We start from the raw sequence: 64,534 nt of genomic DNA on the forward strand, positions 1-64,534 counted from the left end.
TGAATATTTGTTTAGTTCTTTGGGAAAATGTACGTAATACGACACGCTTATTTTACACATTCGCAAAAAGCAAGACAGATTTAGGTCAGCCTATTGGTAATAACTTCTAAAATTTCCAAAACAAATCATTGAGAGCAGATATGGCTCTTTGGGTGGAGGACCCCCATCAAAAATGGCCGCAAAACGTGCCTTATTTGGCCTCTAAAACGGTTGACACCTACCGCCTTTGACAAAAGGCTACATAAAGACTAAAGAAGTCAGGTGCATACAACAAAATGTTCTGAACTGGAAATTGAATGGCCTTACCAATGGATGTTAGAAGTGTTTGGTTTGTGCATATTCTAATTTTTTGCAGATTTTAAAATACGGGGCTACGGTTTTTGTCAGGTCGATTATAGGGGTAACCTTGTTTGACAGGCTGTCACGGGATGCCTATATAAAGTACATGTACCATCTATCGGACAAATGATATGTACAGCTGACATAATTACCTTTTCGAACATATAAAGGTCAACTAAAATGAATTGCGTTTTAATGCTTTTCTTAGCGTGTGAAAACTGTTGCAATAATTTTTTGGCCAAGTTTAGTTCACACATACATTTAACAAATAATGGTAGAAAATAGTAAAGGACCAAGAATAGAACCGTGTAGAACTTCAAACCTTACTGTTTGTTTACAAGAGTATGATTGATTCAGATAATTACTTTGCCGTCTGTTTGACAGGAAAGATTTTAAAATTTTAGAATCAATTGCCAATCCATAAATCTCAAGCTTTTTGATAAGAAGTTTATGGTCAATTAGGTCAAAAGCTTTAGCAAAGTCAACAAATAGAGCAGCACAGAACTGGTTATTATTAATGTTGTTTAGCCATTGGTCAACTAAGCTGATCAGCGCTGTTTGACATGAGTGTTTTTGCCTAAAACCTGATTGCTTATCATGTATCAATTTGTTGTTCTCAAAGTGCAAAAGAATATGGTTATTGATATGTTTTTCAAGAGGCTTTGAAAGGATTGATAGAATTGATATTGGTCTGTAATTTGAAGGATTTGTAGTATTTCCCGATTTAAAAATAGGAATCACTTTAGCCTGTTTGAATTTACTAGGAAAACAGCATTGGTCGATACATATGTTATAAATGAAAGTCAATGTATCTGTGATTATTGGAGCTGCCATTTTTATAATTTTTGCATCAAGCCCATCTGTGTCACGTGTTCCGGTTTGTTTAAGATGATGTAGCTGAGAGTAAACATCTTGTAGAGAGAGAGAGAGAGAGAGAGAGAGAGAGAGAGAGAGAGAGAGAGAGAGAGAGAGAGAGAGAGAGAGAGAGAGAGAGAGAGAGAGAGAGAGAGAGAGAGAGAGAGAGAGAGAGAGAGAGAGAGAGAGAGAGAGAGAGAGAGAGAGAGAGAGAGAGAGAGAGAGAGAGAGAGAGAGCAAGAGAGAGAGAGAGAGTAAGCATACTTTGAGAGAGAGAGAGAGATAAAGGAGAGAGAGAGAGAGAGAGAGAGAGAGAGGTGCAATGGGTGGAGGGAGGGAGGGAGGGAGGGAGAGAGAGAGAGAGAGAGAGGATTTGTTCTTCGCTGGGGGCATGCAGTGCCTTGGCATTGCACTTTACTTTCGTTTTCTTTAAAAAAAAAACGTTATTAGAAGCTGCGCATCGCTGACATGGAAGGTGCAACTGACATATTTAAAATCATGTTATAATTATATGATTTGATCATCCATTGCATGGGATTGAGTATTTACGGGAAAAGTATTGAGTGGTCACTTTTTTTTGCTATGAAATATGTATGGGAATCAATGAAGATAGGGCGTTCACTCATATAAAAGAAGGTAAAGCGCTTATGTGGTTGTTCGATAAACACAGTACACTGAACATGCCAGTATGGGCTTGAGCAAACTGCATGCAACTGAGCTTTATCACACACACAAAAAGAAATGTATTTTGTTTTTGTTTTTGAGAGAGAAAGAGCAAAAGACCCACACACACAGACATACTAAGGCCAAAAAAAAAATTGTCTGTTTAGGGTAACCCGACCGACCCTATCGATTTGGCGCCGACCCAAAAACTTTTTTTTGATTTCAAAAAAAAAAAAAAAAAAAAAAGAGGTAAAAATGCTAAAAAGAGACATTTGGCGTTTCATTTAATATACGTTAGTTTTGAAACATGTATTCATCAAATATAAGAAGTGAATGTTCAGCCAACATAGCATTTACAAAAAAAAAAAAAAAAAAAAAAAAAACCCTACCTACCTACCGACCCTACTTTTTTTGGTCATGTTACCCTAAACAGACAATTTTTTTTTTTTGGCCTAAGAGAACAAAAGAGAGAGATAAGCAGTAAACAAAATGTTAAGAGCAACAAAGAGAAACAGATAACAAACAAGTCGCGTAAGGCGAAATTACTACATTTAGTCAAGCTGTGGAACTCACAGAATGAAACTGAACGCAATGCCATTTTTCAGCAAGACCGTATACTCGTAGCATTGTCAGTCCACCGCTCATGGCAAAGGCAGTGAAATTGACAAGAAGTGCGGGGTAGTAGTTGCGCTGAGAAGGATAGCACGCTTTTCTGTACCTCTCTTCGTTTTAACTTTATGAGCGTGTTTTTAATCCAAACATATATCTATATGTTTTTGGAATCAGGAACCGACAAGGAATAAGATGAAAGTGTTTTTAAATTGATTTGGACAATTTAATTTTGATAATAATTTTTATATATTTAATTTTCAGAGCTTGTTTTTAATCCGAATATAACATATTTATATGTTTTTGGAATCAGCAAATGATGGAGAATAAGATGAAATTGTTTTTGGATCGTTTAATAAAAAAATAATTTTTTTACAATTTTCAGATTTTTAATGACCAAAGTCATTAATTAATTTTTAAGCCACCAAGCTGAAATGCAATACCGAAGTCCGGGCTTTGTCGAAGACTACTTGACCAAAATTTCAATCAATTAAATGGAAAAATGAGGGTGTGACAGTGCCGCCTCAACTTTTACAAAAAGCCGGATATGACGTCATCAAAGGTATTTATCGAAAAAAAGAAAAAAACGTCCGGGGATATCATACCCAGGAACTCTCATGTCAAATTTCATAAAGATCGGCCCAGTAGTTTAGTCTGAATCGCTCTACACACACACACAGACAGACATATACCACGACTCTCGTCTCGATTCCCCCCTCTATGTTAAAACATTAAGTCAAAACTTGACTAAATGTAAAAAGAGAGGGAGAGGGCGAGCAAAAAGAGCTATAAAGAGCAAATGAGAAAGACAGATACAGAGCAAACAAGAGTTCACAGCACACTTTCATCCTTCACACAGGCACCACACCAAGCAACGATCAGTTCATGGTTTTATTCCAATAGCAATAAGCTAGACACAGTCAGAAACCAGCGTGTGTACATAAAATGTGAGGCCACAGACACACAATGACGCAAGACAATTAACGTGACAAGTTATGAATCCTTGGCAACCATTGTGTGTCCGAGAAAAAACAAAACAAAAACGGAAAGAAAAAACAAACTGACAATGAAGCATTGATACTAGCCGTTTTGAACACAGATTTTATCCTCCATTATAATTCACGCTCATGGAGTCTGTATGTGCTGTTCATGATAAGATTTGCAACAAAAGAAAAAAAAGAAAAAAAAAGTGTGTTTTAGAATTTTTTCTTAGCACAAAATTGTTCTTTTCAAAGATGATGAAGAAACTCAAGATGCAGTGCTTAATTACAATCAGTAGAAAACAGAATCATCAAGACATGACATGGACACAAAACACAGCATGTTTCAATGTTCAAAATATACATCAACACTGTCAGAGAAAAAAAACCAGGTGGTATGGAATTGTCAAGAATAGATGACATATATGGAAATTCAGTTAAAAAAAAAAAAGAGATAAAAAGAACAGATTTCTCATTAAAAAAATCTAAGTTTTACCACATCTTTTCTGGTTAAGTTATTTTTGCAGTTTTAACTTCGTGAAAAGACTTGTACATCGTCGGGGGATACTGAAACTAAGCTGGAAACACAATCTGAGCGACAATTACCTAAACCATGCATGGAGTACACAGTATTGGTGCTATCAGTCTTCTAAAACTGTTGTTGATCGCAAATAAAAACACCAGTAACCACAATGACCATAACATTTTGAAAGAAAAAATAAGTTCAAGTTTCAGAAGCTGGCAGCTAGTTTCCAAAAATCCGTCTGGAAAATCAATGCAAACCCTCCTGAACCAAGATCATTTGGATAAAATGTCCTCTTTATCATTACCATTGACACAAGGGGAAAACAGCAGCAATATTCAAGTGCCTTCTTCTTCTCGTTCGCTCCCTTCAGACATTTCAAATGCCTGAGTTTCATTATTAAATTACTAATTCTGATACATGAATGAAAGAAGAAAAACTACAGAAAATGTAAAGGCTAGAAAAGGCATGAAAAACAGATTTGTTCTGCTGAAAATAAACTGAAAAAAAAACATAAAAAAAAAAAAAAAAAAAAAAATCAGCAAAATTGCAAGCAACAAGACATTAATCTCCTTTTTTTTCTCTCCCAAAATACAGTCATTCCAGAAACTCAAAATTGGGAAGAATGTTCATTTTGTTATTTTGACTCAAGGCGTTTCATCACAGAAATGTCCAAACTTTTGTTCACAAAAATAAGAAATTATAAACTGAAGTCAAAATAGACTGCAACTGGAATGTACAGAAAAGAAAGATTTGTCAGAAAAATTACATCAATGTAAATCAGTAAAGAAAGCATCTTTGAAGAGAGAGAGAGAGAAAGAGAGGGAGAGAGAGAGAGAGAGAATATGGCTAAAAAATTATCAATTTACGTTCCCCACGTTTTGGCCTAAACTCACAACCTCAAAATCACACCAAGAAAAAATGATTTCAGAAAAAGGTTCTTTATGACAACTTTTTAATTTCACATGGAATTTGACCAATTACCTTTGCATACCTACAAGTACATTTCCTGTTGTTTTTTCATGCAGAAGGTGGTGCAACTTCAGATTAATTTCAAGTTTTAAATTATTTGTTCAACTTTTTATGTTTTTGTTACAAGAAAACAATAAGAACAATGCACTCAGACAAAATCAAATACATGCATTGCCAAAAATAAACAGGGAAGACCGTAAACAGCAAACAACAATACCAAGCACAGCTGACATTCACATTATCTTCAGCAAAAACATCTGCACACTTTTATTTGCAGTGCTGATCTGTTCAGTTGATTTCTGAGTACTGCCATTCAAAAAAAAAAAAGAGTTGGAGCAGTAATCAAATCATTCTCTAATTTTACACATTGCTCACAATTTTTTTCAATAAAACAGCAAGCTCTGTTTACAGTGCAAAGTCAAAAATGATTTTCCACTATTGCAGTTCCTTGAGTTGTAGAGCGTATTGCAGTGTTCTGTGATCAAAATCTTTGCTAGCACTTGCTATTCTATGATGTTTGACACATTAGAATACATAATGCACTCTACCTGTGCCTACATCCTTTGAATTGTATTTTGAATTACATTATAAAATAAAAGCACTCTCAAATCTCAAATGTGGAAAAAAAAGACAAGGAGATGCTCAAAAGATTTATAATAAAAAAAATAATAATAAAAAAATAAAAACCCTGCGCTTAGAACTGTACCCACGGAATACGCGCGATATAAGCCTCATATTGATTGATTGATTGATAAATTTAGTGGTTCCTTCAACGTCCCCCAAAAGTAGCATTTCCTCATTCATAAAAAAATATTGTAAAGGGGAAAGTGTTTTTCCTGAACATCCAAACCAGTCTGATAAAAGGAGAAAAGATTTTTTCATAAACAACTTAACTTGAACGAAAATAATCATCTTTACAAATTACTTCACCTATCAATGCCACACGCAAATCTTCAACCAACATTACTGTAAAAGGATGTCTACTACTGTTTCTCATCTTCACAAACTGTGAGCATTTTATTCACTTTCTTTCTTTCTTTATTTGGTGTTTAACGTCGTTTTCAACCACGAAGGTTATATCGCAAGGGGGGAGATGGGATAGAGCCACTTGTCAATTGTTTCTTGTTCACAAAAGCACTAATCAAAAATTTGCTCCAGGGGCTTGCAACGTAGTACAATGTATTACCTTACTGGGAGATTGCAAGTTTCCAGTACAAAGGACTTAACATTTATTACATACTGCTTGACTTTCTTTCTTTCTTTGGTGTTTAACGTCGTTTTCAACCACGAAGGTTATATCGCGATGGGGGAAGGGGGGAGATGGGATAGAGCCACTTGTCAATTGTTTCTTGTTCACAAAAGCACTAAAATCTTTACAAAAATTGACTATATTCTATACAAGAAACACTTAACAAGGGTAAAAAGAGAAACAGAATCCGTTAGTCGCCTCTTACAACATGCTGGGGAGCATCGGGTAAATTCTTCCCCCCAACCCGCGGGGGGTATTTTATTCACAACAGAACAGATTGATGGAGGTTGGTTAATTGTGCCTGTAACTAAACCTTACTGTGCTAAGAAGAATGAATGTATACATTTGAGACCTGAGCCAGAGATTGAGGAGAGCGTGCTGTAGGAGAATGCAAAATGCCCGCAGCCAATCACAATCAAATCATCAGAGTTACCATCAAAACAACGCTCAAACCAACAACATCACAAACGATTCCGTCAATACTGCACACAGCAACGTCAAGCTACAGTTTACACAGCACACAGTCCGACCCTGTACAAAATAGCTTCATTACACGGTGAAAAAAAAGGTGCAGCAGAAAATTTTAAAAAGAAAAAAAGAATGACACAAAACAGATAAAGCATATTATCGTTCTTCTCTTCTTTACAAACTCAGTTAAAACCCCTATCCGATATTGCACGTTATCCTATGGCAAAACCGTGATACAGTAATACGCAAAAGCAGTACATGCATTATGATGCCCATACGTTAATTAGCTTTATGAATAAAGGATATTGTAGTAAGTTGTATTTGTGATAATTCAGCTGATTGTTAGTTTCTTACAAAAACATTGTCAAAATGAAATTGTAAAAGATCTCTGTTCTGACAAAAGGCTATGGAATTATGGATTGCAAATTAAAGGGATCACCAGGCATGACTGATGACTTTCATCCAATCACAGATCACGCATGAGTCATGTGATCATTTTCATGCATTCAAAACTCGGATTTTGTCACATTGAAACCTGGTACACCTATGATTTGGCCAAAAAAATCAAGTAGATGAAATCTCCATTGGAAGAAAACAGTCAATTCAAGCTTCACACTTCTAATAAAATGTCGCACGAAAATTTTACCATTAAATGATGACATAATAAACACAAAATCTTATGGCAAAAAGTATTTAGGAATGACAAAGTGCAGCAATGGCAATGATGGAAAATGTTGACAATGATGATACATGAAAATCATTACTTTTCTTTCGTATTACAGCTGTAGCATGGATTTACAAACAATGCACAATGTTGGTATCGTTATAACAGTATAATGAAAATGGTCATGCTTGTTTGCAACCGACTGCGCTAGTCAGTCTATTTCTAATGGGTGTGTTGGAGTGCTTTGATAAAAAGAGAGAGAGAAAAAAGGAGGAAATAATTATGGGTAAAAGGTATGAGATAGGGGGGGAGGGGGGGGGGAGGGAAGAGAGAGAGAGAAATGAGGGGGGCATATAAAATGTTAAAGCGCAGCATACAACAAATAATAATCTGACAAAAGCTCAACCCCCACAAGCAGACACATCATCACAATTAACACACACCAAAGTTTCCAAGCGACTAATGCTTATGAACGCGGCAGAATTATATCCACTGACACAACAAAAAAAGCCAATACCTCTCCTTTTATATTCAACGCCACACAAGTTTAAATCTCGTCTCACCCTATTTCACAGGGGCATGCAGATGCTTAACATGAACAAACAACCCAGATGGATACAGCGCAAGCTTTAGAACGCAATGTACATTAAAACGCGATGCCGATAAATACAGCGCAAGTTCTAGAACGCAGTGTACATTAATGCCGATGGATAAAGCGCAATTTGCGTTCATTACATACAACGCCGATGGATACAGCAAAAGCTTCAGCGTGCAATGAATGTACATTAAAGCAGAGTGGAAGATATTGTTGTCATAACAATTGCTGTACAAGTCCCAGCGGAGACAGTCAATGCAGGGTTAAGATTCTGCAGGAGAAATATGATATGCTTTTCGTTCAACCAAGACACAGACGTTTATAATCTGTTTACACATATACACAGAAGGAAAGAAAAGAAGTAAAGCTTGTCATGTACTTACAAACTGAATCATCAAGATGGGGAGGGGTTGGTGGGGTAGGGCGATACTATTACTAACAATTGAGACAATGTTTGTCTTGTATCATTCAGGATTTTGGTTTTCCAAGTTATCAACAACTTGGAGGAAATGGAGTGATCGAGTAGGGTCAAGAGACACATGCAGGGAAACATTTTAACCTAACATCATTCTTTGTTAATTCTAACTATTTAATGGACACAACTAATGATCAATCATTTTTTGTTAATTCTAACTATTTAATGGACACAATGATCAATCATTCTTTGTTAATTCTAACTATTTAATGGACACAATGATCAATCATTTTTTGTTAATTCTAACTATTTAATGAGCACAATTATCAAAATCATACAGAGCAAATGCTCACATTTAAAAAAAAAATCTAAATATTCAACAACTACAGAAAAGTCATCACCATTTAGTAATGGTCCACTATCTAAATACAGGCATGGGAATTGAAAAAAGTCAAAAAAGTCCATGGCGCGATGCACTAGGAGGGTCCGGGGGCATGCCCGCGCCGGAATGTTTTCTCTCCAAAGAACCCAAATGGTGCAATTTGGTGTCATCTGAGCTTCAAGTTTGCCATTAAATTCTTATTTTTCTTCGGCGTTCCAGGATTTTTGGCCTCAGGTCAGACTTCAAGTTTTGTAGCTTGAATAAAGCTAGTGGTCAGGATCAGGGAGTCTTTGGTGCCCCAGAGATGCTCCTGCAGTGTGGCACCTTGGGGCCAGTGATCTGTTCTGGCTTCCTGGTGGAGCGGGCAGGTCTGCAGGATGTGCTCCGGGGTCTGTGGGCCTGTTTCACACGGGCAGTTCGGTGTGTGCATGTGGGCACGCAGTCGACAGTGTCCAGTCCATAGGCGGAAGAGGATGGTCTGCTGATGGCGCTGTAGGTTGGGCATCTGATCATCAGATGGCAGGCTGTGTTGGGCATTCCGCCATTAAATTCTATTTTTAGAACCATTTTTGCCTCCCTCATTCATTTTTTCGGTGGACACTTTTGCTTTTTCGGCGGAACATAAAAAAAAAAATAAAGGCGGAAATTTGCCTTTTGGCGAACAATTCCCATGCCTGAAAATATGTTTGCACAAACATTGGCGTCTTGACTAGTTTCCTCTCAGTTGCACGTGTCCGCTAGGAGCATAAACAAGAACAAATGCATACAATCATGAGAAAATTTGAGCTGTGATATTTTACCACTGACCATTCACTAGCTAGCCACTGACCTGTTCATTATGCTTTGGACACAAAACACACATGATATAATTATTATGTTTACTTCCAATAAATGGAGAATCAACATCGTGAAAATGCAATTTGAAAAGGCCGAGAGAGCTTGTATAACTTTTGATTGGCAATACATGGCACACAAACAAAAGGAATCCCATCCATATACAGGAAACTGAACATTATTTTTTAATTCAAATTGGCTTCTGTTCCTATGTCACTGATACTATGTGTAAGTAGAGCTATAATGACAGATGAATTCTAGATAACGCTTACTTATCCAGTCAACGTTAACTCTAGTGCTCTTGCTTGTTGGAAAGCTTTTCCTTGACTGTGCACACAGATCACAGATGAATTCTAGATACTGTTTACTTATTCAGTCAACATTATAACTTTACTGCTCTTGCTAGGAAGTTCTTCCTTGACTGTGTAAGTTGACATGCAACATTGCAACCCCAGCGTCAAGAAATGTCCATGGAAAGTCAATGCATTCGAAAGTTGAACGAAATAAATCTCCATGTTAAACACCAAGAGCATAAGTCTTTACTTTCCTCTTACTGCTAAAAGCCAACAGCATTTTTTTTCTACGATTTCTTTACTGCCAACGGCACAAATGAAAATGGACAACTGTATCCAGGACTGTTTAGGCAACTACTTCGTTCCACATCGTAGGCTGATGCTTGTTGAAATGCTTTCTCGCAATTTAAAGCTGCAGCTACATGTCTCACAATATGTAAATGTGCAGATGAGACCAAAGAAAATAAAGTATAAATGAAAAATATGAAAACCTGACATTTCCATCCTATAGTACTTACTCTCAACTTTTCATCATTGCTGACTTCTTTCATCGTGTAAATGTGAACTACATGTTGTTACTGTGAACTTTCCTAACTACCGCTCTGTGTACATACCCACATTCCTCACAAGGTGTGAAATGGTTGTAATGTTTCATCACAGTGTTTCACACATTTAGCATCATGTTACAGCTCAGGCAAAACCATGCTGCTCAATCTCAAAGCCCACTACAATACCACAGTACAATACAATGTTTGTCCTCTACATATACTGCACCTCTGTAACCAGCACTGAGCGTCTCAATGATGAGGCCATACATGCAGTCCTGGTGTTAAGAAAAACGACTGCTCAATCGCAAAGCCCACCATTATTTTAACATAAGCTTTGGGAAGTATCATACTGCAAATCTGTATCCAGCACTAAAAGTTCAACGAAGAGGCCCATCCTGATGTTCATTTGAGATTTTCTTTTGAAGAATAACCATGACTTGGGCTTGTCCCTTGCAATCACTTGCTACTGACCTCTGAACATTATTTTCAAGCAAATAAACCTGGTCTCTGAATATTCTGTGAACAGTCCACCTTAAAGCCAATGACGGCTTGTATGCTGGCGCAACAGATGTGGCTTGACTAAATTCTGTGTCGCTGGCAACGCTAAATCTAGCTCTGTGGCCTTCTACTGTAACAAGGCTTTAATGTGCCATGAAGACGGATGTTCGACTTTAACAGTTTAAGAAAAGAAAAAAGATTGATGATATAAAAGCACAGATGAACAATGAGCAGATACTGCGGTGTTTCAATCAGTGCTCGACACACAGAGATCAATGTAAGCATGAAAAGCTGACAAAACACGTCATATGTACACCTAATTTACATGCTATCACATCGAAATCACAAAACAGCATGCACAGAGCTAGAGAACAAATTGTTTCAACATGTCAATGCACTCAGCACCTACCGGTACTAACTGAAATAATTCAAGGATTTGGAAACAAGAATATGCTTACAATAAATGATTTCTTACAAGAAGAATTTTATAGCAAAGCTAGCATAGTTGTACACTTTGTGTATGTCGACAGTCAAGACTTGTCTTGCAAAAAAAGCAACTAAGAAATAGCTTTACATAGCTTTACTGACTATGCTAGCTGTAACCTTGTGAAAGTCAGAATGGTGCGACAAAGTAAAGCTGTATACTTGGCAGTATAAATACAGAATAAATGATTATCACTGAGAATTCGATGCACAACCTCTGGAATATCTACAGGTACAATCTACATATCAGTTTATCACTCGCTACACTCTTCAGAGAAAATATTTCATCTCTTTGAAGACCAGCTTTTTGACGATGGTTTTTGATTTTGTATCACGCTGCACATTGATAACTATATCTCCGATCTGTGCCTGAAGATAATGATTTTAAAGCTTAATGTCATAATCAGCCTATGTTTTCCCTTTACCTTTCATGCACAAAAGGGGTTTCTTATAATCCTAAAGCATTCTATAATACACATTCTGAACATAATTTTCAGGGCCTAGTTTCGATCCATACAAATTATAAAGAAAACAAAAGATACACAGAAAAGTTGGGGTGCAACTTAAAAATATGTAATCTGACATAATTATTCACAACTTGAAAAACGACTCCTGTTTACAACACGTATCAATTTCACAAAATCACAACGTTTTCCGGGCACACAGAAAGGGGGAAATTCACATACAGAGTCTGGATCCCATACAGAGTCCAGATCCAATCCAATGTGCATCAATGAAAATTAATTATTTAATGAGCCATGTAAGTAGAGAAAGGAAAAAAGAGAAGAAAAATGTGACATGAGCATGTTTACCACTTTATAGAGACTCAATTCAGCAAATTATGACATGTTCTTTTTGCTGTGAAAAGATCCAACTCAAGTCTCATACTTGTATCACTTGTATCATATTACGATACGGTCGCTGTTCCGCTGTCAAAACACAGCTCCAAGTTCCATTTCTGCAAGTCTGCATTAATTACCAACACACTCAAAGCTAGCTGTATATGTTCATCAGTCACAAGCACTGTCGACGAAATCACTGGCAATCATTAATGACGACACAACGCTGCATCACGCCACTCCTCAAACTCCTACTGTTGTGACCAAACACGAAGCGCAGTTTTCAGTAGTATAGTACATCACCTTTCAAAGCCCAGCTAAAACACACAACATGCTGTACAATCTTTTCAGTAAAAAAACACACCTTATGGTCTGTTACATCCTCTTGGCTTGATAGCTATACCCTCTCCTTTTTCACGAAAAACTGCAGTTCCGAGCTATAATACACGATACTGGAGAAACTCCCTCTCTTTTTTCACGAAAAACACAGTTCCAAACTATGCATGATTCTGGAGAAACTCCCTCATCTTCTTTGGGAAAAAGTGCAGTTATAAACTTTGCATGATACTGGAGAAACTCCCTCTCTTTTTTCACGAAAAACACAGTTCCAAACTATGCATGATTCTGGAGAAACTCTCTCATCTTCTTTGGGAAAAAGTGCTGTTATAAACTTTGCATGATACTGGAGAAACTCCCTCTCTTTTTTCACGAAAAACACAGTTCCAAACTATGCATGATTCTGGAGAAACTCCCTCATCTTCTTTGGGAAAAAGTGCAGTTATAAACTTTGCATGATACTGGAGAAACTCACTCTCTTTTTTCACGAAAAACCACAGTTCCAAACTATGCACAATACTTCAACCTCAACTTGCTACATATTCTTTTTTACCCTGGTCCACAAGACCAAACCTTATTTTTCTCTACCGACTGGCCAATGTCAGGTTCCTGCAACACTGCAGAATTCAAATGTCGGATACATACCAAGATCATAAGGTCACAATTCATTCCCCTTTTCAGCTATGCTAGACTTTCATGCCTTCAAGCAAAAATTGTCTACAACGCCAAGGCAGACATTATTTATCAGGTGTATGTTCTTTAGATTTAGACCAATGTGGTTATCTCACAATGACCTCACTGGCAGCTGTCTTTTTTTTCTCTACATGAAAACATCACCAAGAAATTTACAGACCGATTCAGGTATTTGTTTTGCGTCTCCACTAATTCACAAGAAAACTTCATAAAAAAAATAACTATCAGTTTAAAATCAAGCCGCAAGGAGTACTTCAGGGTACGCATAAACACGGTTACACAGGTTCACCTACGATCCACGCAAATTATTTTTTCTTGGCCACACTGGCAGACGTTGCCTTCATGAAGGAGGATGGATTGGACGGTGAGGTAACCGACGGCGACGAACTCGAGATCCCTTGCACGCTACGGCGATTGGCAGGGTTGCTCCCCTTGCGTGAGGTTTTCCGCTTCTTGTCCCAGATGAGCTTGTCCGGCCGCACGAAGATCCCGTGGCGATTACGACACTGGAAGTAGCGTATACCCTTCACGCTGCCATCGTTCTTGCCTGTCACAAGGAAGGGGAGGCAATCAGAAATGTGAATACAGAGCATTTGAATACACGCACGCACACACACACATATGCACGCATTCATGTACGCATGCACACACACACACACACAGACATACAGGACACACACACATGTCGCACTCATGTACACACACACTCACACACCTCGTAGTATTTGTTTTTCAGACATTAGGACCTGACACATGCACTCAAAAGACCTTCAGACACAATGGTCTAAGCGGATATCACACAGCTGTTAATATCACTGAGTGGCTCAATTTGGGTAGCGCTGTACCATAGCTGCCAACTTTCTGACAATGAAATTCCTGTGGGGGTCCGCAGTAGGCCCCCGGTGGGGTCCAGGGGCAACGCCCCTGTTAGGGGTCATGGGGCAACGCCCCCTGAAGCTGAAGATTTTTTGTAAATGAAGGTGCCAAAATTGCTTTTTTTCTGGTATATTATGATCAAAATTGACATTCATTTAACAAATGAAATAACACATTGCCGCAATGCTTGGCGGAGGCAGCATGGAGCTCGATGTCCTTTTTCCCACCATGTCCGATGTTGATGTCACATCAACAAGGTTTACAGAATGCGTAGTGTTCCCCCTTATCTGACTTGTCGATAAAGTCATAGTTCAATCAATCAATCAATATGAGGCTTATATCGCGCGTATTCCGTGGGTACAGTTCTAAGCGCAGGGATTTATTTTTTTATTTTTATTTTATGCAATTTATATTGCGCACATATTCAAGGCGCACATATTCGCCTTGTACTGTGGTAAAAACCTCACTTTAGTCTTTGTTTTTTTGTCTTTTGGTGTTTTTGGCGGCATGTTGGAAGGCAAAACCGGAAAGATCGAGGCACAACTTATTTTCCGCACATGCGCACACCAACGTGGCTGGTCTCGGTTAACCAGAGCGTCTTTTCACCGGTTTGTTCCCCCAAAAGGAGGCTACTTACACAAAGTATTTTAGAAATTTCGATTTTCGGGAAAATCGAACACATTTCGGGATTTCGTAACGGATTTAAAAAATCAGGAGATTCCCGAAAAATTCGGGAGGGTTGGCAGCTATGCTGTACTCTATGGTAGCTCGCTTTCCCCAGGGAGAAAGCAGCCCCAATTTTCATGAGGGTAACCTTACAGGACTATCGATGTCGTCGTGGAATTTTGGAGCAACTCGATTTTTGGAGATGTTGTTTTTGTGCTTTTGACAAAGTAAATAATTCTCCATGAAAAATATTCTCTAAAATACGATAGATAATATATGATTTAACATTCTTTCATCTTTCTGTCCATACCAGATACAAATACAAACACTATTTCATAATAAAATAATCAGTGTTGGCCTTCTCCTCAAAAGCAGTTTAAAATGAGTTACGACAAAATTCAGCGACGACCTGGATATAATACCTTTTCTTCATCCTCCCATGTGTGTGCGTGTTAGTGAGTGTGTGTGCGTGTTAGTGAGTGTGTTAGTGAGTGTGTGTGCATGTTAGTGTGTTAGTGAGTGTGTGTGCGTGTTAGTGAGTGTGTGTGCCTGTTAGTGAGTGTGTGTGCATGTTAGTGAGTGTGTGTGCGTGTTAGTGAGTGTGTGTGCTTGTTAGTGAGTGTGTGTGTGTGTTAGTGAGTGTGTGTGCTTGTTAGTGAGTGTGTGCTTGTTAGTGAGTGTGTGTGCGTGTTAGTGAGTGTGTGTGCTTGTTAGTGAGTGTGTGTGCTTGTTAGTGAGTGTGTGTGCGTGTTAGTGAGTGTGTGTGCATGTTAGTGAGTGTGTGTGCATGTTAGCGAGTGTGTGTGCTTGTTAGTGAGTGTGTGTCATGTTAGTGAGTGTGTGTGCGTGTTAGTGAGTGTGTGTGCCTGTTAGTGAGTGTGTGTGCGTGTTAGTGAGTGTGTGTGCGTGTTAGTGAGTGTGCGTGCATGTTAGTGAGTGTGTGTGCGTGTTAGTAAGTGTGTGTGCATGTTAGTGAGTGTGTGTGCGTGTTAGTGTGTGTGCGTGTTAGTGAGTGTGTGTGCATGTTAATGAGTGTGTGTGCGTGTGAGTGAGTGTGCGTGTTAGTGAGTGTGTGTGCTTGTTAGTGAGTGTGTGTGCGTGTTAGTGAGTGTGTGTGCATGTTAGTGAGTGTGTGTGCGTGTTAGTGAGTGTGTGTGCATGTTAGTGAGTGTGTGTGCGTGTTAGTGAGTGTGTGTGCGTGTTAGTGAGTGTGTGTGCGTGTTAGTGAGTGTGTGTGCATGTTAGTGAGTGTGTGTGCTTGTTAGTGAGTGTGTGTGCATGTTAGTGAGTGTGCGTGCATGTTAGTGAGTGTGTGTGAGTGTGAGTGTTAGCACTCTGGTTGTTGTGTTTGAATGTACTATGTATTGAATGAACTCAAACCAAGATATATTCCTGTGTAATGCACGTAGTTGAAATAAAATCGTATGTCTTATGTCCCTTAGGCTGGTTGTCGCGACATATGTTGCGCTACTTTAGGTATACTGTCACCTGGTTGTCACGACATATTTCGCACTACTGGCTCTGTCTGTTTGGTTGGTTCTGATTACCTCCCATGGATGCGAAAACCAATATGACCGTTTTTCTTTATTTTTCTTTCTATGTGTTACAGAATAAACTGAACTGCACCCACCTTCAGGCTGGTCAAGCTCCACGCCGATCCAGTTGCCGGGAGCGAAGATGACCGGGCCAATGAAGCGCACAAGGCCGGTCTTGCTGGGCCCACTGGATGAGGTGACCGTCACCGCCTCCCCCTCCTGCACCCACGCCGGGATCGGCATGTCCATCAGGCGGTCAAGGTCCGCGCGACTCCCGAAGGAACACTCGCTCATGTTGTCGTCCATAGCTGTCGTGTTAAAGGTGCACGGTTAAATAACTGTCATAACACTGATACTTTAGTCACAATAATAATGATACTGAAATCGTAAAATAGTTCTAAGCCCCTGAAAAAAACATACGCAAATAAATAATTCTGCACAGAATGCCAAAACAAATAGTAATACACATAGAAGTAAACTTACACAGTATACAAAATTTACAACACATATACATGGATTCCAAAGTACATAGCACACAAGTAAAAAGATTCATTACACATAAAAAGCTAAACCATTATCGCTTGAAACACACACACACCACCACCAGACAAAATGTATGAGCTAGCAAATACATAATACATTTAAGAAAAAAATGTGTGTGACTTAAATCACAATCTGTCTCTGCAACAAAGATCCTGTTAGGCCAAAAACAAAATAGTCTGTTTACGGTAACCCGACCGACCCTATTTTTTTCGCGCGACCCTAGACTTTTTTTTTTGGCATTTGGAAGGAAAAAAAAAAAATAACGTAAAAATATGGTCTTTTGGGGAAAAAAAAAAAAAAATTCCCGACCTACCGACCCTATTTTTTTGGCCTATGTTACCATAAACAGACTTTTTTTTTTTTTGCCTTATAGTATCAATCCCTCAGGCATGAAAACAGATAAATATTCAAAAAGGGGAAAATGAAAAGCAGGTTGGTTGGCGTGCCAGGCAGTATTTATGCGGAAACAAGAACATTTTAACTCATTGTCTCCCAGGTACGGATATATGCTTCTATCTGACCAGGTACAGATATATCCGCTCAGACTGTTAGCTTCAGTTGCTTCCTGTAACGTCCATCTAACGCCTGCATTACAGCTACCACACAGTTACTATAATTCTGAGTGACCTGCTGCAGCACAGCTTAAAAAACCTTGGTCACCATAGGTGGGGTAGAAAGTGTTAATGCAGGGTCCCTTCAATGTACAAAAAAAAAAAAAAATCGAAATAAATCCAGAAATCCTTACCTTGCAGAGAGTCCTCAGAAAGGTGCAGACTGCTGCGCCGCTGAACGTCATCCTGCCACGCTCGGGTCACGACCTCCGCCTGGGGCGACACCACCATCGACTTGGGTCGCGGTCGCATGCCGGACCCCCGCTTCTTGCCACTACCCTTCTTCTTGTCCGTAGGGGTGGAGGCTTCGATGGTGGGCTTGTTGTTCTTGTTGTGCGAGGTTGGGGGCGGAGATTTGAAGCTGGAGAGAGAGAGTAAAAAAACAAGGTTAAATGTTTGGAATGTTTAACACCCGAAAGCGGCGTATGACTGCCTAAATGGCAGGGTAAAAATGGTCATACACGTAAAAACCCACCCCAGTGTACGTGGGAGTTTCAGCCCATGAACGCAGAAGGAGAAAAAGAAGAAGATGGCATGTTCAATTCAAGACAAAGCACAAGAACCTCACACAAACGGCCTTTAAAGTTGACAAACAAGAGACATGATAGAAAATAAATGAAGAAAAGTTGCTGTGACTTATCTTAGAATATGCGCCAGATGGTCATACACAGGACCCCCCATTCTTAGACACCCCCACACTCCCTCCCAGTAAGACACTGTTTTCTCAGATGGTCTGTTCGACGATGATCATGATGATGATGATGATGAGGTTGTTGTTGTGTGTGTGTGTGTGTGTGTGTGTGTGTGTGTGTGTGTGTGTGTGTGTGCGCGCGTGTCTGCGTGCGTATATGTCTGTGTGTGTGTGTGCGCATATGTGTGTGTGTGTGTCTGTGTGTGTGTGAGTGTGTGTGTTGTATTGAGTGCGAACGTGATTGCAGGCATGCGGCACACGTGTGTGTGTGTGCAAGTCGACTTTTCTTTTCCTTTGTATTATATTGACATACATGTACATTTCAATGTTCTATCATGCATTATGTATTCGGATAAGTAATGTTGTAATTAGTAATACTGTATGATTGCGATTGACAAATGTCCTTTTATTGTCTTAGTTTAGCAGGGACAGATTGTAAGACTAGGCGTGAGCCTAAACTCTCCATCCTTGAGTAATAAAGTTTGTTCGTTCGTTCGTTCATAACCTCTATTATTTTACCATTTTAAGACTCTTTATTTTAAGACCTGACTTTCTCAGATTGTTCTGTGGTCTTAAAAGGGGGGTGCCACTGTAATAATGACAAGACAATCCTGGACAAACAAAAGACACAAGAGAAATTTTTGTTGTTGTGACTTCTCTTATAGAACGTGCCCAAGATGGCAGTGGTAAGTCATTACCGGCACACAAGAGACACAACAGAAGAAAATAAAGAAATGTTGTTGTGACTTATCTTTGAACATGCCCAATGTGGGAATGGCAAGAAGAAAAAAAAAAGAAAAAATGTTGTTGTGACTTATCTTAGAATGTGCCAAAGACATGGGTGCAACCTGGAAAATTCCAAAAACCGGCAAAAGTTGGGGTCCAGCATTTTTAGTATTTAAAATGCCAAAAACAAACTCTCCTGGAACAAAAACATCGGCAGCCGATGAAACCAAAAACCGGCTGCCGGCGTGTAGCCGGCAGAGTTGCACCCATGCAAAGATGGTCGCAACAATGATGAGACAATCCTAGCGAACAAGACACAACAGAACAAATAAATACAGAAATGTTGCTGTGACCTATCTTAGAATGTGTTTTAGATGGTTGTAGCAATGACAAGACAATCCTAGACAAACAAGAGACACAACCAAAACATAAGAAAAGAAATGTTGCTGTGACTTCTTTTGGAATATGCCCAAGATGGTCGTAGCAATGGCAAAACATTCCAGAACATCGATGACTCACCTGGAGATGGAGTCGTCCATGTTGGAGATATCTCCATCCTCCTCCTCCTCCCCGAGTCTCTCCAGCTCCTCCATGGCAGTCACGCTGTACGGGTCGCTGTCCACGTCTGCCGATGTCCTGCCGCTGTTCTCCTCCTCCGAGAAGAACTGGTCTGTTCCGGTGACCGACGGTGACGGGAGAGGCTTGAGCGGGGAATCCTTGATGTCCGGGACTTGGTCGTCAAGGAGTGAGTCAGAGCGATTTCGCCCCCCGGCGTCCCCCCCCTCCAGTTCGCTTCCCGTCTCGTCCGTGCTGGCGTTGCCTTGCTGGGTGTACACCCCAGAACTGGAAGCGGCACTTTTGTCTCCGGACGCTGAGCTATCCTCGGCGTTTTCCTTGACATTTTCCTCAGCGTTTTCCTTGACATTTTCCTCTGTGTTTTCCTCAGCGTTTTCAGCGCCCTCTCTCTCCTCCTCCTCTTCCTCTTCTCCAGCTGACTTGCTGGTTTTGTCGCTGCTTCCGTCCTCTGCGTCAGAATCGCTGGCGCCGGTGCTCGATCGTTTCAGGTTAGCGGCGGTGCCGGTGCCAGACTTTGTGCCGGCGTTCTCCGGCTGTTCCTCCATGCTCTTGACGCTGATGGAGTCGTCGGAGGAGAGGGTGAGGGTGGAGACGGCCTGCGAGCCGTAGCCGCTGGAGGTCATGCTGGGGGTGTAACCTTTGACCCCCGGCGCCTCCGCAAAGCTGTCAGTGGTGGAGGAGGGGGTGATCTGGGTGCCTGTGGGGTAGAGAGAGGACAGTCAGTGTCAAAGTATCACAGTTATCTATTTTGTCTCCACACACTTTGACTTGAGGATCCTAGATAATACACAAACTTCTCAATCACAGCCATGTTTCTTGACTTGGGTAACCACTCAATCAATCAATCAATATGAGGCTTATATCGCGCGTATTCCGAGGGTACAGTTCTAAGCGCAGGGATTTTTATTTTTATTTTTTTATTTTTTTTTATGCAATTTATATCGCGCACATATTCAAGGCGCAGGGATTTATTGATGCCGTGTGAGATGGAATATATTTTACACAAGACATCACGCATTCACATCGGCCAGCAGATCGCAGCCATTTCGGCGTATATCATACTTTTCACGGCCTATTATTCCAAGTCACACGGGTATTTTGGTGGACATTTTTATCTATGCCTAGACAATTTTGCCAGGAAAGACCCTTTTGTCAATCGTGGGATCTTTAACGTGCACACCCCAATGTAGTGTACACGAAGGGACCTCGGTTTTTCGTCTCATCCGAAAGACTAGCACTTGAACCCACCACCTAGGTTAGGAAAGGGGAGAGAAAATTGCTAACGCCCTGACCCAGGGTCGAACTCGCAACCTCTCGCTTCCGAGCGCAAGTGCGTTACCACTCGGCCACCCAGTCGAAGGCATAAAAGAACTCTATGTCTTCTTCATCAAATGTTATCTCCTTTGAATATATTTACTATTAGCATTAGCTTCTGTCTGAAACTCAGCACACATATTCATATCCAAACCAGAAGAAACAAAAAGAAGGACGAGACCGAGGAGGAAAGAAGAAGCAAAGAAATAAAACAAGTCGCGTAAGGCGAAATTACTACATTTAGTCAAGCTGTGGAACTCACAGAATGAAACTGAACGCACTGCATTTTTTCACAATGACCGTAGTCCGCCGCTTGTGCAAAACGGAGTGAAACTGATGAGCCTGTTCAGCGCGGTAGTGGTTTCGCTGTGCTGCATAGCACGCTTTTCTGTACCTCTCTTCGTTTTAACTTTCTGAGCGTGTTTTTAATCCAAACATATCATATCTATATGTTTTTGGAATCAGGAACCGACAAGGAATAAGATGAAAGTGTTTTCAAATCGATTTCGGAAATTTAATTTTGATCATAATTTTTATATTTTTTTAATTTTCAGAGGTTGTTTTTAATCCAAATATAACATATTTATATGTTTTTGGAATCAGGACATGATGTAGAATAAGATGAACATAAATTTGGATCGTTTTATATAAAAAAAATTATTACAATTTTCAGATTTTTAATGACCAAAGTCATTAATTAATTTTTAAGCCACCAAGCTGAAATGCAATACCGAAGTCCGGCCTTCGTCGAAGATTGCTTTACAAAAATGTCAATCAATTTGATTGAAAAATGAGGGTGTGACAGTGCCGCCTCAACTTTTACAAAAAGCCGGATATGACGTCATTAAAAGTATTTATCGAAAAAACGAAAAAAACTTCCGGGGATATCATTCCCAGGAACTCTCATGTCAAATTTCATAAAGATGGGTCAAGTAGTTTGGTCTGAATCACTCTACACACACACACGCACAGACAGACAGACAGACATACATACATAGACCACGACCCTCGTCTCGATTCCCCCTCTATGTTAAAACATTTAGTCAAAACTTGACTAAATGTAAAAAGAGAGAAAGAAAGAAAATTAGAAGAAAGAAAGAGAAAAATAAATAATAAGAACAAAATAATAAAGTCAACATCAAGAAAGAAATAGTAGAGAAGGAATAAAGAAAGAACAAAAATAAAAATTAAACAAAGCCGACGTTACTGACAGCAAAAGAAATAAATAAAGAGAGAAATTACACACAAAAAAAGAAGAAAAGAATGAAATGAGAAGCTATTTAAGTCGTCATCACTGACAAGTAACAACAGCCGCAGAAAAAAGAAAGAAAGACAAAACAAACAAAACTCAATCAACATCGACATCACTGACACGTGACAGCAGCGGCGGCAGGGTGCGGGACCGAGTGGTCCTTGCCGTTGCCCTTCAGCTGCTGGGACTGGTAGGACTCGAACTCCTGGTAGTCGTCAGAGTCGATGCTACGCGTGTCGGGGTCCATCAGGCGACGGACTACGTGTGGCTTGCGGTGAGAGGGTGAGTCTTCCTCCTCATCCAGATCCTGACAGAAAAAAAAAAGAAAAAAAAAAGCTGACATTAAAACTTTCTGTCAAAACTCCTTGACTTCAGAGCAAGCCAAAACCAGATAGACTGCTAATGTTCCAAAATTCAGAATAAAAAAAAACAAGAAGTGTAGGTTATTGGCGTGTTTAATCATTGACAAAACAAAACGTTATATGTGACCCTCCACCACGAAATGAGTCGCATGTCACCTCGCGCGGTTCTGCGCTAGGCTTAATAAAAGTCCGGGGAGTGTCTGGTAACAGTGTGAGGGTCACCTTAGTCACAGGCTTATAACTCAAACAGTTTTTGCTCTTTTCTAAAACGGTTTTCACCACTGGATAGAGCATAAAAAACTCTTTAGTAAAATGTAAAAATATGAAAATCATGCAAAGGTGACATGCGACTCATTTCGTGATGGAGGGTCACATATTGACAGTACCTTGCCGGCATCTTGTATGCGAGATTTATGGACGATTTTGAGATGTTCATTTTTTGTATCATCAGTGCTTGCCTGTCTGTCTACTTCAAAGACCACTGGGTCGAGGTTCTGTAAATGTTTGGTCAACAATTAAACACTCTAATTTGTGTTAAGCTGTGACATATATCTATGTCAAAACAAGTCCTTTCCACGACTTAGCATATACGGTATACCTCATCAAGTCTACTCCACCTAACATCCCCCCCCCCCCCCCCCCGGCTGTTATTGAGACTCACATCTTCAGTGTCTTGAAGCAGCAGGGGTTTGATCTCCCGGTTATGTTGTTCTTCCACCAAGGTCATCATGGGTTTGACCAGCTTCCCGCCCGCCGCGGACAACGGGCTCGTCAGCTTGGGGGTCGCTGAAATACACATGGCAACGTTCGGTTAAACGCAAGGTTTAAAACCTGTACAAATGTATCGTCAAACTCTAGAATTAGCTGTGTGTAATGTTCATCATCACACTGAGTGTCTCCCAAAATGTCACTCTTCTTTCTGAATGTGATTTACGTCACTTCCACAGGGCAAATAGACGATTTCCGGAAATAACTCTGTAGGGTTGTTATGGGTTGTGAAAGAAAGAATAAATAGCCTTGCTTTAAGTGGGACAAACAACCAATCCACAGTTGAGTCCATAGCGAGGTGCGGCACAACCACGTGGACAAGGACCACGTGAGGATTATTTGTCTCACTTCTTCTTCTTCTTCTGCGGTCGTGGGCTGAAACTCCCACGTGCACTCGTGGTATGCACGAGTGGAATTTTACGTGTATGACCGTTTTTACCCCGCCATTTAGGCAGCCATACGCCGCTTTCGGAGGAAGTATGCTGGGTATTTTTGTGTTTCTATAACCCACCGAACTCTGACATGGATTACAGGATCTTTTTCGTGCGCACTTGGTCTTGTGCTTGCGTGTGTGTACACACGGGGGTGTTTGGACACCGAGGAGTGTCTGCACACAAAGTTGACTCAGAAATAAATCTCTCGCCAAACGTGGGGACGAACTCACGCTGACAGCAGCCAACTGGATACAAATCCAGCGTGCTACCGACTGAGCTACATCCCCGCCCCATTTCAATATTTGTCTCACTAAAAGCAAGAGCATTCAGTTTTTCACAGCCCATTCAAACCCCACTGAGTTATTTGGAAATATTGTCTATTGTAGATATAGCCAACAATTTAAGCGGGCATTGTGTTAACATAAACTCTGGTTTTCATAGAATCACAATAAGAGGTTTTAATGTTTGTTCTGTATGACAGCTGGTTAAATATATCAGTTTGAAAACAGCTTTGGATGTTCCAACATTTTGCAAGTTTTGTTAGACAGTCACTTGAGTCAGAGAGCTGCGCTATTCAAAGGCCGTGTTTAAACAAGGGTTAATCTAAAACTGTTAAACAACAAATGTACATTCTGGTAGCCAGCTGCTGAATGCTATAGTCAGTAATTATTTGTGTCCTCAAAACAAAAGTCTCATTTGTTATTTTTGGTTGCTTACAAACTGGTTTTAAAGAGAAATGGGCATGAACTGTTAAATCACAATCTTAGTCTCTGCTTTTAAATCATTCTTGAAAAAGCAAACAATTTGGACACTTTTTAAAAAAGAAATTGTTTTATTGTTTAATTGACTCACAAAAATAGTATTCTCTTTTTGAAGACTGAATTTCAAATTTGCATTCAATGTAATATCCTCAAACACACCTGAGAGAACAACAGAACTACATGTACAACTTGGACGACACAGTACAACTACCTTTCCATGTCTTAATTCATACTGAATTTGCTACAGGCTGGAGAACACATGAGAGGGACAAAAAATCTCTGAAAACTAGGGTGGGGCTATATAAGGCCAAAAAAAAAAAAAAAGGTCTGTTTACGGTAACATAGGCCAAAAAAATAGGGTCGGTAGGTCGGGATTTTTTTTCCCCCCAAAAAAACCATATTTTTACATTATTTTGCCAAAAAAACAAGATTTTTTTCCCCCCCAAATGCCAAAAAAAAGTCTAGGGTTGCGCGAAAAAACTAGGGTCGGTCGGGTTACCGTAAACAGACCTATTTTTTTTTTGTGCCTAATCGACGAATTCCGAAAATAATTTTATCGGATTTGTATGGGTTGTCGGAGAGTGACCTTTTCTTGCAAAACCTCGTACGAACATTGGAGGGGCGAATCACTAGACAGGGGTGTGTCAGGAACAATCAATCAATCAATCAATGAGTCTTATATCGCGCATATTCCGTGGGTACAGTTCTAGGCGCTCTGCAGTGATGCCGTGTGAGATGAAATTTTACACCTCCAGTAGATTGCAGCCATTTCGGCGCATATTTACCTTTCACGGCCTTATTCCAAGTCACACGGGTATAGGTAGACAATTATTAACTGTGCCTAAGCAATTTTGCCAGGAAAGACCCTTTTGTCAATCGTGGGATCTTTAACGTGCACACCCAATGTAGTGTACACGGGGGGAGGTTCGGACACCGAAGAGAGTCTGCACACAAAGTTGACTCTGTGAAATAAATTTCCGCCGAACCTGGGATCGAACTCACGCTGACAGCGGCCAACTGAATACAAATCCAGCGCGCTACCAACTGAGCTATATCCCCGCCCCACATGGAAACACGCGCTTTTTTCCTTCACACCCCTCGCTGGCGATTGTCCCCTCCAATATTTGTACAAGGTTTTGCAAGAAAAGGTCACTCTTCCATAGCCCATACAAATCTGACGGAGTTATTTCAAAAATGGTCCATGAAGAGGCCACCTCAGCCCCGTTGGGTCCATGTTTGAGGTGCACAAAGTGAAACAAAACTCAGGGTGCCACCCAAACGGGTGGTATGCAGGGGCAGGTTCTGATTGGTTGAAATTGAGATTTATTTTTCTTTCTTATACAGTGGACGCCGCTTAATAAAACCGCGGTTAATAGAGCCAGCCGCTTATAAAAGCCGATTTCAGACGGTCCGGATTTATCACTATATCTTATGTATTAGAAAAAGCCGGTTAATAAAACCAACCCGCCGCTTATTAAAGCCAGTTTTCTCAGAGAAATCACGTAGTTTGTGACTAAAACTCACATTATCTTGTTCTGATGTGGAAGACGACCAACAAACAAACACTCATAAAATCGTTCTTCTCTGCCGAGTAATGATTCGTGACGGTGACAGTGAAATTATTGATGTACCGAAGTGATCAAAGTACACGTACATGTACATAATTAAAACAAAAGTTCAACATCCTTCGTGAAGTTTTGCTTAGATTCAAACAAGTGTAAATGACGAAAGAGAAGATTTTTTTTCTTTCGAAAATGACGTATTCCTGGACCCCCGGTTAATAAATCCGCCGCTTATTAAAGCCATTTTTCGTCGGTCCAGAAGTGGTTTTATTAAGCGGCGACCACTGTATATAGATCCGCCTTTATTTTCTGGGGAAATCTATTCCTGTCCTAAATGATCTGACAAGAGTTTTCCAGCCTGTCACAAAAGTGAAGAATACAACAACAAAGTCAGTACTTAACCGCACGTAGCACGTAACTATAAAGCTTATAACTCAAAAACAAAACATATAAACGTAAGGTTGACAAAAATTCAGGCCAACATTTCTGTAACTAGAACTAAATTTCATAGTAACTGAAATTCTACCATCATTTAAACATCAAATCATAATAACTGTCTCCAATAACCAAAAAAGTAGTTCTGTACTATTGATATCAGTTTGCTTAAAACTAGAACAATGTTAAGAATGTCATAGACCAGGGCAAAACATCAATCAAAAGTAAACAAAGTAAATAAGATAATGACAACAACGAGGATCCCATGCAGTGACAATAGCAGCTACATATTTCATGCAACCACTCAAAATAATCATCCAAATAAAGCATAGCTCAGTGGAATTTTCAACGTCCACACATGCACTGAAGCAGGAGTCAGCAGCCATGTAGTTGATACAGTTGTAAATCTGCTTTCTTTTCAGGCTGTCTAAATACTGCTTCCATACATGTGCATGCAAAAAACAGTGTGAGAGAGAGATCTTTGAAAACTTGTTTCAAGAAAGAGAGCTTGTGCCCAGACACAGAGAGAGAGAGAGAGAGAGAGAGAGAGAGAGAGAGAGAGAGAGAGAGAGAGAGAGAGAGAGAGAGAGAGAGAGAGAGAGAGAGAGAGAGAGAGATCGAGAGATCGAGAGATCGAGAGATCGAGAGAGAGCAAAAGCAGCTTTGAAAAATAAAGGAGACAGTACACACAAAATAGAACAAAGTGCTTGGCCAACATCGATTTTCATGCACATTTTCCTTGTTATTCATGCTCAAACAAAATAAAAATATTCGCAAAATAGTGCCATTCCACACACATTCATAGCAAAACTGAGCAACATCCATTTACAGCTACATGTACTTCTACCCAGCACACAACTGAAAACATGGGTACGCCGAGAGACACACAGGGACGGCAAATGAGGAGAGCGAGCAAAACTCATACATTTAGCGTTGGGGCTCGAGCGATTGCTACTGCGCAGACTGAGAAAATTGGGACGAGCTGCAAACAGCAGAAAACAGTCGATCAGCACGCTGTGATCCAGAGCTGTACAGTGATTTTTGGCTATATGCAAAACGTAGCCGCACGCAACATGGTTTTTAAGTGTATTTTGTACACGGCTTTCCATACAGTGGAATACCCCTTTTAAGACTCCTCCCAATTAATACCCACCCCCAATTTCAGACCCCCCCCCCAATGAAGACCCTCCTTTCTGTTCACAACCTCTGTAATCTTATCCCCATTTTAAGACTCCCTTTTAACCCCTTCACTGCCACAGTGGTAGTAACTTATCCGAACAATCTATGGGAAAGAACTGTGTTTAGAACCCCTACAAACACTTGGACAGTGGTTACCTCCCATTTAGTTTTCAGAAATGTCCTGAAATGTTGACACAAATCCCACGTATGAGATACGGTTATGGGCGTACGATAAACAGAAAATGACCACATATTACATACGGGGTGGGCAGTGAAGGGGTTAATAGCCGATGTTCTCGTACTTTTTGAGAAAGGTGGGTTCCACTGTATACGATATGCACAAAGTAACCGCATACAATAGAGTTTTAAGTGCATCTGTACAATTATTTCGGCTAACACACAATGTAGCCACAAGCAACATGTTTTTAAAGTCTTTTTGGCTATACTGTATCATTCAAATGCACAATGTAGCCGCACTCCACATGGTTTTTAGGTCTATCTGATCTGAAGTGTTAAAGAAGTGAGATATAAAGTATATATCTACCGAACCAGCCGGTAAGAGTCAAATAGCTCTGCTGGAGGAAATCGGCTGTAACAAAAGTACTCAAGTGAGGGAGAAGGAGAAGTATATATACAATTTTATGATTTATGAAAAATGCTGGATCTGAGTGACTACCTAGGTTCCAAATCCCACTGCCCAAAACCAAACAATCAACGGGTGATGGTTTATTATCAATGCATGGGTCTTGTGAAGAATTCTGTTTTTGCTCCGCAGTGTTAATTTGTCGTTGATTTTCTCTCCTATTCTAAGTTGTTCGGAAAAATCTTACCATTGCAAAACAGTTTTTATACAATAAATTTTCATGGCTGTGCATAATGACAGAAAATACATCTCTACTGGCTACCCTACTTTGTTTTTTAACTTACTTTTATTGCCAAAACTAATGAACTCAAGTGAAAAAATCTGTTCTGATGAACAAAAAGATTTATTTTCAAGATCTTGGTATTGATGTTGGGTTAAATAAAATAAAAAAATAAACAAAATAAACAAAATCAGACAAATTCAAGATGCAGGCATGTGAATTTTAAGAAAATAAAATAAAAACCTTGAAGTCCAAGAACGGCTTGATTAGAACAAAAAATGAAAATGTGCCCATCTCAAGAGAAATGAATTTGAAAGAAAACCAACAGTAGAAAGTTAGTGCCTGGGAATCAAAAACCTCGTCAACAAAACGGGGAAAATAATACAAACTAGCCAAGCTGTGAATAAAAATGGAAGCAAGATTACATCCCACCCCCCCTGACACCTGCAACTGAAAAACATGAATTATGCAGATACAGTGTACATGGGAGTGTAATATAATGTAAAAGCGGTACTATGACAACGATAGCAAAAAGCAATGCCTGTAAGGTGAAAGGCAGCCACAGAAAATTAACACTGAAACTGTCAAAAAATTATCTGTTTTTTTAAAGTTTGCAGTAATAAAACACAGACAACGCCAGATAAAATGTACAAGGACTTTTTTGGGTGTCAAAATGTCGAGCTATAAAAATCTTGCACTGGAAAAAAAAAGCGCCAGGAAACCTAAATGAGTGCCACTGCTAATCAACATTTTGGGCTTGAAAAAAAGTCCACCCACAAGGATTTCATGCTGGTTTTTTCTTTCTCTCTCCAATGAGCAAAAATGTAAAAGACGAAAAATCCAAACGGCCGTACATGAACAACACTGATGACCAAAAAAAAGGAGACCACGAAATTTCACCACGACGACAGCTTGCCATTCTCTTGCCACGTTGACCAAGGCTAGTAAAAAAAGGTGCGCCAATCAAACTTGAGGGAGGAAAAAGTGCAAGTTGACCACACCCACCTAGAGAAGAGACAGAGTGGCGCTTGCGATGTCGGGCAGCTTTTGCTATCGTTGCCATGGTTTCAGAGACTTGAGACAAAGAGCGTTGACGAAACAACTCACCGGGGAAGCTTCGTGAGTTGGGCGAGAGCTGGTCCGCCAGCGACAAGTCCTGTACGCTGTCTGCACGGAACTGCACGGAAAAAATGAACACATTGAATTGAAATCTTCGCCTCATCTTTTTTTCCCTTTAACTCAGTGTAAAAACACATGCCTTTCCCTCCTCTGTAATATTTTGCCAAAAGTAACATCCTGACTTTGACATTTTGACTTTTCAGCTTGTCTAGCTTTCTTTGACTTGAAATACACAACATGTATCCTTCCCTCCTCTGAAACTTCTTTGTATTAAAAGTTAGTTCAGCTCCCGTTGAATTTTTGTCTCAACTAGTTTGACTATGAAAATTGATGCATTTCTGTTTTGGTTAACGATTCAATCTTCAGCAATATTTTTGCACACACACACACACACACACACACACACACACACACACACACACACACACACACACACACACACACACACTCTCTCTCTCTCTCTCTCACCCTTTACCTCCAGTAGTTTTACTGTCACACTTGAGTTACCTGACGTTTTTCGTGAAGTCATCAGAAAACACACACACAAAAACAAAACAAAAAATACAAATAAAGAAACAAAAGCCAGCTGTGTCTACCTGTTGATGAAGCAACCCAGTGGGTGACGTGACAATCTGAGAGCAGCAACAAGAGAGAGAGAAAAGACGGTTAGTGTTCAAGAAATGCGTACGTCACACTCTATTCATGCTCAACATGCAAAACCAAAACCCATCCAAACTTTCAACTTCAAACCAACCCTTTTCTTGACACAATAAACACTGATTTTTTTTCCTCATCATGTCAAGTTTAGCAAACATGTATTACATTCCATAACCAGTCTAGCAATTCTGCTATTTCTTTCCTACTTTACGAAAGCTTTAACAATTTATCATCATTGCAATTTCAGTTCTCAACCCACCAACATTTTCTTACACCAGTAAGCAACAATGGACAAACAGTGTTAATGTTTCTATGTATTGCACGTTGTTAACATAATTCTTGTTCGGAAGTGTTCACCGACCGCTGTAAAATTACAATTCTTGCGATTATGCTACAAACACTTAGAACTAGATTACAAAAATGCTTCATGTACTCCTTATGCATTCCAATTTGCCGTCGCCTGGACACAAACTTTATTGTTATCGTAATATTTCAATGTTCAGTTGCAAACACACAAAACACTCATTAATACCCATTAATGCTTCCAGCCCCAACTGTTCAGTTAAAACCCTGAATAAATTAAAAAGCAGATAGACTAGTAACGTTCCAAATTCAGAATTAAAAAAACCAAGAATTGTAGGTTATTGGAATGTTTAATTAGAGACAAAATAATTTTTTACGCTTTGTTTTGTCAATAATCAAACGTTCCAGTAACCTTCAATTCTAATTTGTTTGATCCTAAATAAATTCAACACCACAGCATATGTGTGAAGACCATGTCAGTATTTCAACACTTGTTAGAGCCACCCATTTTAGACAAAGTATCCCCATTCACACCACCAAATCCAAGCAATCCATTCAAATCACATTATACCGCCACCTGCATACTGTTAGTTCACAGCTACGCTAGTTGTCTACAGTAGAACCTCCGACCTCAAAAAATCTGAGAAAATCAGGTCTCAAAAAGGAGGGAGTCTTAAAATGGGGGTGGGGCGGGGATGTAGCTCAGTCGGTAGCGCGCTGGATTTGTATCCAGTTGGCCGCTGTCAGCGTGAGTTCGTCCCCACGTTCGGCGAGAGATTTATTTCTCAGAGTCAACTTTGTGTGCAGACTCTCCTCGGTGTCCGAACACCCCCCGTGTGTACACGCAAGCACAAGACCAAGTGCGCACGAAAAAGATCCTGTAATCCATGTCAGAGTTCGGTGGGTTATAGAAACACGAAAATACCCAGCATGCTTCCTCTGAAAGCGGCGTATGGCTGCCTAAATGGCGGGGTAAAAACGGTCATACACGTAAAATTCCACTCGTGCAAACCACGAGTGCACGTGGGAGTTTCAGCCCACGAACGCAGAAGAAGAAGAAGAAAAAAAATGGGGGTAAATTTACAGAGGTTATGGACAAAATGACTGAAAAAAAGAGGGTCTTAAAAAGGAGGTTGTCCTAAATTGGGGGGTCTTAAATTGGGGGGTCTTAAAAGGGGGGTTCCACTGTACTTGCAATATGTATGTGGTCAACTGGTTCAAACATGACAACAATCAAAGCTGAAGAACCAGACAGGATTTCGTTCTGCTACAGCTGCAGACAATGTTAATACAAGAAGGGCAAAGCCCATACGACTCACATGCTTGACCTTGACCTTTACGTGACCTTGACCTTCAGTCAAATAACTAAACCTAGCAATGACATCATACACTAAGAACTGCTTTACACATTTTTCCTACCAAAATACATGTGACCTTGACCCAAGGTCAAGGTCATCCAAGGTCATGCAACACAAAGCTGTTAATTCAAGACATAGGAAGTACAATGGTGCTTATTGGCTCTTTCTACCATGAGATATGGTCACTTTTAGTGGTTCACTACCTTATTTTGGTCACATTTCATAAGGGTCAAAGTGACCTTGACCTTGATCATATGTGACCAAATGTGTCTCATGATGAAAGCATAACATGTGCCCCACATAATGTTTAAGTTTGAAACAGTTATCTTCCATAGTTCAGGGTCAAGGTCACTTCAAAATATGTATACAATCCAACTTTGAAGAGCTCCTGTGACCTTGACGCAAGGTAAACCAAACTGGTATCAAAAGATGGGGCTTACTTTGCCCTATATATCATATATAGGTGAGGTATTCAATCTCAAAAACTTCAGAGAAAATGTGAAAAATAGCTGTTTTTTAGACAACATTTATGGCCCCTGCGACCTTGACCTTGAAGCAAGGTCAAGATGCTATGCATGTTTTTTGGGGCCTTGTCATCATACACCATCTTGCCAAATTTGGTACTGATAGACTGAATAGTGTCCAAGAAATATCCAACGTTAAAGTTTTCCGGACGGACGTCCGGACGGACGGACGGACGGACGGACGGACGACTCGGGTGAGTACATAGACTCACTTTTGCTTCGCATGTGAGTCAATAAACAGGGCATTACGAGGGTTGCATTGTGTATTGTTAACAGTAAATGGCACAGGTACACAGAAGCTCTCTCTCTCCCAAACCATCATGATAGAAAACCGTTGTTATTTCAGGTTAACACGTAAGGCACAGCTTGGTACATGGAAGCTGAGCTCTCTCCCAAACCATCATGCTGGAAAACCTTTGTTATTTCAGGTTAACACATAAAATTAATACAGAGGCATCACAGCACTGCTATATGATTACAAAAGTCTGTCAAGCGTAGCTGCCACCTGCCAATAAGAAGGGTGTTAAAATAAAGTTTGAATACATAAAGTCGTTGGTACACAATTAGGATGCCTGCAAGCATGATCGTGTCCCTTTGCCGTGTGTTACCTGGTTGGGGCTCTCCTGAAAGAAAGGTAAGGTCTTTGTGTTAAGCGTGGGAGGTAGGGGCAAAGTGTACTACACTTCAGGAATAAGAAACTGTTTTCTCATTCATTTCTCCTTGTTACAATACAGTGGTACCTGTCTTGAAAGGACACCCTTGGAACAAGCTGGAAGCGTCCCTTCATTGCAGGGGGCCTGTCATGACAGGTATATTTTGGTCATAATAATAAATAGGTGTCCTTTCTCACAAGGTGTCCATCAAAAACTACCAAACATATTCATTGGCATAGCAGAAGCTTTCATTCTTCAGTGGTCAGCTAATGAACAGACTATCATGCGTTTGTTATCATTCTGTAAACAATACAAGTCAGACAAATCAGTGAGTTAGCGCAAGAGGCCCGGGTATTGCAACACACAGTCAAACTGCATGTAGCAGTAACAAACACACACACAGTCAAACTGCATGTAGCAGTAACAAACACACACCTGGTTGATGTTGGGAACGCTGGTCGTCTTCCTGAGACTTGTGGGTCGACCTGACACTGTCAGCAGTTCCTTCACTGCAACCTCCTGTATGCATAGTTACAGCAAAGTTGTCATTGTAACAAAAACTGAATGACTGTTTGTAGTATACACGTTCTCACAGGTATGCAGATTGAACACATCCCTGGTTGTGCGATAACAAATGAATATACTTGTTCCCCAAATAGAAAAAAACTTTTACTAACACGCGCACCCATACACACAGTGACATTAGCACACACACACACACACACAGTGACACACATACAGTGACATACACACAGAGTGACACCCACACACACACACAAATGAATGAAGAAAGTTATCTTGGAAATTAATTCTGTTACCCTCCTTTTTTTCTTGCTTCTGTTCTAATCCTAAAGACAGTCCCAGACTAGGTTGACACACATGTCTTGTTTGCACTGAGAACATGGATATTCTCAATGACATGTGAAAAAAATCTTATTTCAAAAGTTTGGGCCTTGAATTTTCTTCATCTAAACTGGTCGACTGATGCGTTTTACCACAACCACATTCTCTCCTTTGTCCCTCACAGGACGGTACACTGTTCCATCTAACAGACCTGTCTGAGTCTGTCGAGCGTGAGAATGCTCTCCACGGCCGAGATTCCCTTGATGTACTTCTCGATGTACGTCTCTCCGTCCACGGCGGACGTGTCGTTGTGAGACGCGGCCATCTGGGCCAGAGTCTCCAGGTCTTCTAGCTCCTCCGAGCCCTGGTGGCACACAGGTATCATGGTCACATTCATCGTCATGGATTTCTTGCATGATCATCATCATATCATAACAAATATATGAAGATTGTGTGATCAGCACATGTTGTGATTTTAGTCCGTATAATTAATGGTTTCATGTAGGTTTTTGTATATGTTCTTTTGTAAAGGGCCTAGAGAGCCATAGGTTAGGCACTTAAAAATGTCCAGTTATTATTATTATTATCATATGGCCCTGTAGGCTAGATAGCTTTTTGCCATCTTTCTGATGATGAAGATTTACTTCAAACAGCCAAGGAGACAGTAGCGATTGTGTCCTTTTTACCTATCAGTAATAGTTGATGAAAGCGGATTGAATCATTACTCTCAACAGAAGCTGTACCTGCTAAGCAGATAAAAATGTTACAGATGCCAGGCCAGTGCTAAACTGATTAAAAGAAATCAGTAAAATAATGCTATGAACAGTACAACAAAGAGATAACAGGGAACTCTCTCATTTCTACTATTCAATGAAAATAGTTGTAAACTCAGTCCATTACTCTATTACACCAAATGAAACTAATTCCCGATAAAAGCGGAGGTCAATCCCTGAGCAATTATTGTTTGTTTTGCCTTGCGTGCTCACCTTGGGTAGATTAGACACCACCTCATACATGACTCCACTGTCAGACAGATAGTCCTGAAACAGAAACAATTGAGTTGTTCATGACGCATGCTACTTGAATAACTCATTTTCATGTTACTCTTTTCTTTGGTTTTGACACGTGACTGACAAGCGCCTATTTCTCATCCCAGTTGCAGCAATAACCCGATTCCACTCACCCATCCAATGATCCTCTTGTTCAGCATGTAAGAGAAGTCAGACTCTGTTTTTTATAGACATAAACTCTCTTTCCCAACGCAAGACGGATCTACACTGCACCCCATTCTCCCCCAGTACAGATCAGAAAGAAAACACCCAAATTAAGCAAACAAAGTGTCCACACACCGATCCAATGATCCTCTTTTTCAGCATGTGTGTGAGAGAAGTCCAACTGTGTTTCTTGTAGACGTCAACTCTCTTTCCCAGCTCAAGACAGATCTAAACGGCACCCCTCCCTCCCTCCCTGCCCTCGCCCAACACCTATGAGAATGAAAACAGCCCAAATCAAAGCAAGTGTCTACCCACCGATCCAATAATCCTGTTTTTCAGCATGTGGGTGAGCGACGTGAGACTCTGCTTTTTGTAGATGTTGATGGCCACTCTCTTCCTGAGCACCAGTTCCATGGAGGCTGGGTGACTCAGCCTGACAACCGCCTTCACCACCATGTAGATCCGCTCGTTGGCCGGCGTCACGCGGTTCAGGTTGGCAGAGTCGTGCAGCGACGAGTCCCATGATGCAATGGCACACACCTGCATGTGCATGAGAGAGATAGAGAGGAATCATTGGAATTGGGTGTATGTGTGTGGAGAAAGTTGATGACAATGAAAAACAAACACACAGACCATTGCCACAAAACAACTTCACCCTACTGCTAAGCAACTCGACAGATGAAATCAGGTTGCTGAGACTGAACAAAACAATCATGTTTTTGATGACTTTCATCTGCTGTAATGACTTGAATGTGTTGCAAAACCCATTCTGAATGTCATTGTTTGTTGATATTTGCTAGGTTTTTTTTGTTTTTTGTGTGCACTTCTCTGTCTTAATTACTGAAAGGGGCAAACACGATTACCTTGTGGAAGTTGCTATTCAATATACACCAAATAATTCCTGCTCAAAGTAGTAAGTACATCTCTTCCATACAATTAATATCAGCAATTAAGTACATCTTTTCCATACAATTAATATCAGCAATTAAGCACATCTCTTCACAGCGGTCTATCAAGTGCAATTCATCTCTTCCTAACAATTTCTGAATACCGTAGCAGAGTTGGTCAACGCTGTCTTCAAGACTTTCTTGTTGCAAGATAGCTACTCACATTGTCGACCTCAGTGAAGTACTTGATGACCGGCAGAGTGACAAATTGTCCGTTGTGTTCCTTGGGCAAGATGGAGTTGACCCCCACCGCCTGCAGTCCCTCCTTAGCGTTCGGCGTGCTCATGTCGTCCGCTGCGTCACAGAAAAAACCATTCATGTTAAATTTGTACATGAACTGTTGGTATAATATTCTTAACGAAACCACACAGAGAGACTACTCTTGGCTTCAATGTTCAGATCTGAAGTACGTCAAAAGGCATACACATCTCAGTAGTGTAGCCTCTGATGTCTCACCTGTGCTAAGAACAGTTTGTTCTGGTACAAATCAGGTAAAACCCTTCATTAACTTCTTCAGCAGAAAAGCGTGCAATAAGTCAAATCTGCGCTACACTTCACAATTGTTTGTAGCCCGCTACTGCAGCTTGTGGCGTGAGGAAATTGGTTATAAGCAAAAGCCTATGGAGGGCGTAAGACCAGGCTGATTGGTGTGGCCTGGGAGGAAATTGGTTATAAGCAAAAGCCTATGGAGGGCGGAAGACCAGGCTGATTGGTGTGGCCTGGGAGGAAATCGGTTATAAGCAAAAGCCTATGGAGGGCGTAAGACCAGGCTGATTGGTGTGGCCTGGGAGGAAATTGGTTATAAGCAAAAGCCTATGGAGGGCGTAAGACCAGGCTGATTGGTGTGGCCTGGGAGGAAATTGGTTATAAGCAAAAGCCTATGGAGGGCGTAAGACCAGGTTGATTGGTGTGGCCTGGGAGGAAATTGGTTATAAGCAAAAGCCTATGGAGGGCGTAAGACCAGGCTGATTGGTGTGGCCTGGGAGGAAATTGGTTATAAGCAAAAGCCTATGGAGGGCGGAAGACCAGGCTGATTGGTGTGGCCTGGGAGGAAATCGGTTATAAGCAAAAGCCTATGGAGGGCGTAAGACCAGGCTGATTGGTGTGGCCTGGGAGAATGTTAAGTTTCACTAATTTCATGACAAAGAAAGAATAAAACCTACCATTCAGGTCCAGGAACAAGACTGGTGAGTGTTCCTCCACATTGGGTGGCGGGTTCCTGAAACGCAAACAAAAAAGTTGTAGGAGGGAAGTATTGACACAAGCAAAACGGCTGCAATTATCAGCTATGCATTGAAATAAATCAACAAAATGGAAGTGGAAAAAAATCACCTAGAACAGTTGAGTACGGCAATCAAAGCAAGCATTTGTAACTCAACATATTTAAAATGCCAAAACCTTTTAGTATTACTTTCCCTGTGTTGTTCCCAGCCACAGATGACAAAAGATGAGCTGTACCTGGATTGAAAATGTGTCTAGGTCCAACTGTTCTAGTTTTGTTTGCTTGGTAGAAAAATTGATGGTCAGAAGACTTCTTACATACGTAACGCGGAATGTATCAACTGATGCATCAAATTTATGCATCTAAAACCAAGAATTTGATGCATCATTTTCACAATTTGATGCATCATTTTCACAAAAGGATGCATCATTTTCAAAAAGGATGCATCATTTTCAAAAACTGATGCATCCGATACGAAAATGATGCATCATTTTGATGCATCACTTTCGGTTTTGTATGCATGCGAAAGATCATTCATTTCCGGTCTTTCCGTAAGAAATGCCTGAGCACGGAAAAACTTGAAATGACATTTTGACGAATATAAACAGATGCCGTCGGCACCTCCTTCTCCTTCGTTTCTCGCCTCCTGCCGTCTTAGCTCGACTGTTTGAACCACAGCTTCTTCCAAACCGTCAATTACACTTGCCATGATTTCGGAAAAATTCCTGCTGATAGTGGGATTGGCCGGAATGGCGCGTACAAAAGAGGCTGAGAAATAGTTCGTTTCGCTTCGTATCCCGGTTCAAATTTTGCTTTTTGCTCGGCACTTTCCGGGAAAACCCGAAAATTCTGATGCATCAAAGCGATGCATCAAATTCGTGGTTTTGGATGCATCAATTTCCTGCATCAGTTGATACGATCCGCGTTCCGTACTTACATGCCAAAATCATTGGACAATTGACAGATCAGGGGCCAGACCAATGAGGCAGATCAAAAACGTGTGCGTCAATGACTGAAGACAGAGGCATGGAAACAGTCTCTTCTATCATAATTAGCATAAATTTACTGTAATTGTTGGATCTTACCAATCAGCGGGAGCACCAGGGATGTTACTGCCGGGGGCGGGAACCAGAACAGCGTTGCGCTCTTCCGTCAAGCAGACCCACTGCTCTATCAGCGCTCGCTCTCTCTCCGAGTCAGCCTCTGTCTTGTCTGTAAAGGAAACAGCTTCTATGAGTGAACAATTCAGATAAAAATGTACAGATTACTGTCAGGCATGTTAAATCCTAAATCATAAAAAGCTGCAAAAAAGTTAAAAGGGTATGAACTGCCACAATATAAGCTCAGCCTGTTGAAGCACACAGGAAGTCAAGTGGGCTTTACTTGTCCGACAAAGATTGTTTTCTGTTTGAATTTTTCTTAAAAGCCTTTGTCCATTTTCTGTCTGGCATGCTTTTCAAAAGTGGCTTTCCTTTCCATTTCTCACCTGGCTTGTTGATGAGTTTCTGTATCTGTTCGTCAAGGTACTGCTTGCGACGGGCCAGAGCCTTGGACCAGCGGTCGCGCAGAACGGACAGATCCTCCTCCTGGTACGAGTCCAGCCCCTTCTGCAGCTTGGAGCGCACGGTCAGACAGCCAATGTTGAGTGTCGTGATGCACTCACAGATCAGCGGCAGTGTGCCTGAGTTTGCCTTGGGTTTGATACGCACCAACACTCGGCGAGAGTGGCCCTGGTGATGTGAAGAATATGAGATGTTTTATTCAGAATGGCTTGGCACATGGCACATGGTTTGTCTGGCTTGTCAACGAGCTTCTCGACAATTTGTCAAGATAAGTTTATTTTCTGTATTATAAGTGATGCGTAAGATCGAGATGTGGGTGGAGTTCCACAAGCTGAACGATCAAGGTGAATACACACCAGTGGAGGTGATCCCCAAACCTGAGGTGCCCTTGTCTGTCTGTCTGTCTGTCTGTCTGTCTGTCTGTCTGTCTGTCTATCTGTCTATCTGTCCACTTAAAAGACCGCTGGGTCCAAGATCAGTGATCGTAACATTTTGTTTTGTCATAATTAAACGTTCCAACAACATATTATCTTTCTTGTTTTTTCATTTTGGCTCATGGCAGTTTTACAGCCAAATAGAAAATGACTTGAATCTTAAATCTTGTAATCAATGCTGTGTTGGTCAAAAAAAGTCTACTGCTTCCAATCAGTATAAAGTCTTGTTTGGCAGCTTCGAGTTTGAACTTTTTGTTTCTGGTTCTCAGCCAAATACAATACGACCTGAAACCTAGATCTTGTAATCAGTGCAGTATAGTCTTGTCAAGCAGCTTCCAGTTTGGATGTTTTGTGTCTGGTTTTAGCCTGAATCCACTTCCTTCTTCTTCTGCGTTCATGGGCTGAAACTCCCACGTACACTTGTGTTTTTGCACAAGTGGAATTTTACGTGTATGACCGTTTTTACCCCGCCATTTAGGCAGCTATACGCCGCTTTCGGAGGAAGCATGCTGGGTATTTTCGTGTTTCTATAACCCACCGAACTCTGACATGGATTACAGGATCTTTTCCGTGAGCACTTGGTCTTGTGCCTGCGTGTACACACGAAGGGGGATAAGCCACTAGCAGGTCTGCACATAAGTTGACCTGGGACATTGGAAAAATCTCCACACTTAACCCACCAGGCGGCCGCGACCGGGATTCGAACCCTTGACCTTCCGAGGCCGACGTCTTACCACCACGCCACAGCGCCCGTCTCTACCATACCAGAATCTTCGCACAAGCTGCACAACCTCCTCAAAGAAAAAGCCATACAAACAAAATCACGTGCATAATTAATTCCTTGCATACATAATCCATGTTTCACAGTTACAGACACTGCTCTAATCTATTCAAATCCTATGAAGTACAGTGTGGAATCCTTTATGAATTTGAAACAAACAAGCAAACAGACCCAAAGAATAGAAAATCAAAAAATCAAAATCAAAATCTCACCTGTCTGAGTTGAAAGACGCCAGCACAGGGCACCTCAGGTTTGGGGATCACCTCCACAGGGGTGTATTCACCTTGATCGTTCAGCTCGTGGAACTCCACCCACATCTCAATCTTTCGCATCACCTCGTTCCACCTGTAGTGCAACATGAACATCGTTCACTTCAAAATGTGTTACAGACATTCAAACAATCTCCACCTGTAGTGCAACATGAACATCGTTCACTTCAAAATGTGTTACAGACATTCAAACAATCTCCACCTGTAGTGCAACATGAACATCGTTCACTTCAAAATGTGTTACAGACATTCAAACAATCTCCACCTGTAGTGCAACATGAACATCGTTCACTTCAAAGTGTGTTACAGACATTCAAACAATCTCCACCTGTAGTGCAACATGAACATCATTCACTTCAAAGTGTGTTACAGATATTCAAACAATCTCCACCTGTAGTGCAACATGAACATCGTTCACTTCAAAGTGTGTTACAGACATTCAAACAATCTCCACCTGTAGTGCAACATGAACATCGTTCACTTCAAAGTGTGTTACAGACATTCAAACAATCTCCACCTGTAGTGCAACATGAACATCGTTCACTTCAAAGTGTGTTACAGACATTCAAATATCTCCACCTGTAGCAGACCTGTTTACCCCCCACATGAAAATCAGGAATGCAACTGTTACTTTTCCGTAATTTGAGGCATCTTTGAGTAATCTTTTTTATCAACCATAAACCAGCTCGAAAATGATTAAACGACACGTTAATTCGCGCACTACCATGCAAAACAAGTACAAAATTGATAACCATGTTTAACAGTATTGTACTACACACACAGAAGCTCGATCACACACACCACAAACACACAACACAAGACACCTGATACATATGCAAGTTAACAAAGACAAGTTTACTTTATCTAAAAAAAACTAAAAAAATAACAGTATTCAGGGGCGGAGCAAGAGAGCTAGAGGGGGGGGGGGGGGGGGGTACAACCTGGGGTCCAGGGGTTGGGGGGTCTGGCTGAAGAATTTTAGCTATTTTATTAACAATTTGTGGCTTATCCTTGATTTTAAACATGATAAACTGGTGTCAGCAGCCACTCGTTATTTCTTTTAAAGTTAGTATTAAATAATGGCAATTTATCTTCATTGATATCTGCTTCCGACAAAAACAAAAATTTCACAGACAGAAAATGTTTTGTTTTTTTCCCACAGACTGAATTTTTGTGTTTTTTGTTGCTTTTTTGACAGCAAGGGGGGGGGGGGGGGGGGGGGTGTCCGGAACCCCTGTATCATCCCCCCCCCCCACCCCCGTACTTCGCCCTTGGACTATTTACAGTCAAGATGCATGTGAACAAAACCACCTTACATTCTGTCACATCAGACATCCTGCATTAATAGTCATAATAACTCGATCTCTTCAGAAGCTACCTTTAATTTTAGAGGACCGATTCGTTTATTTCCTTTAAACATTTTGTTGTAAGTTTTTCGATTCAAAGAACTGTGATCTTTGCTATATTGGAGAAATATTAATGGAGATCAGTTTTAGACTCAGAAAGACTTGAATTTCGGCAACAGCACAAGTCACTGAAGAGCGCGACCATAGACCTACATCTATGTCTCTGGCGTGACTGACCGTAGTGAGAGATCGGTTCGCAGGTCCGGGAGATTCTGTGGAAGTAGAGACCTAAATCAAATAAACTCGATGCGAAGCAGGCTCATGTTTTGCCAAACATAATTTCGTGTTTTTGTTTGTTTCCATGTTCATTTGTGTACTGCATTTTGTTAAAACTAATGCTGCGTCTAGCCTCGCTAACTGACTAGCTTTGTTGTTGCACTGATCTCAAGTCGATCACCAAAATGAATGTGGTTCGCTCTTCTTAAACTTCACCAGACACCGCCACTTGACTTAATAGTTTTGCCGATATTCCTGTACAACTTTCGCTTTTTTGGTTGGCATTTCGTCCCCACAGAGATCGGCCCAAAATTACCCTTCGGACCAATGTCGATCTCAAAACCGCGGAATCCGACAAATACCTTGCTGTACACATGCGCAGAAAAGGCTGTTTCGGTCAGCCTTGAAATCACAGTCCTGGTGACTACCACAATTTCGACTTCGAATTTTCACCCACGAAAAAGATTCTCTCGACCGCAATTTCCGGAATTTTCGGTAGATTTCCGTAATACCGGAATTTAGACCCCAAATCCGTAATAATTCCGGACAATCCGGGAGGGTAAACAGGTCTGCTGTAGTGCAACATGAACATCGTTCACTTCAAAATGTGTGACAGACATTCAAACAATCTCCACCTGTAGTGCAACATGAACATCGTTCACTTCAAAATGTGTTACAGACATTCAAACATCTCCACCTGTAGTGCAACATGAACATCGTTCACTTCAAAATGTGTTAGACATTCAAACAATCTCCACCTGTAGTGCAACATGAACATCGTTCACTTCAAAATGTGTTACAGACATTCAAACATCTCCACCTGTAGTGCAACATGAACATCGTTCACTTCAAAATGTGTTACAGACATTCAAACATCTCCACCTGTAGTGCAACATGAACATCGTTCACTTCAAAATGTGTTACAGACATTCAAACAATCTCCACCTGCAGTGCAACATGAACATCATTCACTTCAAAGTGTGTTACAGATATTCAAACAATCTCCACCTGCAGTGCAACATGAACATCGTTCACTTCAAAGTGTGTTACAGATATTCAAACAATCTCCACCTGCAGTGCAACATGAACATCGTTCACTTCAAAGTGTGTTACAGACATTCAAACAATCTCCACCTGTAGTGCAACATGAACATCGTTCACTTCAAAATGTGTTACAGACATTCAAACATCTCCACCTGTAGTGCAACATGAACATCGTTCACTTCAAAATGTGTTACAGACATTCAAACAATCTCCACCTGTTGTGCAACATGAACATCGTTCACTTCAAAACGTGTTATAGTGCAACATGAACATCGTTCACTTCAAAATGTGTTACAGACATTCAAACAATCTCCACCTGTAGTGCAACATGAACATCGTTCACTTCAAAATGTGTTACAGACATTCAAACATCTCCACCTGTAGTGCAACATGAACATCGTTCACTTCAAAATGTGTTACAGACATTCAAACAATCTCCACCTGTAGTGCAACATGAACATCGTTCACTTCAAAATGTGTTACAGACATTCAAACATCTCCACCTGTAGTGCAACATGAACATCGTTCACTTCAAAATGTGTTAGACATTCAAACAATCTCCACCTGTAGTGCAACATGAACATCGTTCACTTCAAAACGTGTTGCAAACATTCAAACATTCTCCACCTGCAGTGCAACATGAACATCGTTCACTTCAAAATGTGTTACAGACATTCAAACAATCTCCACCTGTAGTGCAACATGAACATCGTTCACTTCAAAATGTGTTAACAGATATTCAAACAATCTCCACCTGTAGTGCAACATGAACATCGTTCACTTCAAAATGTGTTACAGACATTCAAACATCTCCACCTGTAGTGCAACATGAACATCGTTCACTTCAAAATGTGTTACAGACATTCAAACAATCTCCACCTGCAGTGCAACATGAACATCGTTCACTTCAAAATGTGTTACAGACATTCAAACAATCTCCACCTGTAGTGCAACATGAACATCGTTCACTTCAAAACGTGTTGCAAACATTCAAACATTCTCCACCTGCAGTGCAACATGAACATCGTTCACTTCAAAATGTGTGACAGACATTCAAACAATCTCCACCTGTAGTGCAACATGAACATCGTTCACTTCAAAGTGTGTTACAGACATTCAAACAATCTCCACCTATAGTGCAACATGAACATCGTTCACTTCAAAATGTGTTACAGACATTCAAACATCTCCACCTGTAGTGCAACATGAACATCGTTCACTTCAAAATGTGTTACAGACATTCAAACAATCTCCACCTGTCGTGCAACATGAACATCGTTCACTTCAAAATGTGTTACAGACATTCAAACAATCTCCACCTGTAGTGCAACATGAACATCGTTCACTTCAAAATGTGTTACAGACATTCAAACAATCTCCACCTATAGTGCAACATGAACATCGTTCACTTCAAAATGTGTTACAGACATTCAAACAATCTCCACCTGTCGTGCAACATGAACATCGTTCACTTCAAAATGTGTTACAGACATTCAAACAATCTCCACCTGCAGTGTAACATGAACATCGTTCACTTCAAAATGTGTTACAGACATTCAAACAATCTCCACCTGTTGTGCAACATGAACATCGTTCACTTCAAAATGTGTTACAGACATTCAAACAATCTCCACCTGTAGTGCAACATGAACATCGTTCACTTCAAAATGTGTTACAGACATTCAAACAATCTCCACCTGTTGTGCAACATGAACATCGTTCACTTCAAAACGTGTTACAGACATACAAACAATCTCCACCTGTAGTGCAACATGAACATCGTTCACTTCAAAACGTGTTATAGTGCAACATGAACATCGTTCACTTCAAAACGTGTTATAGTGCAACATGAACATCGTTCACTTCAAAATGTGTTAGACATTCAAACAATCTCAAGCGTGTTGGCGTTGACATACATGTGCTTAAGTGTCGCATCCGCTTTCAGCCTTCATCGCTGGCTAGCCAAAGCTGCATGCAGCACCGGTCGAAAAGAGAGCAGCCATCCGCGTAGGTCTCTTCTGCCGGTTAGCCTCTCACCAACAAGTCCTATGCATTGCCTCCACGTGGCGTTGGGTGGAAACTGGGAGCCCTATGCTCCCAGGCTAAAATGCAAGGGCGCGGAGGAGATTTTCTCCGTACGTGCGGTACGCAGGCCCACCCGTGTGTGGATACGCCCTGGTGCCCATGAAACAAATCCCCAGGTATGGGTGAAATACCAAGACTAGACATCCCAACGGCGGAACTGGCGGAAGAGGAGAGTGAACTCCCAACGGCAGCGAAGGCGGAAGAGGACGTCTAGTCACCCATCCCAACGGTCAGACAGGCGGACGAGGAGCTTGCTCCCAACGGCTGGCTGGGCGGACGAGGATACTCCATGTTACTGCTGCTTCCACAAGCGCTGGGTAGGAACGACTCGTTAGCCAAGGTAGGCAGCATTCCTAGGAGAAGGAAAACTCTGAAGACAAACCTGGGGGGTTGGACCCATTAGCTGAAACCCCCATGTCACCCCCATGTCACATCCAACTTGCTAGGGGAACACATCCGGCAGAGGTGGCAACAGGACAGATATGCCCACAACCTGGCACCGAAGGCGAATACAACAGCAGACTGGACAGCTCAGGGCGTCAGCATGGATGCGGAAGATGCGACGGCCATCCAGGAAACGGGTAGATTGAACTCGGCAGCCCGGTAAAGCAACCAATCTAGGAGAGCAAACACTCTGATATAAAAACAAGCTGAAGTCGGATGTGCTGGGCCTGACTTGTCAGGCGCGTAACGGCAGCACAACGCATCTATGCTCACATGACAGACAACAATGGAAATGACTCTCGATATGGTGCTCGTCCGTTGGAGACCCACCAGGGTGGAAGAGTGCCGGGCCCCGTGCCTCAAAGGGGCTCATATCATGCGACTGGTGGACCCCGTTCCCCTTTTTGTGGTGGAGCCAGGCGGCGGGTGAGACGGGTAAATGCGACTGGCTACGACAGAAATGAGGATGTGGAGCCAAGGCCATTGAGGGTGCTACAGTGGAACGCTGAGGGAATATCCAAGAAGAAGCTCCCCTTTGCTGAACGACTTCACAAAGAGGATATTGACATAGCTTGTATCCAGGAGACACACCTTACAGAGAACCTCCGCTTCACAATAAGAGGCTACCAGACCTACCGTGCGGACCGGGAGAAAAGGCACAAAGGCGGTGTACTCATCTTGATCAAGAATCACCTACCAGCAAAGCACATCACATTGGACACTGATGGACAGGCAGAAATTACCGGAGTGGACATCACACTACAAAATGGGAAGCAGATCAGGATTTACAACATTTATTGCCCAGCTGATCGACAACTTTCTCTACACAAAATGGAGGTGCCACAGGATGGATGTCTGATTATCGGTGACTTCAACAGCCATTCCCATAGCTGGGGATACAATGAAACAGATTCTAGAGGGGAGGAGGTGGAAGATTGGCAAATAGAACAGCATTTATATCTCCTGAATAGCCCAGAAGACCCTCCAACATTCTACTCACGCAGATGGATGACGTCAACAACACCTGACCTGTCCTTTTCCACTAACAACCTACAGACAAGTGCTGAGAGAACTGTGCTGGATCAGCTAGCCGGTAGTGACCACAAGCCTGTCAAACTGACCTTCAACCTCAATCACCATCCGGGGGACTGCAAACCACTACCCAGATGGAATTACAAAAAAGCAAAGTGGGAAGATTATTCCATGCTTACTGATGAGTATGTGGCAAACATAAATACTCGCCGTAAAGATGCAAACAGCATGACCAAGGCCTTCAATGCAGCAGTGCTGAAAGCTGCAAAAGAAACCATCCCACGAGGAGCCAGGAAAAACTACAAGCCATATTGGACTGAAGAACTTCAGAAACTGGAAGATCAGGTGAATGATGCAAGAGAGAAAGTGGAGAAAGAACCAACCATTGAAAACAATATCAGTCTGAAGGAAAAGACAGCTTCCTACAAGAAAACATTCACTCAAGCAGCAAGAAACAACTGGAAAAGAAAGACAGAAAGCTTAAATTTAGACAAGGATGGCAGTAAGCTCTGGAATCTCGCCAAAGCTATGAATGACGAAAAATCAACACCAGCACCCATTAGATTGGAACAGAATGGAGAAACCATCACTGGCAAGAAAGCTGCAGACCATCTCATCAGCAGCTTTGAAAGAAACAGTAACCTAGACATCCCATAAGAAAGAGAGAGGGAAGTCCAAGAAGAACAGCAGCAGTACAGAGATGCAGCCACAGAAAAAGAAGTTATGAAGGAACCATTCACCGAAAAAGAGTTTGAAGACGGGATTCGGCAGCTACAGAAAGAGAAATCGCCTGGGCCTGATGGCATCACCAACGAGATGCTTCAACGACTTGGCCCATCAGCGAGAAAGGTGCTGCTGACGATCTTCAACGCCAGTTGGACACATGCCTCAGTACCTCAAGCTTGGAGAGATGCAACAATGATACCTATCCACAAAAAGGGAAAAGACAAAACCAGGGCTGACAGCTATAGGCCCATTAGTCTAACCAGCTGCGTGGGGAAGCTTATGGAGAGACTCATCAACAACAGGCTAATCTGGTACCTGGAAGAGAAAAAGATCATCTCTGACAACCAGGCTGGATTCAGACAACACAGATCCACCGAGGATCAGGTTGCCTACATTGCACAAGAAGTTAAAGATACACTTCAAGACAAGAAACATACTATCGCAGTCTGGATAGATCTTGAAAAAGCCTTCGACAAGGTGTGGAAAGAGGGTCTGAAACTGAAAATGCACCAATATGGGATCACGGGACACATGTGTACAACTGGATCAGCCAATACCTTACCAACAGGAAAGCCAGGGTACAGAACAAAAGATTCCAGAGCAGGCAAAGAACCATGAAGGAAGGCGTCCCACAAGGCGGAGTTCTCTCGCCTACGCTGTTCATCATCTTCATGAATGACATCCTGGAAGATATCCCTGCATGGGTCCATGGCGCAGTATATGCAGATGACCTGGTCATTTGGTGTTCGGAGCAGTATGTGACTACTGCCACAGTGCGAGTGCAGGACGCCTTGAGAAGGATAGAAAGATGGACAAGGAAGTGGTTAGTGACCATCAATGCCAGTAAAACAAACTACACCATCTTCAGTCTCGCCGCCAAGAAACAGACTGCACACCTCCAGGTGAATGGCCACAACCTACCACAAGACAATACACCCACATACCTTGGAGTTACCTTTGATCCCAGGATGACATGGAAACACCAAACAGAGAAGTGCGCAGCCAGAGCCAGACTGCGAACAGCACTAATGAAGAAACTTTCTGGGACATCCTGGGGAGCGGATCACAACATCCAGAAGAAGCTGTACCTTGGACGAGTAAGATCTGTCCTAGAGTACGGAGCAGCTGCATGGAGTACAGCAGCAAAATCCAACTTCGACAAACTTGCCCGAATGCAGAACCAAGCATCTAGAATCATCACAGGTGCACTCAAGTCGACTCCAATCCAGGCTATGGACACATTGACTGGCCTAGAGAGCCTTGAAAGCAGACGAGACACCAAAGTCCTTACACTAGCTGCCAAGTTCAAGAGGATGCAGAACCACCCAATGCACAAGAGAATGTCGGAGCCCACCAAATGCAGACTGAAGCGCAGCAGTTTTGTCCACAACGTGAGGAGACTTGAACGACAGGATCCAGAACTCATGCAGCAGGGCAACAGGATAATACCAACGCACTCGACTGTACCAGCTTGGAAGAGAGAGCAATTCCCTGAAGTCAGAGAGAGCATTCCTGGCATTCTCAAAAAGGGCATCCAAACAGAAGCGGAGAGGAAAGCAGTGACCCTGGACCACATAGATCACGTCTATCCCAAAGAACATTGGACCCATACATACACAGATGGATCAGCAGAAGATGCAACCAGAAATGGAGGTGGCGGAATTGTCATCAAACTGAAGGATGAAAGACAACTACAGCAGGCTATTCCAACTGGAAAGTTCTCTACGAACTACAAGGCTGAGGCTGATGCACTACAAACAGCAGCCCGAATGTTACACGAGAACAGGGAAACAACCCGCTCCAGAGTGGTTATCTTCTCTGATGCCTTATCAGTCCTGCAAGCAGTCCAGAACCCACGGAACAAGGAACTGAACACCCTTGCCTCTGCACTGACCAACTTACAGCAATCCACTGAGCAAACAGTCATCCAGTGGATTCCATCACACTGTAACATACAGGGCAATGAGGAAGCTGACCGACTGGCAAAAGAAGGTGGACAGCTCCCACAGGATGAACAAGAAGTCACCTATGAAGAGGCCAAGACTATAGTCAAAGAGAAGCAGAAGAGAAGATGGCTCCACCAACACCCAGACTACAACAAAAAGGATGCCTACTACCTCCTACCCAGAGATGACCAAGTGGTCATTGTGAGACTGAGAACAGGCCATTGCAGACTCAAACATCACCTGTATACCAAATTCCACATTGGTGATTCTGCATCGTGCCCCTGTGGCACATCTCCAATGACAGTGCAACACTTCCTGCAGGACTGTCCAACACACCAAAACTTGCGAGCAGAGACCTGGCCTGCTGACACACCGATGAGGGACAAACTCTATGGACCCATGGAGAGCCTCCGGCGTACAGCAGCCTTCATCAGGGCCTCCGGAGTTGCTGTCTGAGCGAACGACGAAGAAGAAGAAGAAGAATTCAAACAATCTCCACCTGTAGTGCAACATGAACATCGTTCACTTCAAAATGTGTTACAGACATTCAAACAATCTCCACCTGTAGTGCAACATGAACATCGTTCACTTCAAAATGTGTTACAGACATTCAAACAATCTCCACCTGTTGTGCAACATGAACATCGTTCACTTCAAAACGTGTTACAGACATACAAACAATCTCCACCTGTAGTGCAACATGAACATCGTTCACTTCAAAACGTGTTATAGTGCAACATGAACATCGTTCACTTCAAAATGTGTTACAGACATTCAAACAATCTCCACCTGTAGTGCAACATGAACATCGTTCACTTCAAAATGTGTTACAGACATTCAAACAATCTGGGAAAACGTACAGGGTCGTAAAAGGAGAGCTCATATGTATATGAATCAAACATATTTGCTTTTCTACCGTCATAAAACAATGTCCAAGAGAACATTGATTTCTTATTAATTATTGCCCAAAACTTGATCCTAATATGACCTGACATATAGTTATTCAAACCTAAGAATATTCCAGATATATCCCAGCAACACAGGCTGAGAGAGATAGAGGGCGGGAGATGAGACATTCCACACACCTGTCAGCGACGGAGCGTGACTTGGCCTGTGCAGTGTCGGCCAGATTGAGCAGCTGACCAAAGCCCTGACTGCGGTGACCCCACACCTCCACCGACAGCGCCCCGTCAGAGCAAAACTCAATGAACTCTTCTGTGATCGGCACTCGGAACACCTGCAAAATAAAGGGATATGAAAATAAAGGGGGAAACATACACAGAAAAATACAACACCTCCACCGACAACGCTCCGTCCAAACAAAACTTGATGAATTTGTCTGTGATCGGTACTTGGAACAACAGCAAGAGATAAAGGGATTATGAAAGTCAAGGGGGAAATATACACACAAAAATCCCCAGAATCCCACACCTCTACCTATAACGCTCAGGGCAAGATCTCGTATTTTCGCATCAATCCCCGAATTTGGATTCATTTCCCATAAAGTCAGAACATTCAACGTACAGACCTGACACTGTGTGCACTTATCATCCCATATCACAAGCCAATGTACAGACCTGACACTGTGTGCACGTATCATCCCATATCACAAGCCAATGTACACCAAATATGAAGTAAATTGCCGTAGTAGTTTAGGAGTTATAGGCATTTTAATGGGTGGCAATTTTTGGGGTCACCCTGTTGAACAAAATCATGGTAATGGGCGGTTCTGGTAACTCTTTCTTTCGGCTGGTAACTGGCGCCACCTCGCGGGAATATCACACGAGAAAGGGAAAAAAAACTTGCATTGGTCCCAAATAGCATATCGGTTTGGTAACAGTTCATGTGTAAGTCGTGCATTTTATATGGTAAACAAACAATGGTCGGTTCTGGTGAGGTTATGCCCCTTCTTTCTTTCGGCTGGTAACTGGCGCCACCTCGCGGTAAGATCACAGGAGTTGTTTTACGTCATCACCCCAGAAGCGCTCATTAGAGCATCTGAAGGTTCACACCTGCTCACAGGTGACAGAATAAGACTAAATAACAGTAGCTTATCTTCGCTATGCAAATGCGTTGATTGCACACACATGCATGCACACAGAACCCAGAGAACTGCTGTAACTTTCTTAATCAACACTGTACACCAAGCAGGAGAAATGACCTTTTCGTGGTTGAAGGTGAAGGCCACAGTGTCATCCTCGCGTTTCTCCAGGTGCTCAGGGTTAATCTCAGGCGGCACGACGACGGACTCCTGGTGGCCCCAGAAGTTGTACTGACAGAAGACAAAGTGAGCCAGGGCTGGCGGCAGTCCCCGTGCCTCTTTGATGCACACCTGCAACACACAAATCATTCACCTGTATTGGAATACAGTGCAACCCCTTTTTAAGACCTCACAAAATCTGAGAAAATCAGGTCTTAAAATAGAGGGAGTCTTTAAATAGAGGGAGTCTTAAAAGAGAGGGAGTCTTTAAAGAGAGGGAGTCTTAAAATAGAGGGAGTCTTAAAATAGAGGGAGTCTCAAAAGGGGGTTAACATCCAATAGACGATTTTCAGAAATACACGGGATTTCATTCTAGCAAGAAAGAAAGCACAGGCTCCTAGCAGTGCCTTCCTTTCCACACCCTGAAACAGGTTGTGGACATATGCTGTGGTTGGGTATTATACTCCAGATATACCCCGCGGAGGGTGACATCAAATACTGTATTTACCAGCAATGGGATAATGAAGTAGAGTTAATGAAATGAAATGAAAACGTACACGTATCAAGAGCGGTGCCCCCATGGGCACACTCTCCTCCTCGTTATCCTCAGCCGCCATGTCAACGTAGCGATCCAGGATGGCTCCCCCCACCTTGGTGATCTCGATGTGCAGCTTGCCCGCTACCTGTAACAGTAACGTTTAGTTAGTGCATCCACGTAGCGATCCAGGACGGCTCCCCCCACCTTGGTGATCTCGATGTGCAGCTTGCCCGCTACCTGTAACAGTAACATTTAGTTAGTGCATCCACGTAGCGATCCAGGACGGCTCCCCCCACCTTGGTGATCTCGATGTGCAGCTTGCCCGCTACCTGTAACAGTAACATTTAGTTAGTGCATCCACGTAGTGATCGAGGTGTATGGTATCATAGATTCAGCTTTACATGGGGGACTACACATTAAAGGAACATTTTGACCATGCAAATCACAACTACATGAATCTATCTTAACTTAGTACACACCAAGAGCATGAAATGAACAAACGTGTTCTTCTTGTTCTATGCTTCTGCTTGTTTTTGTTTCTGTTATTATTTTAGTTAGCAGGTCTAGTTGAGCACGTATTAAGTATCATGTACCCACTACTAGTCATTGTGCATTTTAGTTAATGGACTGATGATGTCATTTGTATGGAGTCGACGCACGTGCGAGGATATGTATGTGTGGGAGGGGGGGGGGGGGGGGCGCGGGAGATGGAAGCTTGCTGTATGTTATGTAATGTATATATTGTGTGTGATACGTGGAAATGTGATACTATTTATTTGCATGTATGATACAGGTACAAATGTGATAATTGTAGGCGTATCCCATATCCACCCATCGCACCCCCTGGGGGTGCATCGATTTAAATTGTAGTGGAAAAATCACAAAAGGACAAATTGCATTTAGTTTAGTATCCTGCAGTTCCCATGACTTGTCTCTACACCAGCAACATAATGATCAAGTGATCTCTCCTGAAATGCTCTCGTGAACTGAAGTCTGAAAAGAGGGGAAATGAAAAATGGCAGCGAACACTCCTCAGCAAAATTCGTAAGTGATAGTTGTCAAACAGTTCTCATTTTTATTCCTGTGTCAGCGGTTTTAGTGTACAAATTATATGTTTAGTAAGATGTACATGTTAGATTATTCCTAAAATAATATGTTCCACACTGAAAATGATGAAATAGTAGTGCACCCTACAGGGGTGCATTGGGAGCGAGCGGTACCATGCTTCTTTTTTTCAGTGCACCCTACTAGAGTGCATTGGGAGCGAGAGCTACCATCCTTTTTTTTGTGTCTGTGTCTGTATCTGAATCACACTGTCAGAGGTCTCTGATTGAAATAACCGTGTCAATAATGCAATGATTTCCATCGCCTGTGATTTGACCCGTTTGAGTTTCATGAAAACTATCAGGCCTAAAAAAATATGTTGGTCTAAGGTAACGTGACTAAAAAAAAGTAGGGTCCATCGGTGTTTTTTTTTTACTGTGCTTTTGATTTGATGCTATTTTGATCCTGAGAGATAAACATATTATGTGTGTGTGTAGGAGGAGGCGATACACAGTGAACGAGGTAGTGTCAATGCTGGAAGACGATGATTTTCTACAAGCAACCGTTTACATAACTCCTCCTGGAAATGCGGGTGATTTATCGGATGAGGACAGTGGTGATGAAGACGAGAATGGCTGCATTCAAAATCTAAATCACCGACAGCTTACAGCAGAGGCAGAATTAGTCGTTACAGACTTACAAGGCGAAACAAAAACAATGTCATCAACGAATGAAGACTCAGATGAGTAACCCCACTCATCACGTACACATTCCATCATCACATCAGCCCAACTAATTCCTGCTCCACCAACGCATGCCCCATTTGATCCTAAAGCACATGCACATCTTCATCCTGCTCGAGCCCCACCATCTACGGCCCAACAACCTCCTCCCAAACGTGCTCGGTGTGAGAATCCACCTGGTCCTGCTCCATCTACTCAAGATGCACCACACGCTGAAGCCACACGACCTGTCGCACCATGTGCTGTAGCCCCACATGGTCCTGCAGCACATACTCAAGCTCCACCAGCCCCTGCACCATGCGCTCGAGCACCAGCACCTGCACCACGCGCTCGAGCCCCACCAGCCCCAGCACCACGCGCTCGAGCCCCACCAGCCCCAGCACCACGCGCTCGAGCCCCACCAGCCCCAGCACCACGCGCTCGAGCCCCACCAGCCCCAGCACCACGCGCTCGAGCCCCACCAGCCCCAGCACCACGCGCTCGAGCCCCACCAGGCCCAGCACCACGCGCTCGAGCCCCACCAGCCCCTGCACCACGCGCTCGAGCCCCACCAGCCCCAGCACCACGTAGGCATGCCCAAAGAGCTCCACAGGGTGGCAACCAGCAAGCACAACGTAACTGGCAACGTGCAGACATGCCAAGAAACGGGCTTCAAACACAAGTTCCTTTCCCAAATATTCCAGATCCAGCCTGGTACAATCAAAACCTGAACCCAGTGGACATATTTGAATTTTTCTTTGATGATGATGTCGTCGACAATTTGGTACAACAGACAAACTTGTATGCCAATCGAGATAATGGCAACCATGCATTCACTACCAACAGACAGGATATGCGATCTTTCATTGGCATTCTCCTCTTGTCAGGATACAATGCCTTGCCAAGGCGACCTATGTACTGGGAAAGAAGTGTTGACTGTCAAGCGACAGTTGATCTGCTGACTTTCAGGTGAGGGTGGCTCAGACCTATCTCATGCGTCATGGTGCAGCGGGGACTCCATTGAGAGTAGGTCGAGACCTGACCTTCACACCCAGAGTCCCTGAGGCCGTCAGGAGTGACAGAACAGGTCACTTCTCTTCCAATTCAACACAGAAAAGATGCGCAAAATGTCACAAAAACACAAGGAAGATGTGTACAAAGTGTCGAGTTGGCCTTCATCTCCATTGCTTCAACGAGTTCCACGGAGTTCCTTGAATTTGCTGCATCGTCGCTCTTCATCATGGAGTTCCTTGGCGTTGTTTTTTCTTGATTTGAGCTACTTCTAAGAAAGAAGTGGAGGAGAGGATAGGGTTATTCCTCCCAGATATTTTGGCTTAATTTTTACCAACACAAAGATAATGTACACTCATTTTGAAAGAACGCAAATGAGCAATCAGCTGGATATTGTGAAATCAAAGAAATGGCCCAACGTTGCTATGTTCGTTTCAAGGCAAAAAATAAAGCTGTTTTTACAAATTCATTTATCTGAAATATGTCCACAAAATGTGAGTTTTCTATTTAACTTCATAACGTCTCAAGGTTCCAATGTGGGGGTGCACTTAACAAAAAGGTTATTGTGGTCATTGGCCCCCAGTGCACCCTGTGGGGGTGCACTTAAAAAAATGTTATTGTGGTCATTTGCCCCCAATGCACCCTAGAGGGGTGCACCCAAAAACTTCTAAAAAAACTAGGAAAAAAAAATTTTGGGGGGCAAACGACTACGGATATGTCTTAGTGGTACTCCTTTCAGTAAATAAAACACTAAAAAATGATAACTGCCAAAAAAAAATTTTTTTGGGTGGATATGGGTTAGTGATTACTGTGTGTGATACATGAAATGTGATATGAATGCTGTTTTTATATGTTATACTCTTACTTTCTCCCAAGCGCAAGACAAATTCTTCTATGAAAATTGAAGCCAATAAAATTTGAGTTGAGTTGAGTTGAGTTGAGTTGAATTCGCTAATCAAAGCTTTATGCTTCAGTACAGATCCTGAATGTTAGATATTGTATATATATATGACACAATACTAAAACAGAATAAAGTTTTGTTTAAACCAAATGAACAAAACAACTGACCTCTCCCTGCTGGCTGATGATGGGCACATGATAGTCCAGCTTGACGTCGTGGAACAGACACTCCAGGAAGATGTTGGCCACGCCAATCAGGTTGTGGTTTTCCTGGGACTCATAGAACGGGTCGCCCAGCTGTGGGGGTCCGTTGTCCTGGAAATCAGCAAGGTGGAACATTAGAATAAGGACATGCTGGGGTGATATGATTCTCGTAATGCTCACAGTAGTACCCTGCAAACCTCATGTCGTACTGAAACAGGGGGACATACTGTATATATTGTACAGCGCTTTGAGCAGGGTTAAACCCTGGATACATGCGCTATATAAGTAGTATGCATTATTATCATTATTATTATACATGTATTATCTTTTTTTTCAGTAAAATTTCCATAGCTTTCACATAGAAAATCTTCTTCAATCTAATTGTGTGTATTGCTAATGAAGAATATGCATCTATAGATCTATTTTCTTTAGTAACACAGCAAAGAAATTGTTTCAAAGAACCTGTATCTACAAAGTTATGGCATTTAAGAGAAATCTTAAAACTACCCAAAATCTAACATGTTCAAAGACTAAAACATGTGATTTGTTAAACAAAAATTTAGCTTCTAATACAAGGATATTTATTTCTTACAATAAAAAAATAATTGGGTCATTTTTCTGAACTGACAGTTTGGCAAAATGCACCTCTTCGTAACAAAATCTCATATAATTGTCTCTGTCAACCTCTATTACACAGAGCAGAAAAGTAAAAACCTAAAAAAACCAAGAAATTTGAATGTAAAATTAGACAAAAATGTAAGTTATTTTCTTTACTTAAGTATTTTCTTGAAAACCATTACATGTATTCCCTTAGTTATTCAACTTCATGTCTGATTAAAATCAGTATTAATACTCCCCCCCCCCCCCCCCCCCCCCCCACCAAGTCAGAACACACAAAAAGCAGGGCATATAGGGAATAATGGCATCAATTTCAAAACAATCTGTACACAACTTTTGCACACAAAATAGCATGTGTCCCCAAATGTGATCAGAAAAAGGGCTTGAAAATTCAAAAAAGAAACAAAATTCAATCCGATGAAATCACAAAACTGACAAAAACCTACCGAGGTGTCAATAAACTGTCGTACTATTCTGAGCAAAAAAGTAAAAAAAAAGTGATTGTAACAGACAACACACACACACATATTAATTTTCAAACATACAAAGCACTAAATATTCTACATCAAAAGTATGAAGAAAAACACAAAAGCAAAAGGTTTTGTCACAAAAATCTAAACTGATCAAGCAAAAATTCCACAAATTAAAGTGTTATGATAAAAAAAAACTCAAAGCAGACTAGACTATTTCTCACAATATTTCAGTGCAAAACTCATCCCGAATTATGTTCCCACCCCACCACCCCTCAACAATGAGGATCTCACAAACTTATGGACAGTGATCGCGCTAGCTTTTTAAAAAACGCGTAAGTCATACGCAACGAAATGAAAAAAACGCGTCACGGACCAATATTTTTGCGTACTACGAAAACACGTACAGACACAAACAAAACACGCTCGAAAGACTTAAAGACACTCCTTACCTAAATACGGCGAGTTTTCCTGTCGAACTCCGCGCACGCCTGTCGAATAACACCCCTGCTGTCTCCAACCTTCGGGCCTTGCGAGTTTGTTTCCCGCTCTAATACGACTAGACACACTTTCCGCCTTTTGGAAGCGCGAGATGGGAGAGCAGCTAATGTCTGTTTCATTATCCGACAAGACATTATCTGGTAATACCCTCGTTACGTTCGTTTGCGATACTTCGATGCAAAAAGAAACGGACTTTAGTTTTGACGCGCAGATTTCATGTGTGTCGTCACTTCTCGAGCCCTACAGTCAGTTTCAGGATCGGGTGATTATTAAGTCAGAGCAAAAGCGTTGCGTGAAGACAAGAAAAAGTTACAATATTTTTGCGTATGGCTTACGCGGCGCTGCGAAAAAAACGCGTCAGTGACTTTTAAAATGCGTCAAATACGCAAAAATCGTGCGTAAACGCGATCCCTGTATGGACACCACAAACGGAATGAAGTGAAAAAATGACAAACACTGAAAGCCAAATACACCAATCTTACCCACCAAATTTAATGAACTGTATTCCAAACAAGCTCTAAAACAAGAACTTTTATTGTAGCAATTACACATGCAAACACTTTCAGTCCTTCTCTCAATTCAAAAATCTTTTCTTGCAACTGCAAGTAATTGACTGGAAAAATGGTTTCTCTTCACCTACCTCCAATTTTAATTATGCAGTTAATTCACCACACAGTCATGCAGCAGCTATAGTCTTAAATTCCCATTCAAGAAAAAAGTTAAATTTTAAGTTTTAACAATAACACTTAGCTGGATGTAAATACACATCTAATTCTAGTGTTAGAAATAGCACAATGCGAAAGATCTTCGTTGAATTAGATTTTAAGTATCTACTTTTTGTGACGGCATTTCCTATTTTCAGTAAGACAAAACAATGATCAAGATCTCAGTTCAGTTAGATTTAATAACTAACTGTATGTTCAATGCACTAAGTCTGAATAATGCTCAAGATCTCATTTGTCAGTTATTCCCACACGACCACCCCACTTAAACAAACGTTGTTTGGAAATAACTCTGTCAGGTTTCAATGGGTTTGGAGTTGCTCACCCTTGGGAAAGACCGGCACGGTTGGGCTAGTGGTAAGGCGTCCGCCCTGTGATCGGGAGGTCGTGGGTTCAAACCCCGGCCGGGTCATACCTAAGACTTTAAAATTGGCAATCTAGTGGCTGCTCCGCCTGGCGTCTGGCATTATGGGGTTAGTGCTAGGACTGGTTGGTCCAGTGTCAGAATAATGTGACTGGGTGAGACATGAAGCCTGTGCTGCGACTTCTGTCTTGTGTGTGGTGCTCGTTACATGTCAAAGCAGCACCGCCCTGATATGGCCCTTCGTGGTCGGCTGGGCGTTAAGCAAACAAACAAACAAAACAAACCCTTGGGAACTGGGTCAAACAAACTCCTGTGAGTATGAATCATGTGAATGACTGACAATCCTGTGAAAGTTAGCTCACACACAGAGCACACTTAGAAATTATTCCCACCGGAGATAACTCTTCCTTGCCGATATGATCACGTCCCCTAATTAGTGCCCATAGGGACAGCCACTTGCAGCTACCTAGTGATTGGCCTACAATGTCACACGGGTTTGTTTGCCTCGGCATTTCAAAGGAAAAGCAACTCTTCCACAATAACCAATAAAAACGCGACAGAGTTAATTCCTGAATTCGTCTAAATGTATTTCTGGAATTCATCCAATAACACACTCTACCCCCCTCCCCGACACACACACACACCACACAGAGGCAAAAGGTCAAGCCATGCAGGACAACACAAACCCAAGTGGAGCCATCAAAGAAGTCATCAGAAGATGTGTCCTCTACCATCATGGGCAGGCCCTGTGACTTGCGGTCTTCATACATCTCCCGCATGTCGATAATCTTATTCTCCAGCTTCTCCATCGTCCAGATCTGACCGCTCCGCTTCTTCCGCTTGACCAGTATGGCCGGCTCGCTGACGAACGCCCCTCTCTGTGAAGGATAGAGTTTTGGGGGTGAGGGTTAGCTATGGTAGAAAGTTTGAGTTAACTATCAACGTTGCTGTGTATGTCTCTGAGAGTGTCTGTGTAGCTTGTGCCTGTGTGAGAGATGGTGATGGATATTTATTTTATAAGGATAGAGGTTTAAGGTTCAAGAGAAAAAGAGTGAGATAGTGGCTATATGTGTGTACAGATAATGTGTCTGAATGTGAGAAGTATGCAATCAGAGAGAGAGAGAGAGAGAGAGAGAGAGAGAGAGAGAGAGAGAGAGAGAGAGAGAGAGAGAGAGAGAGAGAGAGAGAGAGAGAGAGAGAGAGAGAGAGAGAGAGAGAGAGAGAGAGAGAGAGAGAGAGAGAGAGAGAGAGAGAGAGAGAGAGAGAGAGAGAGAGAGAGAGAGAGAGAGAGAGAGAGAGAGAGAGAGAGAGAGCTCAATTCTTTCTGACACTGCCCACTATCACACCTCACACAAAAATTCAAATTTCAATCAATTTGTTTTCAATTTTACAGACTAATGTTTCAAATTACAATCCATTTTTGTCTAATTTCAATCAACTTATTCAAATCTTCTTCTTCTTCTTCCACGTTCGTGGGCTGAAACTCCCACGTACACTCGTGTTTTTTGCACGAGTGGAATCTTACGTGCATGACCGTTTTTACCCCCGCCATTTAGGCAGCCATACGCCGCTTTCGGAGGAAGCATGCTGGGTATTTTCGCGTTTCTATAACCCACCGAACTCTGACATGGATTACAGGATCTTTTTCGTGCGCACTTGGTCTTGTGCTTGCGTGTACACACGGGGGTGTTCGGACACCGAGGAGAGTCTGCACACAAAGTTGACTCTGAGAAATAAATCTCTCGCCGAACGTGGGGACAAACTCACGCTGACAGCGGCCAACTGGATACAAATCCAGCGCGCTACCGACTGAGCTACATCCCCGCCCACTTATTCAAATAAAACACACACAAAAAAACCCTTCAAATTTCAATCTACAGTTTCAAACCTCAATCAAATGTTCATCAAATTTTGCCTTATTTCCACCTACCCGTCTGTTGGGACTGAGGTTGGCAGCCGGGATCTGAAGCGTGACATGGAACTCGGTCTGCTTGCCCATCTCCTGCGACAGGAAGTTGGCTTCACGCACCAGTGCATTCGCCTTCACCACCTCTTCCCTAAGCTTGGACAGGCTCTGCTTGAAGTTTTTCTCCCTGAAAACACACAACGAAATCATGATATGAGATTGCAAAAACAATTGAGTAAACAAGTCGCGTAAGGCAAAATTACTACATTTAGTCAAGCTGTAGAACTCACAGAATGAAACTGAACGTAGTCCGCCGCTAGTGCAAAAGGCAGTGAAAGTGACAAGCCTGTTTGGCGCGGTAACGGTTGCGGTGTGCTTCATAGCACGCTTTACTGTACCTCTCTTCGTGTTAACTTTCTGAGCGAGTTTTTAATCCAAACATATCATATCTATATGTTTTCAATTTTGGAATCAGGAACCGACAAGGAATAAGATAAAGTGTTTTTAAATTGATTTTGAAAATTTAATTTTGATCATAATTTTTGTATTTCTAATTTTCAGAGCTTGTTTTTAATCCAAATATAACATATTTATATGTTTTTCGAATCAGGAAATGATGAAGAATAAGATGAACGTAAATTTGGATCGTTTTATAAAAAAACTTTTTTTTTTAACAATTTTCAGATTTTTAATGACCAAAGTCATTAATTAATTTTTAAGTCACCAAGCTGAAATGCAATACCGAAGTCCGGCCTTCGTCAAAGATTGCTTGGCCAAAATTTCAATCAATTTGATTGAAAAATGAGGGTGTGACAGTGCCGCCTCAACTTTTACAAAAAGCCGGATATGACGTCATCAAAGACATTTATCGAAAAAAAGAAAAAAACTTCCGGGAATATCATTCCCAGGAACTCCCATGTAAAATTTCATAAAGATCGGTCCAGTAGTTTAGTCTGAATCGCTCTACACACACACACGCACAGACACACACACACATACACCACGACCCTCGTCTCGATTCCCCCTCTACGTTAAAACATTTAGTCAAAACTTGACTAAATGTAAAAAGAGAAAACCTAGCTCTCCCTGAAATAGACAAAATCATGAAAAGAGATCAGATTGCAAAAACAAGAGAATGAGGGGGCACAAAGAAGTGAAACCCCATCAAATCTGTGGTGAAAGTGTGTCTCCTCTGGAAGGGCGATGTCTCAAATTGTCTACAGCACCCCCGAATACCAACTCATCTAGTTCCTTCCGTCTTAACAGCCCACAAGTGCATTCAAGCCTAGATCAGCTTTGTGGCATCATTGCCAAGACTCTCGGGCATTCAACACTAACTGAACTAAGACGAATCTTCAGTAAGCAGAATCCTACCCCTAGAACTGACCAGTCAATACTAACCACCTGTCTGTCACCACTACCCCATAACCCCCCTTTTAAGCCCCCCCCCAATGTAAGACTTCCTCTATTTTAAGACCCTACTTTCTCAGATGTTCTGTTCATACCCTCTGTAAGTTTACCTCCATTTTCAAAATTCCCTCCCTTTTAACTGATTTTTAACAAAGATTTAAAAAAAAGATTTTTGAAGGTTATTGTTAAAGGGGGGTTCCACAGTACAGACTAACCAGATCTTCCCCAATGTCCAGCATGGCGTATTCAACACTAGCTGCTCAATGCAAATTTCTGTACTGCAGAGACAGAACAAGAAAGACGATCAGGCCGGGACACAAACTGACCAGCGCAGTGTTCAAGAAGCGACGAGAAACTGATTATCACCAGCATCCATCTTCTGCCAACAGCTTAATCCCCTTCCCATAATCCCCAGCCTGGTTGCCCTCAACGCCCAATTTCCTTCCGCTGACCGCTTGATGCCCGGCGATCAATACGCGCGGTCATCCAAACGTAAGGGCCAGTACAATTACTGTGATGGTCGTTTGCTTCAAGCTCCAAAGGAGACAATGGTACATTTGTACCAAAGTGCTTGCAATAGAAAAACTCTGAAAATAACTCTGTTGGGATTGTATGGGAAATGTAAAAGAGTGAATTATCTTGCTTTTTAATTGAGGAAAATTCACACGTGCACCTTGTTTATGTGTTTCAGACACACCCTTTGCTATTTGTGACTGGCCTATAATGTCACGTGGAAAAGCTTGCCTGAATAAAAGCAATGAACCCACAAAAAACGAACACTGACACGAGTTATTTCGCAACATTCGGATGCCCTATTTTATGAGTCCCTTAGATATGTTCAACTTTTGACTAAGGGAGCCACAAAGTCACACACTTGTTCTCTGAAGAGTTAAGCGTTGTTGTCGCTTGCAACTGTTGAACAGTGATTCTATTTTTGCTTTAGATGCTTGGGGGACTGAAAAATGTCATGCATCATGAAACCGAACCAAAAAAACAAAAACTAAGAGAAAAAACAAGGCCATAAGGCCTAAAAAAAAAAAGGTGTTGTTACGGTAACCCGACCTACCCTATTTTTAGAGGCCAACCCTATAACTTTTTATTACATTTGTCAAAAAAACCAAAAAAAAACCAACCGAGTGCAGAAAACGCAATGAAAGCGACAGCGCTCGAGTCGCACACTTATTTCCCTGTCGAGTAGGTTTAATTTGTACACATTAGAAAAAAAAGTAAAAATAAAAAAAAGTGATTGCCTACCTTCCTACCCTATTTTTTTGGGCTATGGTACCTTAACCACACCTATTTTTTTGTTGTTGGCCTAATCAAATCCAGATTTCCGGCATAAACTGGAAGAATCCCACCCACGCAGATGTTTGTTTTTCTGTTTAATGAAGATCACATGCGGTAAAGAGGTATTTGTGCATCGGGTGTCTAAGTCATGTCAGCAAAGATGCTCATCTCCCATGTTTGTCTGAAAATTTAGATAAAAACTGTCTTAAAGCCATATGTACTCGATGACTATACACGCTAATTGCTTTACCAACAGCTGGAGACAGACTAAATTAAGTTCCCTGCAAAATATTGTGGTCTAGGACCCCTTAAATGTTGAGATATTTGAATTTTCATTTTGATCTGGATCGTCCTATTTATAGATTTGGCAACACATGTAACGTTGATGCAAGGGAGAGAACACCGCGGCTTTGTTGACATCCTCACTTTTTCAGAGGCTAGAACAAGCTGTAATGCATGTATTATGGTCCGCGCATGGTGACGTATCGTCATTATATGGTCTTATGGTGCGTTTGACATCGATTGTGGGCAAACTACACTTTGTAAACACGGGAGTGCGTTAGTATGCCTTTAAGTCCAAGGATAGTGCACAAACAGCCAAAGAAGAAGAAGGAAAGGAAAACAAGTCTCGGCCATCTCCTTAATTTATTGAAGAATTTATAGAAAAAGCAAAGTCCACTTCACGTCTCCCAACCCCTCAACCCCCCTCCCAATGTCCAGCCGAGCAGCACTGGTCAATCAAACGTAACCCTAACGACCCAGACAGAGCGGCCACCACAAGGGTCTCCCAATGGTCAAGCCAAGACAAACACAGCTCCAAGAGTCCAGGAGGCAGGTTTCATGGTATTAGGCCATTTTGATAGTCTCAAATTTGCTTAGTCTTTTAAATCCATATCTGTGAGAATCTGCTGTATTTGTTGTATTAACATGCAAACTAGTTGTTGTTTAAATACTTTTTTGAAAATAAAAGTTGAAATTTTTGATAATGTGTTTATTTATGTGCGTGTGAATGGTGGCGATCGTCAAAATACGGACGGATGAATTTACTTTTGCCACAGCATCACTAAACAAAGAACTAAATTCCAACACACACATGCACAAGTATCAATGCTGTGGTGGTTGAGAGTGCCAGAACACATTGAAATGATTGTTTTTCAACAACAATCGATATCCATAACACAAATTCTAACTTATACTAGCTCCGCAAAAAAAATGTATGGGGATTCGGATCTGTCCGTCCGCATAGCGATATCAAGAGCATCGAAACTAATTGTGATTTCACAGGACAAAAACACAAATTTACCTAATTTTGTATACTGTAAATACAAGTTTGTGCACCCTTGAAGTGAGTTATAATGTTGCCGAGGTCAATTTGCCCTTGATCGACGCACGGTGACCCGAGTTTCAAAGTTGCGATCCAGTCCGTCTAAACAATGTAACGATCGCCACATTTTTCTTTT

General features: G+C 41.7%; 1 protein-coding gene across 2 annotated transcripts; it reads right to left on the reverse strand.

Annotated features, from left to right (window-relative positions):
- Positions 1–12,877: 12,877 nt before the first annotated feature.
- Positions 12,878–60,564, reverse strand: LOC138979722 (kinesin-like protein KIF13A; the record flags this gene model as incomplete). 2 transcript variants are annotated; one of them, XM_070352459.1, is given in 23 exon segments in its annotated part: positions 12,878–13,785; positions 16,411–16,623; positions 17,604–17,830; positions 19,406–20,159; positions 22,149–22,335; positions 23,052–23,176; positions 29,500–29,569; positions 30,108–30,143; positions 33,442–33,525; positions 34,061–34,213; positions 34,836–34,889; positions 35,379–35,603; positions 36,174–36,304; positions 37,174–37,229; positions 38,318–38,444; positions 38,719–38,962; positions 40,222–40,354; positions 50,263–50,414; positions 51,339–51,509; positions 51,935–52,060; positions 55,761–55,907; positions 59,203–59,349; positions 60,402–60,564. In XM_070352459.1, coding segments are annotated over 23 exon segments (3,967 nt in total), but the record flags the coding sequence as incomplete, so codon positions are not given.
- Positions 60,565–64,534: the final 3,970 nt, after the last annotated feature.

Source organism: Littorina saxatilis, linkage group LG11 (assembly GCF_037325665.1).
Source record: "Littorina saxatilis isolate snail1 linkage group LG11, US_GU_Lsax_2.0, whole genome shotgun sequence".
Classification (NCBI taxonomy): domain Eukaryota; kingdom Metazoa; phylum Mollusca; class Gastropoda; order Littorinimorpha; family Littorinidae; genus Littorina; species Littorina saxatilis.